The sequence below is a fragment of the Bombyx mori genome, chromosome 16, assembly GCF_030269925.1.
Source record: "Bombyx mori chromosome 16, ASM3026992v2".
In the NCBI taxonomy this organism is placed as follows: Eukaryota; Metazoa; Arthropoda; class Insecta; order Lepidoptera; family Bombycidae; genus Bombyx; species Bombyx mori.
In genome coordinates this window covers 7,824,245-7,896,333 of record NC_085122.1, presented here as the reverse complement: position 1 = coordinate 7,896,333, position 72,089 = coordinate 7,824,245, and the positions used below count along the sequence as shown (strand labels likewise).

The window sequence follows — 72,089 nt, the reverse complement described above, 5'->3', positions numbered from 1 at the left end:
TAGAAAAATTGTTACCCGTCTGCGGGATTCGAACACCGTTGCATCGCTAGATACGAATGCATCGGATGTCTTATCCTTTAGGCCACGACGACTTATAAAACTTGTAGACGTCTGTATGTGTTTGGTTACCACCAATAAGCCAAACACTTCTAATTTACTGTTAGGAACTAATAACCTGCTGCAGCTTGCAACATACCTAGGCAATACTAGTTAAGATAAGATTAGGATAGCTGCAGATAACAAGTAACTTAATTACGTCGCATCTTGTGCGCATGCTATTCCAATTTGAATAATAAGATGACTAGGATAAGCCATAAGTATTTGAATTGGAGTCTGATTTCAAAACCGGTAAAATTTTGTGGTGTCATTATTAAAAAAAGTTAATGTCTTGGATCTAAGTTACTACTACTACGTTACTACTTTACTACTACTATCTACGTTACTACTACTATTACTACTACGTTGGCAATATTTTTAGAGTACTTGTAACCGCAACCTTGTGTTAGTTTAGTCTAGCGTAGTTAAATCAACATATCTGTTACAAATTAATTTAAATTAAGAGGATTATTCGAAAATAGGTAACGCCGCCAGGTTTTGCATTGTCCTTGAAACTTAATAAGCTATTTAAACGGGAAAATTTGCAGCGTGTGCGTAGGGTTGCGATTATTTTTCTTTTGGTGTTTCATTTATTCCATATTTGTTTACAAATGATTTAACTTATTATATTTCAAAACTTCAAACCAACGTTTCAGGTTGATTCAAGTGATTTAGGAACATCGATTCCCATTGTTTTACCCATCACTTCTTTACATTAAAAACCATCTTATATCCCGTGGACATTCTTAACAGTACTTAAAAAATAGGGTTGTCAAGGTCGATGTATATGGGCCAAATTACGATATTAACTTAAAAGCCTAATGTACTAATCGTTATCTGAATTTATTTTTCCTAATTGATATTTATAACAAACTAGCTTTTGCCCGCGACTTCGTCCGCGTGGAATAGTTCACAAATAATGCTTTATTTAAGTACAAATTTGGTTAGCATAAAAAACGTTATAGTGAGCCAACGTTATAGTGTTAACATATATGCTGTTTTTTTTAGATCTTTTAAAGGTAAACAATTCTGTCATACATTATTTTAGCGAAACTTTAACCGTTTCTGCAGCGCACGCAGCGGAAGCCCTCAAAAGGTAAAAATAACCTCGATTTTGGAACATTTTTTATCGGTGCTCCGCTTTTATTGGTCTTAGCGTGATGCTGTCTAGCCTATAGCCTTCCTGTATAAATGGGCTATCTAGTACTGAAATAACTTTTCAAATCGAACCAGTAGTTCCAGAGATTAGCGCATTCAAACAAACAAACTCTTCAGCTTTATAATATTAGTAACAAATAGACATAGGGATATCAAGAATGAAATTTTTTGCTTTTTCACGACACGATTTTTAATATGCTCCACGTACCGTGGTTCGGACAGCCCTGTTTTAAGACACCAACGCTGATAAATTGCCACGAAGCCGTGTAGTTTATACGAGGGGGAGGAGGAGGAGAGTATCTTGTTTTAGTATTACAGCCATGCGCCCCGACTAACATAATGTTCTAAAACAAAAGACTGCTGCTACATAGTTCCACGCTAAATTACGTTACGCTGAAGTCGTCGTGGCCTAACGGATAAGCCGTCCGATGCATTCGTGTTGAGCGATGCACCGGTGTTCGAATCTCAGGCGGGTACCAATTTTTCTAATGGAATACGTACTTAACAGTTGTTCACGATTGACTTCCACGGTGAAGGAATAGCATCGTGTAATAAAAATGAAACTCGCAAAATTATAATTTGTGTAATTACTGGTGGTAGGACCTCTTGTGAGTCCGCGCGGGTGGGTACTACCACCCTGCCTATTTCTGCCGTGAAGCAGTACCATTAATCAGTACCACGAGTAACCATTGAACTGAACTGACATACGACCCGTACCGGACAAAGGATACCTATCGAAACTATCTGTACATTAAAGAGAACTAGTGGTCGCCCAGTAGTCGAAATTCGACCATAATTATTAGTTTGAATTATAAGTTTCAACATTATTATAGTTTTATTCGACTTTACTTCTATAACCACAGATTTTGCAAAGGCTACACTGTAGACTATATTAAAGACAAACAATATTAATCTATTCTTAATTTGACCACAGACTATAAACAATAAGCAAAAGAGTATATATGCGTTTGTGTGTCAAACACATGGTGTGTGTAATGTTTTTTTTATTTTTTTTATTGCCTAGTTGTGTGGACGAGCTCACAGCCCACCTGGTGCTAAGTGGTTACTGGAACCCATAGACATCTACAACGTAAATGCGCCACACACCTTGAAAATTTATTTAATGTATTTTCAAAGCATAATTTAAAAAAAAAAACATACTACGCTTCTTCTCTATGTTATCTATAAGTGCGGGAAATCTCATACTCCTCCGTCTACACAATCTTCGTAAAAAGGGGTACAAAGTTTTTGCTTCACGTATTTAATATATAGATAAACATGATTTTACAGTTAGATGAGACATTAGACGAATGAGATACATCAGAACACGCAAATTCTAAAGTTGTACACGATCGGTCCTCTTAAATACAAATAAGGGGACTACGGGTTACGAACACGACAGTTTAGAAAACGAAACTCAAATAAACAAACCCTCATTTACACCTTCGACACACAGCTCACAAGTTCGTATAACATTAAACATGATTAATAATAGGTTTTCAGGTTTTTCCATATCTTTACCGGACTCACCGCCGGACTGGCGTTCGAAATCGTAAAAAAAAACGACGCTCTTAAATTAGCTTATGCTGTTATTGTTCTTCTGAAGAGATACACAAGTGTGAATATAGGGCAACCGGTCACCGTCCTGGCCGAAGTCATCGCTTGCGACGAAGGGCTCAACGAGTAAATTATCCCATAGACACAGCCCACTGAGTTTCTCACCGGATCTTCTCAGTGGATCGCGTTTCCGACCCGGAGGTAGATTCTGCGAAGCACTGCTCTTGCTGGGGCCAGTGTTAGCAACACTTTCGGTTTGAGTCCCGTGAGCTCACCTACACGTTAGGGCGAAGCTGAAATAGCCTTTCAAGGCTATCAGCATAGGTAGGAAATGAAAAAAAATCAGGTTTTAGGTTTTTCCAAATCGTTACCACATTTACTGTCGGACGGGCGTTCGAACTCGTACAAAAACGAAGGTCTTAAATTAGCTTATGCTGCTATTGCTTTTTGTTGTTCTGAAGAGATACGTAGGTGTGAGTATAGAGCAACCGGGTGCACTGGTGGTAGGACCTCTTGGGAGTCCGCATGGGTAGGTACCACCACCCCGTCTATTTCCGCCGTGAAGCAGTAATGCGTTTCGGTTCGAAGGGTGGGGGTAGCCGTTGTAACTATACTGAGACCTTAGAACTTATATCTCGAGGTGGGTGGCGCATTTACGTTGTAGATGTCTATGGGCTCCAGTAACCACTTAATACCAGGTGGGCTGTGAGCTCGTCCACCCATCTAATCAATAAAAAAAAACCGGTCCAGATGGCAACCGGTTACAATTCGGTCCAGATGGTAACCGGTTATCATTGAAAGGCTAAGATTGTTGTTGCTAGGGAGCCTTCTAAGCCCGCAGGGGTGGTTAAAGCGTCCCGGTTTCTAGGGTGGTTATGATGTTTATGAGCTATAAACTTATTCACTATTTTTGTGAAGGATCAGTTAAGTTTTAAATGTAATAAATTAAATCTAAAAATTCCAATATTTTTTGCTATCGATCGCAACGCTAAATGTCACATGTGGGTTATCTGATATTAGTGTATGATCAATAGTGAACTCGTCGTTTCGGCCTCAATTTAAGTCACAGACATTAAAATTGTGTTCAGCCTAGCTTAAAAGGTTATCCGGTTCCCCATTAAATGAGCAGTGTGTCACCAACTAGTCGAGTGACTCGCTCCCTTGTTATCCCTGTACGCCAAATTAACAATTGAAACTAGAAATTAATTACAACTAGTGGGCTTATAACTGGTCGACCCTTTTTACGAGGCTGCAGCGGGAACCTTTGACTTGTTGTGGGTAATCCTTGAACCTCCTCTAAAATATAATTTTGTAAAAGGTCCCTTTGATGGGAATCCTTTATATCTTCATTAGGCGAAATTTGTGTTCGTTAGCACTTAACTGAGCTTACTGACCCGGCTTAAGAAATATTAGCATTATATTAATCTTTTGGTTCTATTTGAAGAAGGTGATGGCCGCTAGTACTGTTAGGCATTGTTGAACAGGTTACCCTTTCCAAGCCTCGTTATTTTTCTTTTTATTTTAGTTAAAAAAAAATCTTGTTAATTTATATTTGGAAAAATATTTATTACTATTATTATTCCAATTCTCACCAAGTCATCAATGGGCTCAATTAAGCGTTTATCATCAAGTCATCAAAGAGGCCATAAGATCTGGCATGTTCATGTTTGCTAACAAAATTTAAAATCATGTACCAGTTGTCTTACGGGAAACAAAGCTTGGTAGATAATTTGTATAATATAGAACTCGTCCACGAAATATTTGAACAAGTAGAACGTCAGATATCAAAATTAAATCCACACTCATGAATTTGTGTGATCATTGGTTAGCCGGACACGGATACTCTATATCGCTACTGCAATGGATGGGACAGGCGTTAAACAGTCGTTGTACAATAATGAGACCTCATTACTTTGCGATGTTTATGAGGCCGTGAGGCTCGTCTAAATATCCAGAGCAGCGATTCCCAACCTGTGATACGGGTAAGCTCTAGCGACCGCGGGGCTCTATTGGGGGGACAAGTAAAAATTTAGGGGAATAGTGGAAATACTGAGAAATTAAAAATAGTTTATCTTAAAATTATAATAATGTTATAAGTATAATATATATCGGCGCAACCCTGCTAATTATCTAAGATTGGTTAGAGTTAACTGTTTCCTCAATTGTTGGTTAACCGTTATAAGTCCAACGCATGTCAACGATTGTTTAAGACGGTATTCAGGAAAATTAATGAAAAAACTACCCCTATTGTTTTACTATAATACGAGTTACTTTTGTCGCACAGCATCCCGACTCGAGCAGCCGAACTGATCGGAACTCTCTTATGGCACCAGGAGAGGGCTATTCTCGGTATTTCTCCACGAAACTTAATCAAAAATGAGGAGATCCATAGAAGAACCAGACTTGCTGATATAGCCCTTAGTATTAGCAAGCTGAAGTGGCAGCGGAAAGGCCACATAGCGCGAAGATCGGACGGCTGATGGGGCAGAAAGATTTTTGAGTGAAGACCACGTACTGGCAAGCGCAATGTGGGAAGGCCACTTACCAGATAGACGACGACTTAGTGAAAACCGGTGGATCACTTTGAATACAGGTAGCAACGGACCGGCTGCACTGGAGGTCGATTGGAGAGGCCTATGTCCAGCACTGGATAGCTATAGGCTGAGATGATGATAATACAATACGTGGTTTAAAATGAAATTTTAATTAATAACCCATTTAATAGAGACCGACCTACCGAGAAATCTCAAGAGAAACAAGACACATTTTAGGAGTCCGTATAAAATTATCAGGTGAAATTATAAATGAAAAGTTTAAGGGGCATCAGATGGAAAAAAAGATTGGGAAGCACCGAACTAAATAAAAAACGCCTTGTGCTTTATCCCTGGCAATGTTGGTGTCCGTCAACGATATTAGCCGCCTACGATCGGCCGAGACGTGTATCCTGGGAAATAAAAAAAAAGTACAGCAACTGTAGTTTGTAATAGATATAGATTTCATTGTTTTTTTCTGTGTTTATTTAAAATTTTAAGATATTGTTTATGAAATCAGTTTACATAAACTCGAACAGGACATAACAAAGCTCAATAATCGAAGTAATTTAGTATTTCGAATTCAATAATGTTGAGTTTATATAGCAGCTCATATTTTCTATACATACCTTCAAAAGGGTAAGAACCCTTAGAAGAAGGGTGAGTAAAGGGTAAGTTTAAATCAAGCAATGTGACTGTGCCCGGTATTCAAATCCCACAGGCGGAAACAAATTTTTCTAATGAAATGCTTACTTAACAAATGTTCACGATTGACTTCCACGCTGAAGGAATAACATCGTCCAATTAAAATAAAACCAGACTTATGAACCCGGTCCGGAAGGTTCACTACCCTGCCTATTATTGCTGTGAAGCAGTAATGTGTTTTGGTTTTGCTATAAAACTGAGACTTAGAAATCTCTCAAGGTACGTGGCGGCATTTACGCAGACCGTCAGATCCTCCACCCATCTATGCAATAAATAAAATCTAAAAATAAATAACATCTAATTATCTGGCTTCCGGGAACTTACAGAAGCTAAAAATTGTAGTAAGAATTATTAAGAATTATAATAATTAAAATCATATACACTGAAACTATGTTGAAGACGCGACTTGGTATACCTACACGTAACAACAGAGAGAGTGTAAGTTGATAAGATCTAAAAATAAATAAATAAAATAAGACTTTATTGCTGTTTTACTTAATAATCACTAACTTAATAAATTACTTAATAATTACTTAAATTTAAATCCAACTTATAATTACGTATTCCGTTCAGCGTGCGGTGTGGTTATCAAACAGCTTGTCTTTCGACAAAAGTCTCCTTTTTTTTTTTTTTTTTTTTTATGATTGAAGGATTACTGGTGGCCCGGAGGCCTTTCCAGTTTCACCAGGACAGGTGGGCGAGCAAAGGCTCAGCCAGGAGGGGTGGGAATTGCTAACAGCTACCCGAGCGCCTCCGAAGGAGACCTAACAGCTCAAGAGCAGCTGCTTCGCGAATGAATCTACTACCGGATCGGAATCGCGACCCGCTGAGAAGATCCGGCGAGAAACTCAGCGAGCTGATTCATGGGTTAGGTTGCACGGCGAACTCTTTGTCGAGTTCGACGAGTACGGTTACCGAGGTCCCTAAGCCTGCTCCTAGAGCTGAAGGCGTCTAGTGCGAAGGTTATTGGATCTGATGGATCCGTAAGGACGTGTCTAGGGCGTCGACGGTGACTGGCTCCTGCATGATCAGGATTCGGGGAGTAGTCAGCGGCGGCTACGATAAGGCGATTATCATGACGCATAGCCTTATCGAAGTACCGTTCCGACGCTGACTTCATGTATTTCTGTATAGATTCGAGGCCCAGGTCGTCGTGTAGGTCAACGTTCCTCACGAACCACGGAGCTCCGACGGCTAACCTGCAAAAGCGGGATTGTAGAGATTGAAGGGTGTCTATGTGCGTGCGGGCCGCGTGAGCGAACACCACACTCGCGTAAGTCATGACGGGCCTTATGCAAGTTTTGTAAAGTGTCACCTTGTTCCGAAGGGACATTTTACTCCGCTTACAAATCATGGGGTAGAGTCTACCGAGAATAAACGCGGCACGGTCACGGACTGATTTTATATGCGGGCGGAATGTCATCGATGCATCCAGGGTAACGCCCAGGTACTTGACCTTCCTGGCCCAGGGTATGGATTGACTAAAGAGAGTAATCGGGGGTGTGAGATTCCTCCTCCTAATACGGGAGGAAATCCGTGTGGAGCTTCCCCTCTGAAAGAGCACCGCAGTACTTTTCGCTGGGTTGATGTCTATGCGCCATTTTCGGAACCACTGTCCTAGGGCTAGGGCTGCGCTCTGAAGCTTCTTCGCGATTAGGGACTTGTTTCTACTGGAATAGTAAACAGTCGTGTCGTCGGCGAATAAAGCTAAATGGGTCGGCGGCGACCGGGGAATAACGTTAACGAATAAGCTAAATAGGAGGGGTGAGAGGACAGAGCCTTGCGGGACTCCAGCTGTGAGAGGTCGTGGGGAGGAGCGGGTTCCCTCGACTCGATATCGAAAAGAGCGGTTCGACAAGAAGTCCCGTATGATGAGCACGAGACTATCCGGCACACCCATGTTGAATAGTTTGAAAATCAAACCGTTGTGCCAGACTTTGTCGAACGCTTTTGCGACGTCGAAGAAGAGAGCTCCCGTGTATAACGGTTTTGGTCGATTAAGCCCCACAAGAATGTGCTCCGTGAGGCGGTGCACCTGTTGAACGCATGAGTGATTTGTACGGAATCCGAATTGTTCATCGATGAGAATGCCCTTGGATGAGACGAAGTCTCTGAGGCGTTTATAGAGCAGACGCTCATACAGTTTGCCTAGAGACATGAGGAGGCTAATCGGGCGGTAGCTCGTCGGATGATTTTTTGGTTTACCGGGTTTATGTATGCCGATAACGTCCGCTTCTTTCCACACCGCGGGAAAGATACAGTTCGCCATAGCGGCATTGAAAATAGATGCCAACATCACGATGAGTTGGACGGGTAGAAGTTTAATAACGCGGTTGGATATACCGTCGGAACCGGGAGCCTTGCGAGGACGTAGGTCTTTGATCAAGTCTTTAACTTCCATCGGGGTGACGGGTGGTAACACATCAGAGGGTGGCAAGGAGGCTCTGCGTTCTACCTCACTGTCTACTAATTCTACATGCACAGGGTCCACGGATTGAGTGCTGGGCGTGCACTGGGTTTGCAATGTATCGGCCAGCAGCTCTGCTTTTTCGTCATCATCGAACGCCGTGAGTCGGCCTGAGGGGCCTACGAGGGGGGGCATAGTTACTACCGTATCCGATTTGAGAGTACGAGCTAAGCGGTAGTAAGACCTTTGGGAGGGCGCGAGTCCTTCTAAGAAATCAGACCATCTGGCATCTCGGACTTCGGCGATGCGAGACTTTACGTCGCGTTGTAGGGCACGCATTCGAATACGATTTTCCGCGGTAGGATACCTGTCGTAGGCGCGTATCGAGGCGTTCTTAGCTCTAAGGAGTTCCCTAATATCGTCGGACAATTTGAAGCGGTGAAGGAAGTCCTCCGCTACAACTTGTTTCGATGACCTATCTAATGTCGAGGTGATGTGTGACGTTAAGATGTCTATGGCTTCAGCGGTATCCTGAGAAGACGGGGTAGAGTCCGGGCTAAACGGTAGCGATGGTGGATCAGATTCAGCCAGGCTGATGCCCAGCGTGTGCCAATCCACCACAGTCCTCGTGACGGGAACGGAATCGGGAGCGCGACCGAGCTTCATAACGACGGGACGGTGGTCTGAATCTAACTCTGAAACTACTTCGATCGAGTGTAAGCGCAGAGTTACGTTTTTTAATAACGCTATGTCGAGTATATCCGGGCGATGCGCGATATTTAGCGGGTAGTGAGTCGGGATTAGCGGAGCGACGATATCGAAGGCGAGATTATCGACTAACGCGTCAAGCCGCCTGCCATTCGGGGTTGTGTTGTGTGAGTTCCACCTAATGTGTTTACAATTTAGGTCGCCCGCCAGAATGACAGAGCTCCCCATGCCGAGCAGCGCCTCGATATCACTGCTTAGAACGATCTTATCCGGTGGAAGATAAACGGACGCGATAACGATCGGCGCGTGTCCCGTCAGTGAGATTCGGCACACTGATGCTTCGATATTAGCGAGCGCGGGAGGATCGAGTGGGACGCAATGCAGGGCTCTTCTATAGTAAATGACGGTACCACCACCACGAGCAGAGAGCCTGTCGTTCCTGACCATGTTATAGTTCGCGATTTTAGGGTCACGGCGCGCGGGCTTAAGTAGGGTCTCCTGCACTAAAAAGATATCAATTTGATGGTCACGCAAAAAGTCAGAAACCTGATCACGCTGATTTGCGAGACCGTAAGCGTTAAAAAGTCTCCTCTGAAGATTGCCAATGTTCTCTATTTTTGGCCATTCGACTCCAATGCGGGCCGGATATAATTATTTTAGTCCATTTTTCGTATTGTGATCTAAGCAATAATAAATATAAGAAAATTACACAAAACCAATCAAGCAATCCTTGAAACGTCTAAAAATTATAAAAACAACTTCAACGATTCTCTTAAAGAATTTACTTTGTCCGCTGGAGCTCGCCCTAATGCACTGAGCGAAGAATTGAGATGCAAAGTAAGGATTCGTCCATTGTGCCACCGAATACACTTTCATTCGCTTCTAAATTTATTTGTTCTGTTCAATTTAATGGAATCGAAGTGTACTTATTTGCTAGTTGTTTCATTGTGTGTTATGCTGTATTAAGATACACATACAAAGTTTATTAAAAAGTAATTATTGTTAAACTAGAAACTATACCGTGTTTTAAGCGATTCTAAACAAAAGGAGATTCTAACCTTCAACAAAAGGAGATTCTACATTCTGACATTATTGGATTACTTTGAATTTTTTTTTCGGAATTCGGACCACTTTGAATTCGGAGAGTATAATCTAGAACACTTTTACCACATTTCGTTCCGACCAAATTGGTGTTTTACGATGCGAGACTGCAGTTATCTTCATATCACGCTCCCGGTGCGTCATCAAAGTGAACATGTTGCCACTACGTTCATCCACAGTGCGTTTCCAGAGATCTTTTTTACCACGTTTTATCCGGCTTTGGAATGAGCTCCCCTCCACGGTGTTTCCCGAGCGCTATGACATGTCCTTCTTCAAACGAGGCTTGTGGAGAGTATTAAATGGCAGGCAGCGGTTTGGCTCTGCCCCTGGCATTACTGAAGTCCACGGGCGACGGTAACCACTCACCTTCAGGTGGACCGTATGCTCGTCTGCCTGTGTGGCAATAAAAAAAAGCCAGCTTTAACAGGTCCACCGTATCTGGCTCTCCCCGTTTTTTGGTTCTGTGGCTCGCACTCTCACTGTCTTACCTCACTGCTACAGCCTGCTGAAGATCAGATCGACAGCACTTGGAATCACATATGTCCGACGTAGTAGCTCTGCTCTAAGTGAACTGCTTACTGTATACTTCAAGTAACACCGACACTCATTAGCTAATTTTATTACGGAAACTACTATATCTACTGATACAAACTCCACTTACAGAACAGAGTTACAATAGCTGGCAAATAATGGAGGAAATTCTGACATAAAAAAAGGTGTCACGCTAACGATATTTTCAGGGTAAGATTTTGCAAATATATGCAAGTTCTGAAAATTATTAGAACGAAAAACCAGTTGTGTTGAAAAGTAATCCTTTGTCGTTTTCACTGAGCTCATGGCCCCATGTATTGCTATGTGATTTATGATTCTAACGTAAATAACTCTGGATCATATCGTTTTTGAAAAGGGTACTTAGCATAAGACAATCATTCTCTATGAGTATATTAGCCATTTTCCTCTAGATAGATGCGATAAATGTCAATTCTTAGTCTTAAAAATGTTGACAAGATATTTTTTATTCCTTTTTAAAATCTATACTAATATATAGGTTTTATTTTAATTTTTTTTAAATAAATAAATATTTAAAAACAATCACGCCACGTTAACTGGTCCCGTGCTAAGTTCGTAAAGAACTTGTGTTACAGGTACCAGATAACGGAAATAAATGTAAGATTTTTTTAAATATACACATACATATATTTAATATACATCCACAACCCTGGAAAAGACATTTTTATATTTATCATACAAATATCCTCCCTTGGCGGGATTCGAACCCGCGACCCCCTTGTGTAGTGACCATGTCACTTACCACTACACCAGACGGCCATTTAATATGAATGCTTGGTCTCTCTAATAATAATGACAATAAATAATAATGTTAATTTGAAATGCCCAGCGAAGCGGGCGAGTACGGGTAGTTAAGGTATATTTATAAACTTTAACTCTGCGAAATTTTGAGCAACTTAAGCGATTTGTTATAACAGACGAAACTACATATATGTTTTTATTTAGAACATCTACAACGATTTACTTTAGTTTTACAAACAAAACTTTATCTTGTCATTTTAAAGAGTCATCACTGTGAAATCGAAATATTTATTTCGTATTCAAAACTTTGATATGAACATTGCGTGTTCCAATATTTACTAATATTGCAATAAACCGCGCACGATGAAGATAAACTCGCTTCGAAACTACAAAACTTTTGTATGAAGCTTTTGAATATCTCAATCTCTCTGAGTTTCGATATTGGTTTCAATTGAAATCGAAAATGATAAGCTTAAAGAATTTCATTATTTTTCAATATTTTATACTACTAGCTATCGCTTTAAAAATTATTTCTGAATAAGAACAGCTAAAATATGTAAAAATTATTTTAATTCTAGCAATACTTTAATAATTTCTTCTTAAATAATAACCCATCTATATAAAAATGAATTGCTGTTCGTTAGTCTCGTTAAAACTCGAGAAAGGCTTGACCGATTTGGCTAATTTTGAATTATTTGTTGAAGTCCAGAGAAGGTTTAAAAGGTAGATAAATATGAAAATGCTCGGAATTATAATAAATACAAATACCAATTTTGTTTTCCGTTTGATGTGTCCCCCGTCGGACGGGTTGCTTTTGTTTGTTTTAAGTTTATTTTATTTCTCGATTGAGGCTCTACGAAGTCTGCCGGGTTAGCTAATATATAATAAATATAACCGGCAATATGTTTGACTACACATGGTCATCTGCCCCCAAACTGGATTCCCGGAGCCACGAAACCACGGCCCAGTAGTCAGGGGCGCTAGCAATTACGCCAATGAGTCACTTTTTTTTCCTACCTATGCTGATAGCCTTGAGAGGCTATTTCAGCTTCTTCTTTACGTGTAGGTGAGCTCACGGGGCACAAACCGGGAGTGTTGCAAACAGTAGCCCTAGCAAGAGCAGTGCCTCGCAGAATCTACCACCGGATCGGAAACGCGACCCACTGAGAAGATCCGGCGAGAAACTCAGTGGGCTGTGCCTATGGGTAAGAGTCACCCAAAAGCTTATGATATTTATATGTATGTACATACGTGATTTTTACATATTGTTGTGATATTTAACTTATAATCTTACATACCACTTATTATTTAAACAACGGTGAGCTCGTTGTCTTGTCTATGGAATAAAAATAAATAACTAAAAATACGTTTGTATATATTCGGGATTTTTTTGAGCATTTAAAAAAAAGGATAAATACATGTCTAGTGCATTTTGCATCAATTGTATTTCCTGTGAGTTTATTTCAGCTGCACTGCTGCATAAATATATCGATCAAATATACTGTGCATGTAATCTTAATTGATATACATATAGAGCTTTACCATCGAGAATGAGTACAAAATTGTAGGGCTTGCGAGTTAATATCACGTGCTTGTTATGTGTGATACCTCTCCAGCAAACACCATCAATCTCCGTTAAGGAGTTCTTTAATTAAATTTTCCAGGCCGAGACCCACTACTTGCCGGATGCTCAGGATATTTCGAAGGCACTTTTGATAATTTACGTTTAATTACGTAATTTATACGGACGTAATTAAGCTTTGTGAGATCGAGTTACTGATACACGTTAATGTAAAAGTGAAGCTATTATAGAAACTAGTGATCCCGCAGTAGTCGAAATTCGACTATAATTAATTGGAATTGTAAGTTTGTACAATATTATGATTGTATTTTATACTTCTATAATCACAGATTGCGCCAAGACTATACTATAAAAAATATTAACAAAGACAAACAATATTTAATCTATTCTCAATTTGACAACAGACGTCAAGAACAAAAGCTTGACAATAAATAGTATGCATGCGTGTGTGCGTCAAATATATGGTATGTAGTGTGTGTAATGTTTTCTTTATTGATTTAATGTATCTTTTATGCATTATTTAAAAAAAATATTAGCATTTTTCATACACCTCCGTCCGCGCAATTTTCGTAAAAAGGGATACAAAATTTTTGCTTCACGTATTAATATATAGATAGGCGCTCAATTTAGTTACTCAATTTAGTTACAGTTATCAAACGATTAACAAATATGTCAATTTGAGAGCGTTAGTCCTGAATTTGACTCGTTAATTGTATAGTGATTTTCAGTAATAGTAGGCACAGATGACTTGTGGTTTTTATAAATGATACAAAATGAAGTGCTCACTTAGATTAGGGTTGAAATAAACATTATTTCTGAGAAATTGTGCTATAAGCTTATCTTTTTATTGGTGGTCATACGCGTCCGCAATTGTCCTGCGTATTTCTGCCGTGAAGCCGTAATGCGTTTCGGTTTGAAGGGTGGGGCAGCTGTTATACTTAACTGAGACCTTAGAACTCATAACTCAAAGTGGGTAGCCGTATTTACGTTGTATGTGTCTATGGGCTTCGGAGCTCACGACCCACCTGGTGTTAAGTGATCCACCAATCTAAGCAATAAACTATTTTGTGGTAAAATAATGTAGAATAATGGCACACACCCATTTATGAATATTTCTAGCGGACTACAATTTAATTAAGATTTCAAAGTGAGTGGCGACATTCATTGCGTTGTAGTCTATCTTAGATAATTTCCGATTATATGATAAATATAGTATATAACTTCACCGCGTATATTATGTGTGGGACCACGGATGCATCAAAATTCATGACTTAGCCTCTCAGGTATTACTTGTTGATTAATGTAGCTTGATCATCAAAAATAGCCCATTCTCGCCCCTGCCTGGATATAGGCCATAGGCCTCTCCGGATACTACTGATCTTGGCTCAGACCTTCTTATTCAATTATAGTTGGTCACCATTATCTTCCCAGTGGGTCGCGTTTCCGAACCGGTGGTAGATTCTGCGAAGCACTGCTCTTGCTAGGGTCAGTGCTAGCATCACTCCGGTTTGAGCCCCGTGAGCTCACCTACTAGTTAAGGCTACGTTGAAATAGCCTCTCAAGGCAATCAGCTTAGTAGGAAAAAAAAGTCACCATTCACAAGTCCTCGCACCATATAGCCAGAGATGCACCCTAATACGCTTACAATTAATTTTTTGATACATCCAAGTACAGTATTTTCAGTCTCTAAGAAGTCCTTAAAGCTTGCACATGAAAAATTGTCCACTTATAATTGAACCAGCGGCCCGCTCCGGCTCCGCTCGGGTCTTTAACAAAAATTTCAACGACGTTGTTTTATTTTTTTTAATAAAAGAACACTTATTGAGGCATAACTAATATATAATAGTTAGAGATATGCTGTTGCGACACTTTTTGTAAATAATAATGTGTTCTACAAAGTTGTAGTGCATTATTATAATCTATCAACAATAGTTTTCGCAGGGCACGCGATGTAAATAATATTTTAGGTAATTTTTTTACACCTTTGGTTACATTATTGGATTTTTAGTAAGGATCCCCAATTTTTTCAAAAAAGATTATAGCCTATGTCACTCGGTAATAGTGTAGCTTCCAAACAGTAAAAGAATTTTTCAAATCGGTTCAGTAGTTTCGGAGCCTATTCAATACAAACAAACAAACAAATATTTCCTCTTTATAATATTATTATTATATTATTACTAGCGGCCCGCTCCGGCTTAAAATTTTCAACGATATTTGACGTTGTTTTATTTTTTTAAATAAAAGAACACTTATTGCGGAATAACTATTTGGGAATAGTGTAACTTCCAAACAGTGAAAGAATTTTTCAAATCGGTTTTGTAGTTTCGGAGCCTAACAAACAAATCTTTCCTCTTTATAATATTAGTACAGAAAAAGAAAATTGTATGCTCTATTTTATTTCATATCTTTGCTGATAATAATACTGACACGTGTCGTCTGGGTACAGATGGCAAAACAACATTTTAATACTAACATAATATTTATACAAGTGTATATTCAATTTTGGATCTCGAGTATGTCCTTGAAATACAAACGATAGGTACTTAACACGCGTGCATGCTACTAAAGTATCTTTTTTAAAATGATATATTTTGACTGTTTTAAATGCGTTATTATTAGCTTGAGCTGCATCTCTCTATCTTTGTAGCGGAATACTTTAAGGCACCATTCATCGACCTTTTCTTCTTCTCACTTCGGTTTCCTGAGTGTTGTGACCACCTCCTCGCAACAAGAGTTTATTCCAGATCATTCCACGCCATTTGCTTTTATCTGCCGCCGAATGTAGAGCATCGTGAATTGTGGTCTCGAGGGTGCGGATCTGGTCAGTCCAACGTGTCTGGCCTCTAGATCGTGGTCTTCACCCGTCCACTTTACCAGTCACCATTAGCCTCTCCAAGCTGTCGATAGCCTTTCTTGCAATGTAGTCAAAGTATTCCAGAACTCCATGTAAGCAGATGGTAGAAAGCCTCGTCTTTATCTGGAGTTCTTGGAGGATCAACACGTTTGTGCGACGTGCTGTCCAGGGAATTCCTAGCATCTTTCGACAGCATCATATCTCAAACGTATCAATTCGATCGTGATCGGCTGTTTTCAGAGTCCAGGTCTCTGCGCCATATAAGAATATGGATATTTTATTTATTTATTTATAACTTCTTATACTAGAAAGTATAAAGGCGGACTTAATGCCATAGGCATTCTCTAACAGTCTACCTTAGGGGAGTGCAGAGATGAAGCTTGGTAGGTGTAGTGTGAAGGGGATATTACTTAAACATATATTATGTGTATATATAACATACATAATCATCATCATCATCATCAGCCTGTGTCTCTCCACTGCTGGATGTAGGCCTCTCCCATAGTCCGCCACAATGAACGATCCTCCGCCTTCCGCATCCAATCTCTCCCAGCATATCGCCGCAAGTCATCGGTCCAACGGGCAGGGGGACGCCCAACGCTGCGTTTACCGGTACGCGGTCTCCAGTCCAGAACACGTCTGCTCCATCGGCCATCGGTTCTGCGACACGTATGTCCGGCCCATTGCCACTTCAGCTTGCTAACCTTTAGGACTATGTCGGTTACTTTGGTTCTTTGACGAATTTCATCATTTCTGACTCGATCCATCAAAGAAACTCCGAGCATACACCTTTCCATAGCACGCTGAGCGACTTTGAGCTTACGGACCAAACCTACGGTTAATGTCCACGTTTCAGCGCCATATGTCATGACCGGCAGCACACAAGCGTTGAAAACTTTTGTCTTTAAGCATTGCGGGATTGCTGAGTTCAAGATACATAATACATAGTACTTAAATAAATACATATACATAAATATATAGATATATATAAATATATACATATAAAAACATATATAAACAAATATTATCAATTAGATGACTCTGCTAACTCTCTGAGAAACAGTTCTCGAACCTTCGTCTTAAACGCTTCACGTGTAGTGGCCGACCTTATTTTGAGTGGGAGCGCATTCCATAGAAGAATAGACTGAATTGTGAATGAAGAATGTAAAAAGTCAGAACTATGTGGAGGACAGCGAAGAAGAAGATTGTGAGATGAACGAAGATTTCGGCTGTGGTCAGACCCTAAGTATTGAAAGGAATTAGTTAAATAAGCAGGTGGATTTGGGGAGTGCAACAAAGAGTAAAGAGTATTGAGAGCACGCAAGCTACGGCGTTGACGAATGGGGAGCCATTTGAGTTGGGAGCGATAAGAAGATACGTGATCGTATTTTCGAAGATTATAAATAAATCGAATGCAGTTATTGAGAAGCCGGTTAAGTTTATTGAGTAGATCTGCATTCAGGTCAAAGTAGCACACATCACCATAGTCGATCATGGGGAAGACCAAAGTTTGAACAAGCATTGTCTTGGTCTCGGGCGGAAGGGAATTCTTCAGGCGGTAAAGCATACGGAGTGTAAGTGTAACTCGTTGACACACGGAAATGACCTGGGCTCGCCAACTCAGGCTGGAGTCAATAAGTAGGCCTAGGTCCTTTACAACTGAACACCAGTTGATGGTTGAGCCATCATATATAACCGATGGGACATATGCCATATCCAACCGATACAACAAGCGTTGACTTCCAACAATAATAGCCTGACATTTGGCGGGATTCACGCTTATGCCGAAACTGTCAGACCAGGATTTAATGTAGGACAGGTCGTTATTTATTTTACCAACTGCCGAAGACACACTATCGACTCCAGCCTGAGCATAAAGCTGCAAATCATCGGCATATAGATGGTACGCACATTGAAGATTATCGGTAATGAGATTAATAAAAATTGAAAATAGTAGAGGAGAAAGAATGCCGCCTTGAGGAACGCCAGAGTGCAGATCACACCAACTAGACGAAGACTCGTCCATGTGTATCGACTGCTGACGACCTCGAAGATAGGACGAGAACCAGTCCAATGCTCCAGATGACATCCTAAGATGGGAGAGAATGGATAAGAGGATGTCGTGATTGACGTTATTAAAAGCGTTTGAGAAGTCTATCAGAACCAATACCGTGACCTTTGTGTCCTCCATACCTGCTCTAATATCGCCAATCACTTTAAGGAGTGCGGTAGTAGTGCTGTGGCAAGGTCTGAAACCGGACTGCAATGTACTCAACAAATGTTGTGAATGAATAAAGTTGGACAGTTGTTTGTTGTTTGAGAGGAATGACATAAGCCTTACGCCATTAGGAGGGAAACATGTTGGTACTAAAGGAGAAATTAATGATGTGGGTTATGGTGAGAATAAGATGGTCTAAAGCTGTGGTAATCATGCGACGGGTGATTTTGTCATAACCAACAGCATTAGATCTAATGGATAGGATAATTTTACTAATATCATCTAAAGTCATTGGAGAAAATTGGAAGGGGTCAATGTCTGGTTTAGGTAACCCAGCTATAAATTCAATAGTGAGACTTTTGACTTGATGATCAATGCCGGCAGATGCGCTGAAATGCCTGTTAAGGTCATCTAAGGCAATGGTCCCCTGGAAGTCTTTATTCTTCTCCCTACCAATACCCAGAGTCTTAAGGAACTTCCAGATATTCGCTGAAGAAGCGGAGGTTATATTTTCGAGAATATGGCGGCGCTTAGCGTTCCGTACCATCTGATTACACCGATTCCTCGCAACCTTAAATGATGTCCAGTTTTCCTCCGTGCGGCGTAGTATAGTATAGATATATATAGTATAGTATAGATAAAAGAGTATCAAGGACTGATGAGACAATCCAATAATTTCATTACTATGACCTAATATAAAGAACAGTATCAGCAGGGTAACAAAAAAATATTTTAAGGTTAAATTCGGCACGCCATCATGAAGTGCTTGGTGGCTCTTTTGTGTTTCAACAAAAGATTGAAATTCCTTTCGAACACAAAAGCAACGGTTTCTCTAGTTTAGATTCACAATTTTGATTCTACCGATCGCGATGGTAGCAACAATGGGTGGCTGATTCTAATGGAGCGGTATTGTCGCGACAGTGCCGTTTCACTTCCAATATGTTATGTCGATTGGATTGACCTATAATTAACATACATTAATATGTTAAACCTGCACGGCCTGGATTCTACATCTAAATGAGTATCGATTCCAGAAAGCACAACGCTAGTTGCAAAACAGGGTTTTTTATTGCTTCGACGACTGAGCGAGCTGGTGTTAAGTGGTTACCGGAGCCCATAGATATCAAGTCTCAGTTTTTTTTTACAGTACAACGGCTGCCCTACCGTTCAAACCGAAACGCACTACTGCATCACGGCAGAAATAGGCAGGGTGTATATAAATAAAAATACTTGAGACTTTAGAACTTATATCTCAAGGTGGGTGGCGCATTTACGTTGTAGATGTCTATGGGCTCCAGTAACCACTTAACACCAGGTGGGCTGTGAGCTCGTCCACACATCTAAGCAATAAAAAGAAAGCGGGCTACAAGGCACCCTACCACCAGTAATTACGCAATTTAGAAGTTTTGCGGGTTTGATTTTTATTACACGATATTATTACCCATAGACACATCCCACTGATTTTCTCGCCGGATCTTCTCAGTACGTCGCGATTCCGATCCGGTGCTAGATTCTGCAAAGCACTGCTCTTGCTAGAGCTAGTGTCAGCAAATTCTTTCAGGTTAAGCCCGTGAGGTCACCCACCCGTCCGGGCTTATCTGAAATAGCCTCTCCGGTTACCAGCAAATAGGTAGTGGAACAAAAGATGTTATTTTCAGTTGTTTCGATGCTATTTGTAATTCTTTCACCTTCGAAGTAAATCGTTTCAATCAATTAATGTTTCGTTTATATATTTTTCTAACCCAGTTCATATAGGCTTTCTGGTGGTAGGACCTCTTGTGAGTCCGCACGGGTAGGTACCACCACCCCGTCTATTTTTGCCGTGAAGCAGTAATGCGTTTCGGTTTGAAGAATGGGGTAGCCGTCGTAACTATACTGAGTTAGTTATAAGTTCTAAGGACTTATATCTCAAGATGGGTGGCGCATTTACGTTGTAGATGTCTATGGGCTCCAGTAACCATTCGCCACCAGGTGGGCTGTAAGGTCGTCCACCCATGTAAGCAATAAAAAAAAATATCCAGAAAAAACTAAAATTAGATCACGAAATGTAATTAACAAAATCTAATACTAACTGTTCCATTTCGATATCTTGAACCGTTACATTTTTGAATCAACCAATTTTTATTTGTCAGTAGCAGCTTGATCGGTCTATAGAATCCATAGGATTCGCTGATATGGTATACAGTATGAGATGCCTACCTTGGGCAAAAAATAATGAAAGTTTGTTTTCCATTGCATATTATTGAAATTGACCAATGATTTTGTTGTCTCAAAAATGATGAACGAAAACAGTTTATAATTGATAACTAATTGATAGCTAATTAATGATAAGAACTGATATTTATAACTGATTACTGGAGCTCATAAAAATCACATCTGATTCGCTGCTTAAGACGCTTTTTGGGTGGATCTATGACCAACGTAAACATGATAGTGGTAACTACCCGTGCCACCCATTATTTTGTACCATGGCGCCAACGTCCGACATGGGACAAATTCTGAACTAAAAGTCACGCCGTGAATTAATGGGTCGGTCATCCCTTTTAAGCTTCAACCATGAGTACTAGAAATCCTTGTACATATGTATGAGAATTTCAATTGTCTAAATCAATTATTCCTTCGACACACCTATGACATTTTATTTCTTTAGTGATATTATTCCGAAAACTAGCAGAGCCAGGTTTAGTTATCGTAGGTAAGCCAATTTAGGTAAATTGACTTTTGTATATTGTATTGCCTACTGAGAGAGACTTTTATCCGATTTGCGTAACACACTGAGTTCAGGTTGGGAGTTAAAAAAATACGTTGCGAGCGTAAAGAAAATATATTTGCTCTAATTTTATCAAACTGTTATACTGCCGAATAGTGATAACAGATTTCGAATAAAACAATCCTATGTTTTATTTTCTAATTTAAGGAAAACAAGTTTTGGAAATTTGTTTGCTATTTCTTGCATATCACTATCCTCCTTGTGAAACACCATTGGAGTAAAAGCTCCTTGTACGAGCTTCCTTCATTCGCGTTTTTAGTATTCGGGGATTAAAAAAATTCGACCCAATCACTATATTTGCGGATAAAGATTTTTTTTCGCGGTTCTAATCGTTACTTCGGTATGTACATTGATAAAAAGCATTCGAATAATTATGTAGGTATACAACCGAATACCGTTTGTAAACATGCTTTTCCATATTCACGGTTTCTGCATTCGCGGCATATTTACGGAACATTGATACACCCCGCGAATAAAGAGATTTTACTGAATTAACTTTTATTGAGCGTTAATAGATATACGTAGATATTAATAGTTGCGGCAATAGATCGTGCACAAAGTCATGCTTGAACCACTCCTACCTTGCCGGGTTCCTATCTCGAGCGGAGGTCAACCAAAGGTGCAGGGAAAGGGTTCGGAGGCTGGCTACAACAGGCCCGTAAATCACGCGCACTCTTTCAACATGGTGATCTCGTGTGGAAATTCGTTCCCCCAGGCCAAAAACCACAAATCCACTGAAGCCAACTATGCTTACTATTTCTACGCCGGTAAGAGTAACGCCATCTATCGTCGAATAGCAGAAAATCGAGAACGTTCGAGAAGCACAACGTAATCTAATATCAAATAGCGGAAATAGTCATATTGAACTACTCGACCTGTCAGGAATGTTCTCGATTCTTCTAGAGATGTTGTATCCATTAAAAAAGCGTTGCAGAGATGACACGAAGGCAGTTAGTAATCGGATATACTCGAAGCGAAGCGGAAGAAGCGAATTACGAATTGTAAAGTGTTCTGTAAGTGTTCGAAGTGCTAAACAGAGTTTTAATTCTTCAGTAGAATTTTTATTTATCTCGAACCCCAGCGCGTAACACTATTTATTTAAACTTTAAAAGTAGAGCGAGAGTAACTTCAAGTAATGAGTGGTTATTCAGTATTATATTTTCCTACTGTAAAAGTGAAAGTGTTTCACTAGTTCATTGTATGATTTTCATACTAGGTACTTAAGAAAAAAGTCGTACATTTCATGAAAAATATAAATTAACGTTTTACGTATATTATATTATTATTTTCGCTTAAAGATTAATACGCCAAATGAGCCTCGCGATTTCGACAACGTTAAATTTATCATTCAGAAATAATAAAACTTAATTGAAAGGAGCTTATCTCACTCCTTAGTTCGTAAATTATCTCTTAGCGAAATGATTCGTTCCTTTGCTTAGTTGCGCGCGTAAAAAACGGATAAACAAGAAAAACGAATTTTTAAATATATTTTTTTTAATAAAACAAAACATATTTGAAGCCATAGCTTTAATAACTGTTATTAATCAATGTTATTACGCTAAAGAAATCTAGTATTCGGTTTTTGAAGTCGAATGGACGTATTTCGCTCCTCACAGCAATTTAGCACCGTGTCCTAATGAATGCACTCTACATACTGATGTCATAATCACAGAACTGCGCTTCGTAGCGCGCACCGCATACTGACCACAAACTCCACATTGCTTCGAATTACCGTGATCTACAACGACCACTTTGAATTGCCTCCGACGCTTCTGAATAATCCTCTGCAATGAGAATTAATGCTGAAATTTCATTTAATCAAAATCTGTTGGTGAGCACAAAGGTCAGCTAATTTTTAAGTGGCCACTTTGCAAATTGAACAATAGCTGGAGGGATCGACTGAAAGTAAATAGTATTTAATTTTTTGTAGTCGTTTCCAATTGTTTTTTTTTTCTATGAATTTGTTTTGATAAACGCATTGCTCGCAGAGTAGCTCTATTTAAATTAATATTAGGTAATTTTTAAGACAGGCATGGGGCTTAAGATCGCTGCTATCGGCATAGACAGTGAACTCACGAAATATTATCCTGTTAAAATGGCACAATACAAACGATCTTGAGATAAATAGATTAAATGAAAGGCTTCTTTCGTTTATGGTAAGGTATTAGACTCTTCATCGTGTGTAGGATATCTATACTAATATTATAAAGCTGAAGAGTTTGTTTGTTTGAACGCGCTAATCTCAGAAACTACTGGGCCGGTTTGAAAAATTCTTTCAGTGCTATAACATCACGCTACGACCAATACAAGTGGAGCACTAATAATGATTGTTTCAAAATCGGGTGATTTTCCCTTTTGAGAGCTTCCACTGCATGCGCTGCAGAACGGTTAAAGTTTCGCTAAAATAACGTATGACAGAATTGTTCCCCTTTAAAAGATTTAAAAGAAAGTCCGCAACAGCATAATAATATGTCTATATGTTAAGGTTGGCTCACTATAACGTTCTTTATGCTAACCAAATTTGTTCTAAAATAAAGCATTATTTGTGAACCTTCCACGCAGACGAAGTCGAGGGCAAAAGCTAGTATATAATATGGATCCTGAGATCTTTCAGCAATGTATACAAAAATTTAAACAAAATAAGAATGGAATTTCACCTTGGGGAATTCATTCAACAATCTATCAACTCTTTTTTGTTGTTAGTGTGAATTCCTTTAAAAACCTGATTCTATGCGAAATATATTTTATTTCACTCTTAATTCACTTTCAATAAACGACATAAATTAAAAAAAATACATTTCAGTAACATTAAATTACTTAGTTTCAGTATGCAAGTTCGTCAAACTGAAAAATTTATTGAAGTGAAAACTTCTTTAGAATCGTTGTGATTTCAAACCGGATGCAACGGAAAAAACGACAGGTAAGAGACACAAATACAAAAATGTGTAGGATGAAGCCAGCAAAGAATGAGACAGAAATACACATATTATTTAATACAGCGCCATCTGTGAGATTTTTTAATACTAACGTGTGTATGAAAGCTCTTGTAGTGAATTTTAATTTAGGATTATACGTGAAATTAAAATATCAATTCACAGAGGGCGCTACCTTACAATTATTTACTAATGACAAAATTTTACATATACTTAAGACATTTAGGATAATTGTATTTTAATTATGGAAGGTTTCACTTGTACCACGTGTGAATTGCACACATGTTTTATTTTTTCGTATATTTTATTATTTTGAGTCATTCATTTTCGACACGAAAGCTTTTATGTTTACTTTAAATGGTGAAAAATTTTTCATTTTCAATGTAACAATGAAATACGGAAATGTAAATCGTGGTTAATGAAACGAATGCATCTGGGTTGGAAATAATGCATGCCTCATTTACGCGCCCGACCGTCCTTACACATGTGCGACGCAATTACATAGTAGCGCTGTCGCATTGGCCGCTAACAGATATGTATTCCAGTTGAGTACAAAACGATAATTACCTTTTTTTTTATTGCCCTTGTAGGCAGACGAGCATACGGCCCACCTGATGGTGAGTGGTTACCGTCGCCCATGGACTTCAGCGTTGCCAGGGGCAGAGCCAAGCCGCTGCCTACCGTTTAATACTCTCCACAAGCCTCGCTTGAAGAAGGACATGTCATAGCGCTCGGGAAACACCGTGACCATTGCTCCCATGAGCTCATTCCATAGCCGGAGGGTACGTGGCAAAAAAGACCTCTGGAAACGCACTGTGGATGACCGCAGTGGCTCCAGGTAGTATGGATGAACTCTACTCCGGTGGCGGGCGGTGCGATGGTAAAAACGAGATGCCGGTATCATCTCGAACAATTCCTCAGAGCACTCCCCATGGTACATACGGTACAAAATACAGAGGGTGAAGTAACTAAAGTGAATGTTCCATATTAATCAGTATCAAGCTAGGGTTTTTCTCCTGCGTTATGGGGGCCGAAAATATATATCCTCCGCGATTCAGTCACTTAATGGGCACCACAATATTTATTAAATTTTATTTAGCTCACGTTTTTTATTTATTTATTGCTTGGATGGGTGGATGAGCTCACAGTCCACCTGGTGTTAAGTGATTACTGGAGCCCATAGACATCTACGACCTAAATGCGCCACCCACCTTGAGATATAAGTTCTAAGGTCTTAAGTATAGTTACAACGGCCGCCCCACCCTTCAAACCGAAACGCATTACTGCTACACGGCAGAAATAGGCACGGTAGCATAGGTACTCGTGCGGACTCACAAGGTCTGCCCGATGAAGTATTTAGGTCTGCCGACACGTGAAAGGGAATTTGCGCTACCGCCGGGTGTCATTCCACTGTCATCACTCAAGCCCCATTCCATATTATGTATATGTATCTATATACCTATATATGTCAACGAGGCTTTGGCCGCGAACAGTACGCGCACATCCCCTCCCTAAATTAACCCCTACTTCACTTCACTCTTTCTCCTTGTAGCAGGGAGCCCATGACTGGGCACAGGAGATGTGTGCTGCGGGTGATGAGAGAAGAATCAATAAACGACCTTCAGAAAAGAAAAAGCCGATTCAGAAGAAGTTTTATTTAGATCGGGTTTTTATTGTAACTGTTAATTCGTTGATTTATTTTCCACTATATTCAATCATTCAATTTTGTAGTCATCATCATTATTATCATCTGCCCACTATCGTACACCGTTGGACATAAGTCTCTTCCAATACACAACACTGAACCCGGTCTTCGGCTCTATCCAGCCACGTCTTGCTGGCCACCCTGGAGAGGTCATTGCACTCCCAGTCGGAAGCATCGTACCTTACCCTTTGTAATATTAATTACACTAGTATTCCCGCAGTAGTCGAAACTCGACTATAATTAATTAAAATTATAAGTTTGGACATTATTATGGTTCTATTGTCAATGACTTGTATTTCTATAGTCACAAATGTCGCTAAGACTACACTGTAGACAAATACTCTTAATATTCAAGATAAATAATATTAACCTATTCTCAATTTGACTACAGACTTTAAGCAATATCAAAAGTTTGACAATAAACAAAGAGTATAATATGTGTGTGTGTCAAATACCTACATGGTAGTGTGTGTAATGTTTTCTTTATTGACTTCATGTATTTTTAATGCATAATTTTAAAAAAATATTTAGCAATCTGCACTTCTTCTCTATATTATCTATAAGTGTGGAAAATTTCATACTCCTCCGACCGCGAAATTTTCGTAAAAAGGGGTACAAAGTTTTTGCTTCCGTATTAATATATAGGTAATCACTTTTACCGATTTTTTTTTATTTTTTTTTATTGCCCTTGTAGGCAGACGAGCATACGGCCCACCTGATGGTGAGTGGTTACCGTCGCCCATGGACTTCAGCAATGCCAGGGGCAGAGCCAAGCCGCTGCCTACCGCTTAATACTCTCCACAGGCCTCGTTTGAAGAAGGACATGTCATAGCGCTCGGGAAACACCGTGGAGGGGAGCTAATTCCATAGCCGGATGGTACGTGGCAAAAAAGACCTCTGGAAACGCACTGTGGATGACCGCAGTGGCTCCAGGTAGTATGGATGAACTCTACTCCGGTGGCGGGAGGTGCGATGGTAAAAACGAGATGCCGGTATCATCTCGAACAATTCCTCAGAGCACTCCCCATGGAACATACGGTACAAAATACAGAGGGAACCGAAGTCCCTCCGCAGACCCAGAGGTTCCAAACGATCCGATTTGGTAATATTAAAACCAAGCGTAGACATATCTTGAGTATAGCTGCTATTGAGGCTTCACCTTATCCTCGTCCCGATTGCAAGTCTTCGCTCTGTGGCATCTATTTTCCATTCTTGCCCTGTTTTATTGTGTCTCCTTTATCAACGTTCCATTTGCCTAATCATGATGTCTTTGCGAAAAAAAGTAACTTGAACTAAACAGAAGAATAGTTGAAAGTAAAATAAAGTTCCACAATGTCGAAAGTTTTGGCCAAATTATACATATTAATTGTGGATTGTGCATTGCGAAAATAATATTACATATTATGTACTAGCTAATCCGGCAGACTTCGTAGTGCCTCAATCGATAGATAAAAGACACATCAAAGGAAAAACAAAATTGTTTGTTTTTATATGATTCCGAGCTTTTTTATATTTTCTCACCTTTTAAACCTTCACTGGACTTCCACGAACAATTCAAGACCAAAATTTACCCAAATCGGTCCAGCCGTTCTCAAGTTTTAGCGAGACTAACGAGCAGAAATTCATTTTTATATATAGAGATTAGTCGTTTATTGGTATCGGCAATAGCTATTCTGTTTTTTGATCATAATATTCTAAAACGATGTGATCCATAGATATCTGATATTTCAGAAGAACGATTGCACGCTCAACTGTTCTTTGTGGACGGGCTGGGTAGTAATTGATACTCTCGGTAGACCCCACGCAAGGAAAAAGGAAAATTAAGCTTGTGAAATGAGCAAATCGAATTTCCAAAAGTCCTTAACGTCCTAAAAGTCCTTTTTAAGTGAAATCCGCTCACAAAACGAAATCCTGCACAAACTTTATTGAAACAAAAATAAAACAGATAGTTTCGTTAATATTTTCTGCTTAAAACCTTGTACAAAGGACAGGACCGATGCTTTGCTCATTCCAATTAATATTAAATCTAACAGAGGTGTGACGTGTGCGGAAATTCGTTCTGAAAACTTAAATTTTTAGTGCGAAATGTTTCGTTTCATAATTTTAAACCTATGAAATTTTGAATAAATTGAACTGGTTTAACAAAATCATGTACAGCATTATTTCCGTGAAACAGTCTGGTTTTTTATTTTTGATAGAGGGGTATTATTGTCAGGTTGAGTAATTAGTAGAAGCACTTCTCTGTGAAGCTATTCATTACGCAGTTATTGTGATGTTACAACTTACACAAATACTAAACAAGTAAGATCTAAAAAATAAATCGAAGAGGTGAGAAAATAAAACATTTAAAATTATATATGAATTTATTTCATTTCCAAAAAAACGAACAGCAGGCTAATGGCCTTGTGGCAGCAACCTTTAGATTCCAAAATTATTTAACGAATAGAAATATCATTGCGGACTGCGCGCTGGCGGTAGACTCTGAACATATTTACACATCCATCTCATTACAATCAGCCATATAATAAAACTGAAACCGATAAAAATTATTTGTTCTAAATCAATAATTTCAGTCTCCCCCCTCCTTTTTTTGTTTACCCTCCCCATCCCTTCTCGCGGAGTACAATGTGAAGAACGATTATAAACAAAGCAACCAAAATCACCACTGATCCAAAAACTGTCAGGAGCTGCCCGACATTGAAAGAGAGACCGCACTGTGCCATTTCTTGAGCACCAATTAGAAATGCCCTCTAGTTTTCGTAGTGTTGGCACAATGACTTCTAAGTTCCCTGGAAGTACTTGCACATCCAGCTCATCACAATCAGAAGAGTCACGAAGGCAAATGCTATCAGCAAAACTTGTATAACATCTACGTTGTAGCAAATAGTGTCTTTCTTCCCCATAGTTTTACCGTCCGCTCGTGATATGGCAAACGACAAGAAATAAAAGAACCAATATCACAATGGACCCGATAACCATAAGCAGCTGATTCAAATTGAAACTAAGCCCACAGGATGATGCATCTGTACTTTTTCTACCCATTTCACTAATTTTCGCAATGCTTCATTGTACCGAAGTACATTGTCTGTTTATTTAATTTCATCAGGTCGTTTTATTTTTATTTTTAACTACATTATATTTATTTGAACACAAGGATTTCTGACAGGTTTGATGTTTAAAATACGATATTTGACGTTAAATCTTGATGATTTCAGTCTATAGACATTTATAGTGATTTTGTTTAGCCTCTTTTTGTTACATTATTGTATGAGAGATTCCTTTAATGTGAATAATTGGAAAAATAATAAATATGTAAGTCAAAATAAATTTATTTAACATGTATAAAAATAAAGATATTATGTATAAAATAAATAAATATCCTTATATTAATTAAAATTTAATAGTATAATGATGATCGTTTGCAGTCAGTCGGTGATTCGGTATTTTCATTATCTTTAATGCTAGCTACTAAGCGTCTAATTTTCCAGTCCTGAAAATAATATATGAGTTAGTTGTTTATGTATTACTGGCTTACATACCAGTACTTAATTGTATACATGTTAATTTTAAGCTTGAATGTTTTGTGTGTATTGCTGTTGGTGTGTCTAAATAAATAAATAAATAAAAAGTTTATTCTGTACGTAATTACATTTATATAGGATTAAAAATATATGCTTGCGTGAAGAAGCATTGAATCGATTGTGATAAAATTTAATACAATTGCTGTTGGCAGTAGAGATTTCTGTCATGTTGGGTAATAAAGGTTAATTACATATTAAGGCGTCTCCTAGCCTACCTATTTTTTGCGCCAAGCTAGTTGCTTCGTGTCGGCTTAGAAAAATATGACACCATCACGCAAGAACTTTAAGTTTAGCTATCACGGTGAGCGGTATCTGCTAAGGCCACGGGTGTAATTACGCTTTGATATTCACGGGCTCTAGGTATAGCGTCAAATAGTACCATAAAATCCAAAATAATATTGCCCTTGTAGGCAGACGAGCGTACGGCCCATTTGATGGTGAGTGGTTACTGTCGCACATGAACTTCAGCAATGTCAGAGGGGCAAAGCCAAGCCGCTGCCTACCGTTAAGTACTCTGCACAAGCCTCGGTTGAAGATGGACATGTCATTGTCATAATTGACATGTCTTTGAAGAAGGACATAATTGTGTGTTTCATTAAAACGTTTCTATTGAATTCTGCTTTTGGTATTCTGCTGGTGGTTCCTATTCGTGCCGTGTCTCAAGACGCCTCACCACCAACCAACAATATCCATGTAATCACTTGTTATTTATACGTTATTAATTTAACTGTAACTATACTTGAGACCTTATAATAAATAAATTAATATTTACTAACAGTCACACCACGTTAACTGGTCCCGTGATAAGTTCGTAAAGAACTTGTGTTACAGGTACCAGATAACGGAAATAAATGTAAGATTTTTTTATTATACACATACATATATTTAATATACATACATAACCCTAGAAAATACATTTATATTTACCATACAAATATCTTCCCTTGGCGGGACTCGAACCCGCGACCCCCTTGTGTAGTGACCATGTCACTTACCACTACACCAGACGGCCGTTAAATATATTATATCTCAATCGTTATATCTCAAGGTTGGTGGCGCATTTACGTTGTAGATGTCTATGGGCTCCAGTAACCACTTAACACCAGGTGGGCTGTGAGCTTGTCCACCCATCTAATTTATATCAAGCTTTTATGAGTTCTGTATGCAAGTTTCCATGTAACGGAGTCTTCGAAGGTCACCTTGATAGAAATTTTTAACACAAATCAAGAATCGATGACAATAGAGTAATCTTATAACTTCGCTCTGATATCCTGATCAGTTTTAACAGGGTAAAAATAATAAATTGACTGTTATTGTGTTTTACTGCTGTATAAGTGTTTTTATTTGTTATTAAACTATTTAAATTATATTATATTAAAGATTAAAAGGACGACCGTTCCAAAGGTGGGTAGACGATATAAAAGCCGTTGCAGGCTCTACGTGGAAAAGGAAATGCCACGACCGGAACTTATGGCAGGATTTGGGGAGGCCTATGCGAAAGCAAAACAATCTTAGCCGATGTCAAATGAAAAGAAAAATGTACCTAAATATGAATTAAGGTTGTTAATAAAGGCTTCTTTATCTTTTAAACTATTTATACATACTACCAAATCAGGATTTTCATACAGCCGATGTTAATAACATATAATTGTAAAATACACGTAGAAATCTTTAAATTTACTTGTATTGGATTTCCTTCTGCTCAAAAAATAAAATTAATTTGAGCAAAATTGTGAGGTCACAAATCGTTGTACTAATACTTGTATACTGCACCTTTTTTACTCTATGTAGCTTTTGTTACGTAGAAATGTGAAAGAATTCACGGACTATATGTCGTTATTGTTTACCGGAGCTCATACGTAAACTCTAACGTGAATTCCATCGCCCACTTTGAGACATGAGACCGAATTTCCAATGCTTAAGGGCTGTCACTTCGGACTGGAACGCTGAGCTATTTCGCGTAGACATGCAGTTGTTTTTTTATTGCTTAGATGGGTGGACGAGCTCACAGCCCACCTGGTGTTAAGTGGTTAGTGGAGCCCATAGACATCTAAAACGTAAATGCGCCACCCACCTTGAGATATAAGTTCTAAGGTCTCAGTAGTTACAACGGCTGCCCCACCCTTCAAACCGAAACGCATTACTGCTTCACGGCAGAAATGGGCAAGAGGTAGTACCTATCCGTACGCTGGTGCAATATTCAGGCAACGTTGCTGCCTACCTATTGTATGAATCCTTTAGTTGCCTTACGCGACACCCACGGGAATAGACGGTGTGATGCTATAGTGGACCACGCATTCGGGTTAAGGATTATGTTCTCTATTTTTATCAGCCCACATCTTAGTACACCAGTCTGTGAGTGATTCTGGAGCCCAATTACAACGTGCATACCGCCATCACTTTGGAATTCTTTGGATTCACTTCACTGGATTATGAAACTGAGGTGATAAAATGTGTGTTTCGTATGAACCATGGGATGTGGTCTCAAGCAATTTTTTGAAATTATCCCGTCATCACGATTTTACTAATGCACTGTCCACCACCGTAGCCAAGTTTATGCATACTCCTTAGAATAGTATCGTTCGCAGTGCACCTTTCTGCCACCTAAGACTTTGAAAAGGACTCCCCTTCCTCAGTGTTTCCCGAGTGCTATCACTTGTATTTCTTAAAACGGTAAGTAGTGGTTTAGCTGTGCTCCTGGCATTGCTGATGTCCATGGGCGACTGTAACGATTCATCATCAGGTGGGCCATACGCTAGTTCGCCTACAAGGGGCAATATAAAAATAAAACATTTTTTCCGATCGCAATACTTACTGCGCGTCGAGTGTAGTACTAGTCTTTGTGGAGAGTTGTGTTACTGCCTTAATTATATACAGTGACAAAACCGACACCAAGGTTAATTAAACTCAACGCTGTTCTAAACCAAATTTATTAAACCAACTTAATAGTAAATTACATTCCCAGTGACTAATTACTACACACGTGCTTCACGTAAATGCAAGAATTATGTTAGCTGTCTACATTTTGTTATTGTTGATTTTATTTTTGTATATACAATATTTTTTTTTATTAAATTATACCACCTACCATACCGCTCACTTTTATTTTCATATGATATATTTTTATACGAAACTAAGGGAACGGTAAAGATAAATATTCAATTGTAAATTGCTAGGATTATGAATTCAAAAACTAAATTGTTTTACTATAGAAATTTTAATAAAAATTTACTTGGTGTTTTTTTTATCACTATTATAGCTCATTAAGTATGTGCTAGGTTTCTTTTGAACATTTTTTTTTCAATAGGACGTAATGGCACAAAATTCCTCTCTTGCATATTGTTAATACGTTACAAATAACTTATCTTTGGTTCCACAGAAATTTGTTTAGTCAGTTAGGAAAGAAGAAAGGTGCGATCGAAAATTGTTAATAAAGGGTGTTTTTTTTTTCTAAATTGAAAACGCGAAAGTTTCCTTCTTTGGTTTTACATGGAAGCAGCTGTTATTGTATTAAATTGTGTGATTAGGAAGGGTTTTATAGATAAATTTTACTGCCTCTTGTACTTTTTGAGTAGTTTCCTGCGGCTGTTCTCCATGGATCTGACGACGAGCCAGGTGCCGAAGCTGTTTGCTGTTTCGTAGATGCTGTTCACGATGTTCACGAAGGCCGCGTGGGGCAGGTATCCAGTGTTCCTGGTCGTCGTGCCGACGAGCTTGATCGCCGATTGGACGAAGACCTTGGCCGTGGGCGCGAATAGCGAGCTACGACGAATACCGGACATGTTCGAGCACACGAAACCGGGTAGGATACATTGTACAACGATACCCTTCTTCGAGTACTCCATATCGAGACCCTCCGAGAACTTATCGACGTATGCCTGGAAAAGAGCAAGCCTTTAATTTCTCGACAACACTTCTCGGCGATGGAAACCAAATCGAAGGTTATAATGTTTTCTTTTTAATGCTTAGATGGGTGGACGATCTCACAGCCCACCTGGTGTTAAGTGGTTACTGGAGCCCATAGACATCTACAAAGTAAATGCACCACCCACCTTGAGATATAAGTTCTAAGGTCTCAAGTATAGTTACAACGGCTGCTCCACCCTTCAAACCGAAACGCATTACTGCTTCACGGCAGAAATAAGCAGGGCGGTGGTACCTACCCGCGCCTACGTGACATCTACCTTCCTTGGGTAGATGTCACAGGTGATGGTACAAGATCGGTGAGCCATCATAGGAATGATATGAAAAAGTAGAGATTTCTCCTTTTCATTAGAATCTCAGCTGGTTAATAACTGAGTATCATCTAAAATTATTTATTTTTTCACTTTAATATTTAAATTTCGTTGAAGGCTTACAGTGAACAAATGTTAAGCAAAATAAAAAAAACTTAAACAAAAAGAACGCTTGAGATGAGGCGGTTATTGCGAGTAGTGAGTTAGAGTGTATCATTCCACTTTCATGTTTCATTAATGCTCACGATCATAAGACCAAAGATACACCTACACGCCAATAAGGATAGGACTATGTTTCTAAAATCTATATTACGTCCATACGATGTGATTTGAAGTATGTTAATGCCGAGACCAGTGACCAGATACGTCGACATCACCATGACAACGTCACCACCATTTCGAGGAAGAAGGTTCTAATTTAGTTGTAAGCGGCCGTTTCGCGCTTCAAACTGGAAGGCTACTGGTTATAACCCAAAATTTTAATCAGGTATTTTTCTTTGACGTCAACTCCTTTATCACGAAAGAATTTCGTGGACACATGTTAAGAAAAATAGTACCCATCTGCATGTTTCAAATGCCAATACTGTCGCATTGCTGGATACGAATACATCATGAGTTAAATCCCTTAGGTCATCACGACTAACTACAATTTAATAACCATGAATGATACGCTCGAGTTCCGATCGCCTGCTTGACTTGCAGCTTATTTTAAAAGCCAAACAGAATTATTATTTTCTTTTCCCTACGTCTGTATCAATTAGTGGTCTTACCTTAGTAGCAGCGTAGACAGTCAACAACGGACTCGGTATGATCGAAGATGCAGACCCGATATTGATAACAACGCCCTTTTCTCTCTTCACCATTTCGGGTAAAACGATGCGTGTCATCTTTGTTACAGCGACCACATTAGCTTTGATCAGAGTTGGGATGAGCTTATCCCTAAATAAAAGTAATATCGTATATCGATTATTGAATGGCTATATCTTCCTCCTATTCGTACACTCTTGTCAGAGTGGTCGTGGTCATGCATCAGTCGGATCCTGCGATACCGATGCTCTCGCGATGCGACGCCATGTGGCACGATGTTTCGCAGAGTGAGAGCAAACATTTATGTTGGAGTGAGTAACAGATTTTATGAAGTCGGTCCATCGTGTTGGAGATCGTCCGCGAGATCTTTTGCCCTCGACTTTCCCTTGCACCACCAAACTTATATCAAGGCTATATCTACAGTTGGTCTTTACCAATTGCATTGAAGTAATTGAAATTTCGTTAACCATTTGTGTGTACTTTTAAGATACACTCATTTATAGGTTTTAATTACGTGCTCCCCAAATTTCCCACCTACGTGTATCTGACTTCATGTCCAAGGTGGGAGGTGAAATTAAGGTCGTTATGTCCATAGGCTTTGATAACCATTCTACACCACTGTAATTGTTGTGATTTGTGTAATAAAATAAAATTAAAGATACATATTCACGGTTCCCTACGGTGGGTCTGTGCGACCAGCGTGTTTCCGGAATTCAGATAACCACCGCCTCTATTATGGCTAATGGGTCAGGGCTAATTATACCATAGAGTGTTAAAGTATTGTCACCACAAATTTACCCCTAAATACTGTGGTTATTCGAAATTCCAAGTAAATAGGGTTTAATTGCCATTTGCGATTTTAGTGATTTGCATAAAATGAATGCTAAAAGTTTACATATTCAATTCAAGCAGTGATATATTATTATACTAAAAAATTATATTTTTTAATAAATATTTTTCCTACCTTCATAATAAAGTCGCATAGTAACTATTACTGGTAATTAATTACTCTACTAAAACTTTACTGAAATCAATAGAAATAATATCAAATTCCCTATTTCAATTGAATTCTGCATATATTCTATGCAGTTAACGTCATACGGATTAAATCATTAGTCCCGTGATATTAACTTCTATGCGGCGGAATGTGTTTGTTCTTGTGGTAGGACCTCTTGTGAGCCCGCGCGGGTGGGTACTACCACCCTGCCTATTTCTGCCGTGAAGTAGTAATGCGTTTCGGTTTGAAGGGTGGGGCAGCCCTTGTAACTATACTTGAGACCTTAGAACTTGTATCTCAAGGTGGGTGGCGCATTTACGTTGTGGATGTCTATGGGCTCCAGTAACCACTTAACGCCAGGTGGGCTGTGAGCTCGTCCACCCATCTAAGCAATAAAAAAAAACATATGTATTTCCGGCACTCGTAACACAAGAGAAAATTTAGGGTGACCGTATGTGGACTATTTACGTAGTAATTCCGTACATTTTTTTTTATATTTAGATTAAGATGAAAAGGGTAAACAAGAATCCATCGATTCATATTATTATAACCGATCTAAAATCTAACAATTAAAGTTTCAGTCGAAACTTTACACAGAATTCCTTAAGAGTCTATGAACAGGTTATCTCATTCTAAAATTCGATCTACAATCGAACAATAACCCGTATTTATGACTTTCGAATAACCTATAAATAAACCGGGTGCTTCACAAATAATACCGGTCCGATAGAGCGTCGATAGTTCAAATAACATTTCACTTCGATGGCACTTATTTCATACGACGTGGATATTGGTACACCTGGCGCCCATTGAAAATGGCGCCCAACGTGGTGCGGTTAGGATGCGTTCAATATTCGAAATGCTTCACGCCTCGATATTAACTCGTACGGAAACGACGTCGCCGCATCTATCGAAGCGATTGCTTTTTAGTTGACGTGAAAATTTTTCCAAAACATTTTTCCATCTGACGCTCGGTCCGAATATGGAAAGCTTCGATTAAGCAGTGGCAGCGAATTCATCTCGATTCGAAATTATTTATTCTACAGAATCTATTTCACTCTCGTCTTAAATTAAAACGTACACAAAATAATAAATCGACTGTGTATATTACGAACCACGTCGTGTACTTTAAGCGAATTTATTTTCTCTGTTCAGTGAAAATAACGAAGCAGCACCAACGCCACTCACATTCCGAATTAGTCTTAATGCTTCCCGTGAAAACGATAACGTATTCCAGATACGTCGCCTACAATCCTTATGAATTAAGTATTACGATTTCAGTTTACGTTTGCTATTTGGATTATACTTATGCATATAATAATGTGCTTGTAAGAAAACTTGTTAAAATATCTTCCATAATAACAAGGTTTATTGAGTGATGAACGGTGAATTGTGCTTATGTCTACTACATGAATGACCAGTAATTTCCCCACAATTCGCTGTGCCCTTGATTGTGCTGTGATTAATTACACAATTTAACGAAGTCTACGATTTGTATCTTTCCAAAAATTATTATATTTTTTCCCAATTTAACACATAAATCCTTGTCTAAATCATTTCCCCATAGTACCGTATTTTTGTCGCAAAGTTTAGTTGTTCCCAGCATCGAAAGTTTTGAATAAAGTAAACGATGAAACAACAACTCGAAGCTGTATTGTAGTAACACATTAAAACAGTAAAATTCCTGCACAAGAACCTACTTTGAAATTGAATTGTGAAAATTCGGTAACTTTCAAGCATTTCAATTAATAATAATAAAAAACGAGTGCTTTATTACGAATCAAAAATCACTTATTATTGGTACTGGTAAATTACTATTTAGTAATGCATATCGGCGTTTTTTATAGTCACAGGTATGGAACTAAAGGACATCCTTATTAAGATGTGAATTTCATCGCTCACTTTGATTGAGGCTACACTCAAACTATAAAATGTAGAATATATTTTAATACTCACCACTCTGGCAGGTCCAAGAAATATTCAGGATACGTATAGGAAACTCCGACATTATTGACCAAAGTACCGATTTCCAGGCCAGCAATTTCCTTCTCAATGTTCTCGTAAATCTTATCGTCCTCGCTAAAGTCCGCTTGGATTATCTTCGTGGCTACCTTGTATTCTTTCTCTGGATAAAGTTCACGAGTTTACTACATTATTGTGAATGTTATATATTATAAATAATAGCATTATTAAGGCTTCGTCAAACAGAACGCGTAATTAGCGCGCGTCAGAGCGCTACGCTATGACGCCGAGATGTGTTGTACTACAACGGTATCATACCGTCAAACAGAGCGCCAGCGCTATAGCGCCTATAGCGTATGTTACCATCGTCGACGTCAGTTTAGCGCTCTGACGCGCGCTAATTACGCGTTCTGTTTGACGAAGCCTTAACAACGATTTAATGTACTGAATATTAACGTCGAATGCCAACTCAAAAACCGAACAACACAGCAAGAAAATTGTAGTATAGTATAGTACATAATTAGTGATTTTTTCATATCTTGTATCCGGCTCGATATCACCATCCTTATTTTTTATTTCACTTTGAATGCTGAACAGTAAATATGCCATACAATTGATAAATCGATCTCATATTTTCAGATAACATGGGCTCTTGGTAATATTTAACACTAAGTCATGAAGACCTGTCTAAACAAATTAAAACCTAGAACTGAACAATAGTTTCGATTACAATGAAAACTATTATAGCACTCACCAATTTCTTCAGCTGTTGCTTTTAGTTTATCAAGAGATCGACTGACTAGAACAATGTCACATCCACGGGCGGCTAACTGCAAACAATATAGAAAAAATCAATTTATTTTTCATTCTTTGCCATTCATTGGAAAGAAAAATTCATCAAGAGATCAGTTTTATAGTTTATTCGAAGCGCCAAGCATTTTTAAATCAGACCAGTTAACGATCTTATTGGCAGTCATTCCATTTTATGAATCTGATAGTCGTATTGCCTGACTGATATTCAAAGTTATTGAAATAGTCTGAGTAATGACATACGTAAAAACTTTTTAATTTAATAACTAGCTTTCCGCTCGCAGTTTCGCTAGATTGGTCTAATTTTTATATCGCGTGGTAAAGAAAATATAAAAATATATTATCGAATATCATATTAGGAAATATCAAAATATTTATCTGTCTCTATAGACTCTATACTAAATCTAACTCATCTATATTGAATTTCATAATAATCGGTTCTGAGTTCTGTGGTTTGGGCATAAGAACGCAATAGATATATGTACACAAGTGTTACTCACATATTAATAATATTATTGACTATGTAACTTCTAACAGTTTTACAGTAATTTTCAAAATTAAATATATTGATAATAATTAGTTTGATAAATTTTTTTAACTAAAAAAACCTTTCATTCAGCACCAATATTGATATTTTTGTGTACCTACCTATAAAAAAACTACATTAAAATCCTTTTAGTGGTTCCAAAGATGTGAACGAACAAAAAGAAAACAGATAGACAGACAGAAGTTTTTTTTTTTATTGTCTAGGTGTGTGAACGAGCACACAGCCCACCCGGTGTTAAGTGGTTACTGGAACCCATACATATCTACAACGTAAATGCGCCACACACCTTGAGATAGAAGTTCTAAGGTCTCAGTATAGTTACAACGGCTGCCCCACCCTTCAAACCGAAACGCATTACTGCTTCACGGCAGAAATAGGCGGGGAGGTGGTACCTACCCGTGCGGACTCACAAGAGGTCCTACCACCAGTAATTACGCAAATTATAATTTTGCGGGTTTTGATTTTTATTACACGATGTTATTCCTTCACCGTGGAAGTCAATCGTGAACAATTGTTAAGTACGTATTTCATTAGAAAAATTGGTACCCGCCTGCGGGATTCGAACACCGTTGCATCGCTACGAATGCACCGGACGTTTTATCCTATAGGCCACGACGACTTCAAAAGTATCAAAATCGTTGGTTTATGTTACTCTACAATAGTTACCAGCTTTTCTGTTTTATTACCTTTCTTCAACATATTATTATAGACGCACCAGATTCTATTATTTTGTTAACTTACAAGATTCTACAATTTTTTTATAAATTATGTACTGATTGAGTTTCCACTATTAACATTATGAAGTATAGAATGTATTACAAGATGCTTCACCATATTGTTTATCAAATGTAATTTAGCTTGGTTTGTCAATTGAAGGATCGTAAAACGACGTTTTGCACAAGTATTTTAGGTTAAACTTTACATATTTTACTTAATTACATTTACATAACATTTCGTAAACAGATCAACTTATCTTACAGATGAGAATTACGACTTATAATCAGTGTTAAAGTATTTTTATAAGCTGAACTGAATCGTCTCCCTGCGTGAAAAATAAGGTTGATATCTCAATTCCATTGAAATAACGGGTACTCTATGCTTGAGATTGATATCCTTAATTCACAATCCGTACCTATGGACTCACATTAAGCCCATCTATCAATACTATTAAATGTAGAAATCAATTACAACTAGAAACCGAAAGTAGTTAGGCAGGAAATAATGGAAGCTTACTGTTTGCTTTTCGAAGCAACATAGCCAATTACGCACTCTACTACTGAAGAATTTATAATATTTAAAACCTAGTTTGCAAAAGGTTTTCGCTGAAAAAATACTCTGTAACCATAACGAACTTCATTCAAATATGTATGTAGGTATGTGGCAAAAATGATTACTGTGGATGAGCGCACAGATGCCAGGATGATCTCAAACAATTCCTTACAAGATTGGTTTGGGCATCAAATCAAAACAAATCAAAAAATTTTTATTCAACATAAATGAAAGTACATACTTGTTGAACGTCAAAGAACTACCGCCAATTCACAAAAACTAGCCTCCGTCCTGAGAAGAATTAGCAAGAAACTCAACGGGCATGACTTTTTTTTTTTTAAATATGAATTTTTACAATGAGTATTATAACGTAACAATTACTACAATATTGAAATGCCCGGAGCGAGCAACTCATTCCCACTTTGTGTAATCTTCTAGATAATCATTGACTTTATAGTAAGCTTTATTGCACAGATGTTCTTTAATAGTTTTCTTAAACCTATGTATATGTAGGTTCTGAACATCTTGTGGGATTTTGTTGTATAGGCGCACAGACATCATCATTCAAACACAATTTCATCGTACTAAATCATTTACGCATCATTAAACGAAAGTTCATTACTGAAGAGTGCTTCGAAATAATAAAAATTCGACTGTATTACGATACATTACAGTATCGTATTCAGGCGAGATAGCGCTTGTATATAAAAACATATATGAACACTTCTTATCACGTATTTAATCAAAAAACAGTATCGCAGCTTCAATATTAATATTGTAATGGATCGGATGTTTGTATTAAATGTATGGAAATTAATGACGTATCCGACGAGGCTGAGGGAAGTGTCGCGTTTCATGTTGACGGTTAATACGATTCGTGAATAATGTTTAGAAATTATACACGTCTTTAGAATACTTGAAATTTTGTCGTATCATTATAATTTATGGATTTGTTTGATACATTTTGCGTGTCGAGTAATTGAGAGAGAGAGAGAGAGAGAGAAAGAGAGAGAGAGAGATAGAGAGAGAGAGAGAGAGAGAGAGAGAGAGAGAGAGAGAGAGAGAGAGAGAGAGAGAGAGAGAGAGAGTATTCTTTATTGTACACCAAAAAACAAATCAACAGTGCGATACATTAAACACGAAAAAAAATACAATTGGCGGTCTTATCGCTAAGAGCGATCTCTTCCAGACACACATCAGGTGGACAAGAATCATTTGGAAACTAACTACGCGCGGTGTACCATTCCAGTGAAATACATAATATGTACACATACATACACACATACATATCTCTGTAAATATACATACAATTAATACACAAAGTATTATAATATAATAATAATTATTAAAAATAAAAAAAATAATTAAATGATTAATGAAATAATGGATTCAATTTTTATTGTAATTTACTCAATATTTCTGATTTATGAAGTGGTAATTTGCTTTATTTAGTTTAACTAGCCCCCTTTTGAAATAAAACTGCAAGCGAGTTTGGGGTCCCATCGATAGAGTGAATTATAAATTAGTTTCTTTTTTCGTCATCAAATATTTACTTCATTTATATGTATCTGGTGTAGTGTATATGTCTGATTATTGTGGCTTAGCTAAGAATATCTCGCAAGACAAGGTACATTTTTTTGTTTTTTTTTTGCCTATGCTGATAGCCTTTTTTATTGCTTAGGTTCGTAGACGAGCTCACGGCCCACCTGGTGTTAAGCGGTTACCGGAGCCCATAGACATCTACAACGTAAATGTCGCCACCTACCTTGAGATATAAGTTCTAAAGGTCTCAGTATAGTTACAACGGCTACCCCACCCTTCAAACCGAAACGCATTACTGCTTCACGGCAGAAAAAGGAAGGGGTGGTGGTACCTACTCGTGCGGATTCAATATAAGTTATGATAACATGTTAACTTATAGCAGTAAAAGATTAAAATACACACGTCCTCACAAAATAGAACAGACGACAAAGAGAAGTTGAAATGCAAATTAATGGGGAGAATCTTGATAATATAATAGAATTCCTAAAACAATATTATTAGGGTCGTTATTCCTCTTCAGGACCAGAGGGCACGATTGAATTAAGAAAATTATTATCCAATTAGGAAAGATATAACTTTCTGTACCTAATAACGTTCAACGAATGAGTTAATAAATTTAATTTTGATACCTTCACGTTCAAGGTAATGAAGGAATTTGTTATTTTAATTTATATATTTAAATTAAATTTATTTTATAAAATTAAGAGGTGGGAATTTTCGGTTATCTTTTCAATATAACAATTAATGACACTTTACCGTTGAGAGAGGAAGTCGTGTATTTAAAGGGTTTGCTTCTTCTTCTTCTTCTCAGTCGTATGCACTCTTGGCAGAGTGGTCGTGGTCATCACTTGGGTTTGCTATTGGCTATTAAATGTTTACCAGGGTCCATAGATATTACAACGTGACAGTCGGCACATATCTTGAGCCATGAGGTCGAAGTCTCATTTGTTTTGTATAGCGGCTGTTTCATTTTTCAAACCGAAATGCATTACTATGATCCTTTGCGGCTGAAATAGGTAGAACATGGGTAGAACCGACAGCGGACTGACAATGGGCTTTATATCAGTAAATGTCAATTGGCGATCACAACGCCTTGGCATAATATTCAGGAAATGTTGCTGCCCATTTCCCGGTCAATCGTTTGGTCGCCTTGTATGATACGTGCGAAAAGATATGGTGTGCTACTATTCCAGACTAAGCACCGTACAACCAAATTATGGGATGGCGGTTATTTTGGCAACGCTCGCTGAAATCAAGGTAAGAATCACTGGCCTTAGATAGTCACATTATTACAGGCGGGTAGTGAGCTAGTTTTATCTTCTAGGGCTAAAAGCAAAACTGCGACTTCACTTGTTATTGCATTTTAGTTTGAAAGTTTTTCTCAAAACTACAATACCTCAACGCTTTTAAAATATATGCATGTACATATTTACCTCTTTAGCATATTCTTTTCCGATTCCATCAGTGCATCCAGTCACAACTGTAACAAAACAAGCAAATTTTTATATTTAAAAAAATAATAGATCCTCTCTAGATTTCATCAGTTTCCCAAAAATTTCATTGCTTACGTAGATATTATACGTAGATCCTGAATAAGTTAGCATCTATTGCAATATACAGGCAAGAAATATCTGTGATTAAAATCTATTTATGGTAACTCACTGGGCTGTGCCCTCCACAAGAAAACTGAAGAAGTCTTAAATTTATATATCTTATAGGCAATTAATCTGACATAATTTTAGAGGTTTCGAGACTAAAACGATACAGAAAAAGAAAAAATTATAATGATTTTAGTTATAATTAAAAATTGGAAAGTTGCACGTTGGCGGCGGTTTTATATACATGGGTGCCTTTATAACTGGACAAATTCACAAAAATCTGACTTGAGTAGGCACGTTCGAATAACTAAAAATACCACGAGAAATCCTGGCCATACTTGGGTGGTTAGAAACAGCTCTTTCAGAATTAAGATGCGCAATGCTAGTTTTGTTCTCAAACTTTACAATTTACGCAGTAAAACATATATTATATTATAATGTATTTGGACTCTGATATGTAATATCTTCCGATAGCTCTCAACTAATATTCTCTTTGAATATTTACTTTCTGGCTAGCGATATCAAAACAAGGATATAGATATCACAGGGCTTCAAATATTGATTGGAACATAATTAAAAATACTTTTACAGTTCGATCTCGGGTTTTTTATGGTCATTATTTTATTACCGACGTTTCAAATACTTTACAGTTTTCGTGGTCACTGACGATTCCACGACAGCGGGGTAATAGTACATTGTGCACCAAGGGAGAAGAGTTGGACATACTTCCCTGTACAGCGGAACGAAAACCGAACTTTCGGCGTAGGTAGGAGAAAAAAGTAGTTTTAATTATATCTACGACTCGCTAAAACCGAAGAATTGGAAATGCTTCCGCAGTTTCCGGAGCTATTGACGTTGCTGAAGATCGCATTAGACTGGAAATATTTCTGCAGAAACTGATACTTGGAGGTTGCGACCTTCTATGCTCCTCGGCATACACAGCATTGTATGTATAATTGATTCCAAGTTTGTTTAGAAACGTTGGTTTATCAAAAAGCGTAAAATGTATGTATGTAGACCACTTTTACCGCAAAGTTTGCTGTTTTAAATTTTTTATGAGTCACATACATCACGTTTTCATTATACAGCAGGAGATAAATTACATTCACGCATGATAAATATTATACTTTTGTCACAGAGTACACTGTTAAAATAAAAAATAAAAATGCTAATTAAGTAATCAATATACGAGAGTAACGCAGAACACTTTTTTTTATTATCTGTCAAAATATTTGCGTTATCTTTCAATGATTAGCAGCATTTATTTATTATATTTGTCTAATCTATCGTAATTATCTCAAGGGTCACCCGTAGAAGATCTCTTAAAAAAATTAACACTACCTTTGTAGTTAATTTGTCTATTGCTATCTATAGTATTATATTTTCTTCGTACAAAAATAAATGAGTAATATTGAAACAGTGAAATTAAAATTTGTTTGTTCTGATTAAGTTGACAGTTTTGTGTAAAATTTTTTAGCACTCCAAGGATATTTCCAGGTATCCTATCAACAACATACGTTCGTAGAAATTTTACGAGACCAGCTTTTTTAATAATCATACAGTGAATGGTGAAAGGGACTCACTAGTATGACATAAGAACCGTCAAATAAAAACCAGGTATTACAATGTCTCCTGGATTCATACAGAATTTAATTACTATATTTTTAAATAACTCTACCGCTGTTACTTCTGAACTTGATTCGTTTGAGTGGGTGAAAATAGCATGTATAGAGATTTATGACCGTTTATTGTTTGAAATACCAAGGGTTATATTATTATATATAATTATATTATATTATTTTACAAAGATTCTTCTAGTTCGAATACACTCTTTTGGTGCATTACCCACTATCGTTGAAATCCTTATTTCCAATTATTATATTATAATATTTCAACTTATAATGCTTTGTTATAACAAATTATATTAAAACACACAACAGTATTAACAAAACATGTACAATAATTCGACGAATTAAGTTACATAATCGAGTTTGATGCTGAATCAACAATTTACGTTGATGTGCTCGAATTTGCATAATTTGCATTTGATACTGTTGAACTTACCGTATTCAGTAGGTAAGTACACACACACAACACGGAATTAATATTTATAATAATAATAATAATAAGATGTACTTCGACAGAGCCATACTAACTGACAAAACTATACACAATAATAGGCCAGATATAACTCTAATTGATAAAATAAATAAAGTAGTGCATTTAATAGACATAGCAGTTCCTAACACCAATAATATACAGAAATCAATAGCTGAAAAAGTAAATAAATATACAGAATTAAAGGAAGAAATTTTAAGAATCTGGAAAATGAACAAAGTCTACATTGTACCACTGGTGCTATCCAGTACAGGCGTTATACATAAACACCTACTCCAATCTTTAAAAATATTAGACATAGCAGAGAACACGTACATGACCATGCAAAAAGCCGCAATATTAAACACATGCCGTATAGTCCGTCAATTCTTGCAGGAAGACCTAAATATTCTGCAAGTAGAAAATGAAGCTCACTTGGCTTAGGCCCGTGATCTTCATTATACCGAAATATCTTAAGTATTTCGAGAAACACAATACAAAAATAATATAATAATAATAATGTTTTTATTGCAAGTAACCATGACTCATATAAATTGTTAATAAGACTTAGACCTATGTTAGTAGTTATATTAACATCACAATGAATTACTGTCGTAACATCCCATGGGAGATGGCACCACAGCGACCCATGTATACACAGTCCAGCTTGCTTGCGATCATGCTCAGGATACTGTTGGAGCTGGCCCTCACTCTGCTTACCAGAGATGCACACCTCTTACGCATGGTAGCGTAAAAACAATCTATGTGCGCGTCTGCAAACATATATACCTATTGTATCCAATTTAATATTATTATGTCATCAAACCTCATTTTTCCCCTACGGATGGATGGTTCTGATAGTTCCTTTGGACATTATAACCATAAAAACCAAATGGACCCTTAGTTTGCCTCGCCTAACAACATCGATAAATAAAAGACATGTCGAGAGTAAACGTACGCTTAATGATAAAAATGTGCTTAATGTCAAAAATATTAGAAAAATTATTTTCGAATTAATTAACTACACAATAAATTGATATTTGAAAAAAAGATATAACTAATTTGATTTAACAATATGTGTGTTTGTTTCTAGTAACTTCTAATCATAAATCAGCTATATACTTTTATTGTTTAGATAACTAAAGAAATTTTACTGTACGCATATAAACTTTTACCGTGCAGGCCTTTCTCGCCAAACCAGTCTCGTTACAAAATAGGCTCACAGCAAAAACGACATTGAATGTATTGCGTTAAACGTTATATTTCCTTGAACTTGGCCTTAGCTTAGGTGAAAGTCATTGCCGGGCGACTCGAAACGAATTGACGTAGAGATTGTGACGCACATTGCGGCTCGTAAAAATCGCAAGATCGACAGTAGTTAAGTAAGCACTATTTAAAGTCTCACTTGAACTGAACTGTGATAAAAAAGTCGTCGTGGCCTAGAGGATAAGACGTCCGGTGCATTCGTGTTGAGCAATGCACCGATGTTCGAATCCCGCAGACGGGTACCAATTTTTCTAATGAAATACGTACTTAACAAATGTTCATGATTGACTTCCACGGTGAAGGAATAACATCGTGCAATGAAAATCAAACCCGCAAAATTATAATTTGCGTAATTACTGGTGGTAGGACCTCTTGTGAGTCCGCACGGTTAGGTACCACCGCCCCGCCTATTTCTGCCGTGAAGCAGTAATGCGTTTCGGTTTGAAGGGTGGGGCAGCCGTTGTGACTATACTGTGAGACCTTAGAACTGTATCTCAAGGTGGGTGGCGCATTTACGTTGTAGATGTCTATGGGCTCCAGTAACCACTTAACATCAGGTGGGCTGTGAGCTTGTCCACACATCTAAGCAATAAAAAAATATAATAAAAATCTGTTATAGTACGAGTATTTAGTACCTAAGCACCGTGGAGGGAAGTTCATTTCAGAGTGAGACGATACGGTGCAAAAGGTATTAAAACTGTGTAGAAAACGAAAATTTAAAAAATACCGTTACCATAAAAGTAAATCTATTATGAAGGTAGCATGTGAATTGTGTTCTCAAATGCTAACATGTAATTAATTAGTTTTGTAAATTATTTTTCAGTCAATTTATTTAGATAAATAATCACTTCATAATCTCTTCAAACAAATCAGTAGATAATACACTCTGTATTATCATTCAAGCACATACGAATTTCGAAAATGCAAATTAACTTTCAGCCTAAATACAAGCTCATTACACAGAAAAATATCAGGGACTCGTTTGGACTTGAACTTGACTATGAATTTGTTGACATAAAATCGCGTTTAGGCAAGCGTCAAGCATAGAGAAAATCAATACATGCCTGAAAACTTCTATGGTCGAATACATTATCTTGCTCTAACTTGTCCGAGATCACTATTGATTTGAGTTTTTTAAAGTACAACTATGATACTTTAACTGTATCACAATTTATACAGCATTTAGAAAAAAATAAATTGGGAACATCCAAGCGGTCGAAATCAACCACTTTGGGAATCCCTGCTCTAGACCAAAGAACTTTACAGATAATTTGATTCCAAGTGCTTACTGGAACATAATACCGCCTAGCTACCACCTACTTCAACTTTCAAAACAAAGCGTATGATAGCTCAGATCAGAAATAGGCAGAATAGCGGTACCTACGGAAGCGAGTTAAAACTTAATCAGTAAAAAAAACAGTTCCAGTCTACAGTAGAAATAATAAAATAAAAATAATTTGTTAGGCAGTGGCTTTGCTCTGCTCCTGGCATTGCTGAAGTCCACGGCAACCGATTACCATCAGGTGGGCCGTGTACTCATCTGCCTACAAGGCAAATATATATATACAGTCAAAACCGTTTACTGCGACATCGTTTAATACAACATGCCGGTTATAATAACCAAGAACAAAGGTCCCGGCTGAATGCCATATGACCGCCTTATTAAAAATATTGCTTTCTACGACATTGGTAATAACGACATACCTCATAAAACGACCACATTTAACTAATATTTCGGAGAATTAGATCTGTTAGAACGACCAGCTAAGCTGTATTGTAAACAATTTGAATAGGTATCCACATTTGTCTTCAGTGGCTTTTAAAATCAGGAAAGAAAACAATAGGATTTAGTTTAGTGTAGGGTCTTTTCTAATTCTTAGAAACAAAACACGTGCATGCGGTAGTCAAAGCCCGCTTCTTCATATCTCTTCAGTTAGTTTGTTACTTAACTATACACAAGACGCACCAAAACTTTGTGGAGTTATTCGTGAAACTTTCAAAATGTCGCAAAGAAAAATAAAACAAATTAATATTGAAGAAAAATCGCGTATTATATAAATATATTTTTCCAATAATTCCCTATCGATTTGTTTGTACTTGCACGATACACATTAAACATCACCGGTTGTTACGGCTATCGGTTTTTACGACTGAATATGCGCAGTCCCTTCGATGTCGTTATAACAGATTTTGACTGTATATACTATAGAGCGTCCGTATCTTTGTACCAAAACGTGACCTCACGCCGTAAAAGCACTAATGACCATACCAACATACCTCACAACGATGATAAAGACGAAAAAGACCAAACTTTCTAATGTAGCGGTATGTTACTACGGATACTTAGCTTACTTCCCGTAGGACCTCTCTCGTAAACACACGTTTGTGGTCGAGACTTTGTAGGTACATAAACCGAAAGTTAAAGTACACTGTACAATGTTACGTTTCTTAGTTAAGACCAGAGACAAAGTTATATCACACTGACGCTACTTAAAATAATTGACAATTTTGAGTGTACGTCAGTGAGTCTCAACCTTTTTTTTTGTTGCGGTACATATTAAGCGATTCCAAAATTTGGCGGCACACAAAAAAAAAAGATAAAAATTATTTACTTAAGTACTACAACACACTGCATAAATATTTTATCAAAAAATTTTAATATACGAAATAAACTAAAATATACTATAATTTTTTTTTGTGGATTTAAATATATATTCATGTTTAAAATATTTTTCTTTTAAAATGATATAATTTTATAATATTAACATTATTAAGTAAAAAGTCAAATCAAAATAATTTAACATAACTCAACCCACACAGTAGAACAGATCTTCCAACGCGCTTGAAGGAGGCACAGTCCCCAAGATACTGGCTACGTTGCCTCGTTGGACAGCCAGACTCACTCTCTGTGCAAAGTACCAGCCAGCCTTAGCATCATGTGTAACCTCCTTCAAGCGTTTGGAGATTTCTGTTAAAAAATTCTTTGCTTCAGGGCCCCAACGGCCCATCGTCTCAACCGCGAAAGGCAAAAAAGAATAAGAAGACCCCAAACCCGAATACTTCCGCTTTTTTGTAATTTCTGCTGAAGCTGCAGCTGAACCGGGGCGGGACGAAGTACCATCTAAATGACAGGGAGCCACAGTATCCACACAAGTAGCATCCCATACCAGGCACCTACCAACTGACCATGGAATCAGCGTGACTCCATCGGGCCTTTTCCCATCTGACCTCAAAATTCCGATGGGTTCCAAGACAGCCGGAACATTGACTGTAGTGAGCGCCCTTCTTATCATATCATTTAAAGACGCGTGTCTTGGAATGCGCCCAGCGCTTTTCTGGCACGAGAGTCCGTGATGTCCAAGCTCATTGACGTACTCGCCACAGACACAAAAATGTGGTACGTTAATATGGGCCCCCAACCGTAAGCCAATAGCTAGCGAGAGAGCGTTGTTGTCCAACAACGTGCCTGTATTGGACGATGGATAGGCTTGAAGCCAGTAACTTGATTCCTTTTCGGTAACGGCGCGAAAACGAGCAATGTCCACGCTGTTATCATATGACTGTAGTAACCGTTGCTGTATTCGTTGACAAAGCGGAGTGTCCCAAAGACGCTGCAAATGCGGTAAAGTAGGAAAATCCGCCTGACACAAAGACTGCCAGGCCGATCCAGCCTCCGACACACCCACAATCTCTACGGAACCCATACAAGGGTTGAGAACATTACCGACTATGAGACAGGAGGCGTGTGCAGAAGCAAGAAAGGCCGGCAACGCAACAGCTGATGCTTTACGTACGCCGATACCACCAAAACGTACTGGCAGGACACATTGTTCCCAAGAGAGGTCATCCAAATTACAATTAATTATTTTGCACAGAACACCTTTTATCATTTCATCCAAAGAATTAAGTTTATTATTATGTTTCCATAAGAAAGAACATCTTAACACATATGTAAATTTAGGTACGAATAGACAGTGTCTTATAATGAACAAAGCCATATGAGAGTTAATTTCAAATAAATTGTTGGAACACTGAGAAAATTTATCAATCTGCTCATCAATATACGCGTCGATCGATCCATCCAAAATGGGAGCACCCAGCAACATCAGAGAATTCTCATCAACAACTTTTATGTTGGGCGCTGCGGTATTAAACTTTGCAAAAACTTCAGAAACTGGTACGGAACAACAAGAGGCATTGATAAAAAGCTCACACTTAGCAAAATTGAGCTCTAAACCCAAACCCAAAGCAGATTTTAGATATTCTAAATCCCTTAAGACCGTGGAAATGTCCCCTCCCAATGTTCCGTCATCCAGATACCATAAATTTAGGCTGGACTTCAGCTCCCTCAAAACTGGATGTATTCCCAAACTAAAAATCGCCGGACCGAGTGGATCGCCTTGTTGACAACCCGTCGCTGATTCCACAAGGTTCTCCTTATAAACCAGCTTAGATGGATTACCATAGCATTGATAAAGGTAAGGGTAGATAGATGGTATGTGTTCCTTCACTTCTTTAAGAAAAGCATTCCTATCGATACAATTAAATGCATTTTTTAAATCCACCTTCACCAATACTTCGGCACCACCCCCCTTAAGAAAGGTGCGAGCCGCATGTACCGCAGCTTCACAGCCGCCCTTTGTACCGACGCCCAACTGTATCGGCCGGAACATCCCACTCAATATCGGCAGAACCTCTTTGCAGCAAAGCTTGGATACAATGCGGCGCAGTGTACCGCCAACAGCGATAGGCCTAATACCGCCATCTCTCTTCATCAAAGTACACAAATTCGCTCCATACAAAATATCAGCGATACTGTCAGGTACACTTCCCGCCAGCATTAAATTAACAAGCGAGACTATACTTTTAAGTAAAGACCGCCCGACATCACCAGCAGAAACATTGATTAAATCCTTGAAATGCTGCGGGGATAGACCATCCAGTCCGCCTGCTGAACCGTTTTTAAAAGATGTAATTGTGGTGAGAACGTCATCAAGAGACACACGAGGCAAAGTTGTGGAAGACTGTGGTGGCGGCACATTAACAGGTGTTAAAGGTGCAGGATGTTTCGACTTCAACGCCAGAAGAGTGTCGGCATTATTCGGAGCTAGAGAATCTGATGAAAATAATAGTTGTGAGGCACCCTTTAAATCTCCATCACTCACTTTCCCCTCAATTTTTGCAACTTTATTAAATGGACGCTGTTGCTTGTCATTATTTACCCCATCATCCAACAAAGTCTTAATGGAATTATTCTTACAATTATCCTTAATTTTTTTAGTAAGTGAATGGGAGTTATTGCTCTGTTTATCTACATGCAAAATTCTATATGCAAATGATAAAAGATCCTCCCAACTTGTGACATTATTGTCATGCAAAACTTGATCAATGTTTTTTTTAAGTTCCTCGGCCACCATAACCCTGGCTCCACGAGGAACTCGTTTATATATATATTCGAAATATCACTAAAGCCACTAAAATCAGACTTGTAAGAGCGCTGGTCTTCCCCATTTTTCTTTATGCTGCTGAGACCTGGACATTGAGAGAAAGTGAGAAAAAGAGGATAGATGCTCTCGAAATGTGGTGCTGGAGAAGAATGCTGCAAATATCGTGGACAGAGTTCAGAACGAATCAGTCAATTCTACAGGAACTCGGCATCAAGCAGCGACTATCCTCCATCGTTCAGGGTCGCATTCTCACTTTCTTCGGGCATGTGTCGCGGCGAGGTGACGACTCAGTTGAGCGCCTTGTGGTGCAGGGCATGATAGAGGGTACAAGACCGCGCGGCAGATCACCGTTACAATGGACCGACCAAATAAAGGCAGCTCTAAACGGTCCCGTTAACGAGTGCACAAGAAGGGCCGCGGTACGCGAGGAATGGCGACGTCTGGTGAAGCGCACCACCAACCCAAGTGTTGACCACGACCACTCTGCCAAGAGTGCATACGACTGAGAAGAAGAAGTATATATTTGCAAAATTTGACGGCACACAAAAGTGCCGCAGAACAGTGGTTGAGAATCACTGAGTGTACGTCATAAAAAAATATTAACGAAAAGGTCCTTACTTTGCAGTGCAATTTACGTGCATGATACGTGAGGCGACATTCTTAATATTTTTTAATGTTTAAATATATAAAATATAAAGTTTGCAAGTTGTTCAATATACTTTTGAGAAATAAACCCGTGAACATCACACCTTTCGGTACTATTGACAATTGAGTCGACTATTATCAAAGCCGGCAATCTGACTTTTGGACAATGATTGGTAAATCAGAAAAACGAATTATTGACTTTGTATTCCATTGGCAGTCATAAAACTCTTCGGAACGACATCTTAGATAAATAACAGGTGAAGTATTAACCTTTATTTAATGCAGGTTTTGAACCGTATTCTTTGAAGGAGACGATTATATTCAAATCAATCTGTATTGACATATCAATAAATTTTTTTTGTCCAACTGCACAGATTGCCACCTTTGATAATAGACGACTCAATTATCAGTACGTATCACTAATGCTAATCTAAAAATTGAAATTCAAAGTATACAAAACCGACGAATGAACTTTGGTCGTAATTAATGAAAACGAAGCGTATTCGTGTCAAAGTCCGAACCGAACGTAAATGTATATTATGTTAATATAATTATCGGTATTGTTTTCACAGTTAACAAAGTGGTATTTAATAAAAATCCATTTTAAATTTAATGAATTTAATGAGTAATTTATGCATATTTCATACTCATTTTAATACGCGAGCAAACAATATGGTTGATTCAATGTGTGAGGTGGTAACCTGTCTTATTAGTGCAAAATGGCTACGATATTCATAAGTGCATATGAGAGATGTATATTAAGAAGCAGCATAGATGTAAAAAAGTTTAAGGTTATATGAAAGTTTGTTTGTCAGTCAAACATGTCCAAAGGGAGAACAAAAATATCAGCTGTAGCTCGTACTGAAAGTCAATATAGCATTTTTTTTTATTTATTGCTTAGATGGATGGACGAGCTCATAGCCCACTTGATGTTAAGTGGTTACTGGAGCCCATAGACATCTACGACGTAAATGCGCCACCCACCTCGAGATATAAGTTCTAAGGTCTCAGTATAGTTACAACGGCTACTCCACCCTTCGAACCGAAACGCATTACTGCTTCACGGCGGAAATAGGCAGGGTGGTGGTACCTACCCGTGCGGACCCCCAATAGGTCCTACCACTAGTCCTACCACCTAGCATTTCCCTAGATTCTTCCTTGAATTTGAAATTAGTCTATCCGTTCGTCAATTTTAACGTAAAGTTTAAAATCGCATTTATCGTGGCTCGCCGGAGGTGGTAACAGTTTTGTACAACAAGTGTCATTAAACTAATCGTAATCAACTAGTCATCATAAATATTGTCACTGAAAATTTGGGTTATATTTTTGGCAACATTTTTTTTAAAAGTGTATGTTTTTAATTACGAATAGTATATTTTTAAAATTCGTAATATGATCACTTAATTCTTAAAAAAAAAAACATGTCTCCACAATTGAGCCCCTCAAGTAAGTTCTTTCTTCTGTGATAGACATACAACACATACAAGACAAAGATAAGTAGGCACCTAGGTCCAAGATGGCTAATATATTTGACATTATAGTATGTATTTTATTTCATCTGTAAATTTACGTGAAAAATTGTGGGGAGGTCATGATCCACTTTTTTTATTTTTTTATTTTAGGATTGAAGGATTACTGGTAGCCCGGAGGCCTTTCCAGTTTCACCAGGACAAGTTGATCCACTATCGGGGTAAGGATCAACAAAGATATTTCTTTTAAGAAGAAGTAAGTTACTGGTGGTAGGACCTCTTGAGAGTCCGCGCGGGTAGGTACCACCGCCCCGCCTATTTCTGCCGTGAAGCAGTAATGCGTTTCGGTTTGAAGGGTGGGGCAGCCGTTGTAACTATACCTGAGACCTTAGAACTTATGTCTCAAGGTGGGTGGCGCATTTACGCTGTAGATGTCTATGGGCTCCAGTAACCCCTTAACACCAGGTGGGTTATGATCTCGTCCACCCATCTAAGCCATAAGAAAAAAAAAGTAAGAAGAATCCCCCTGCCCGTTGGACCGATGACTTGCGGCGATATGCTGGGAGAGATTGAATGCGGAAGGCGGAGGATCGTTCATTGTGGCGGACTATGGGAGAGGCCTATATCCAGCAGTGGAGAGATACAGGCTGATGATGATGATAAGAATTTTCTTATACATCGAACGGATATATTAAAATTTAGTTCATTTGCACTATAGTAGGATTATAGGTTTTGCACTCAAATATCGAAGTAGAGTAATTTCTATAACTAAGAAAATAAATAAAGTATTAAGTTTATTACTGAAAACATGACCTTCCACATCCCCACATCTTTAAGTAAGATTAATAAAATTGTATTGTAATTAAACAATGTATTATTGTCACAAACCTGTTTTGTACAAAATTAAATTTAATTAAGCAATTAGGAATAGCCGGTTTATTTAAAAACAGTCTGAAATTTAACACAGATAATGTTAAATACCCGTTTATCTAATATATAAAACCTTGTGTCACGGTGTGCGTGATTGAACTCCTCCGAAACGGCTCGACCGATTTTTGTGAATCTTAGCGTGCATATCGGCCAGGGTATAGAATCGGACAACATCTATTTTTCATCCCCCTAAATGTTAAGAGTGGTCCAACCCCTAAATATATTTTTTTATTGTTTTTTTTTCTACACTAGAATTTCCCTAGAAATCTTATTTAAGTAAGGCAACACAACGTTTGCCGGGTCAGCTAGTAGTCATATAAATACGTATCGCATACATATTTACCTAATATCTACGATCAATGTTAATAATAAATTAATTACTGTCTGCATCCCCGCGATACCAATTCGTTTGTAAATTCAGCGAAGCACCACTCTTGCTAGGGCAGATCTTAGAAAAGTTGCCCAGGCTGAGCCCCGTGAGCTCACCTATACGCTTGGTGAAACTAGCATATCCTCTCGAGGCTACTAGTCATTGTAGACCAAAAAAGACTGTATCACCATCATATACCAAATATACTGATTGCCAACGGGACTTTTCCGACGAAATAGTGATCAAGACCAAGAATTAGTTCAACGAGACGATCGAAATTGGTCTCAGAATCATTCAAGTACTTAGTATTATTTTGGTTTTAATGAGTGTTCTGTTTAAGACTACTTTTAATTGTCAATATAATTTTGTCAACGTTTCGAATTTCTTAGTTTTCCTGGTTCACCGACGACTAACGCGTTTTTGGTCAACGTTCGAATATTTTGCTAGCTGCTGTCTATTTTTACTGGCGGTAGGACCTCTTGTGAGTCTGCGCGGGTGGGTACCACCACCCTGCCTATTTCTGCCGTGAAGCAGGGTTTATATCTCAAGGTGGGTGGCGCATTTACGTTGTGGATGTCTATGGGCTCCAGTAACCACTTAACACCAGGTGGGCTGTGAGATCGTCCACCCAACTAAGCAATAACACTAAAAAAATTTTTCGCATGAACAAAAAATGTAGATTTTTCACATAGATCGAACTAATAGTGGTATTAGGTTTGTTTGAACTTAGCTTTTCGCCTTTACGATATAGTCATATTCGGATTTTAATTTCAAAGCTTTTTTTTATTGTTTAATAGTCAATGACGAACTTTAGTGGTGTTAATTTCAAAAATTATATTAAACTAGCGACCCGCCCTCGCTTCGCTTCGGAAACATTAAAACAAATATGAAACAAAAAAAAAATTTAAAAAAAAATTAAAAAAAGTAGCATGTTCATCAGGGACAATGTCGGCTTCTAAAGGAAAAAGAATTTTTCAAATCGGTCCAGTAGTTTCGGAGCCTATTCGAAACAAACAAACAAACAAATCTTTATAATATTAGTATAGAAAAGACAAATCATTTATGTAATTATCTCCTCTGCGTGTCAACCGATTAATATCTTTACTAAACAAATAATCTTATTAGGTGACAAATAAAAGAGAAAAAGTAATACCTATAACGAATTTGAATTCAATCGGCAAACACGTCTTGTCAATGTTAGCGCAATTACACATATCCGAGAGAAAAAAAAGGATGAGGTTGCTACTAAAAATAAACGTATACTATTATTATACATCCCAATAGTGTAGTGCAAGGCATGCCCAATACTGTCACGCCGGTAAGAGTATCTATCGCCGAATAGCCGAACGAATATCGAAGGATCTAGTGACATCTAGAACACTCGAGAAGTTTAACGCCATCTATTATCAGATAGCGGAAACACACATCGAAAATACTCGACTTGTGAGGAATGTTCTCGACAATTCTAGGGATTTAGTATCGGCCATAAAAGCATTGCAGAGATGGCACGCAGTTAGTTAGTAATCGAACTACTCGAAGTGAAACAGCGAACGGATCACCTGAAGCGAAGCAGAAGAAGTGAATTAAGAATTTTAAAGTGTTCTGTGAGTGTTCTAGGTGCTGATACAATGTTAACTTGTAATTCGGTAGAGTTTCATTTATCCCGAACCCCAGCGCGTAACAATACTAATGAAATAAACAACACCAAAAACAAAATAATTATGACTAAAGTATTTTTCGAGGTTAAATAAACGACTATTCTTTGCTTACGAAAAAAAATTCAATTTAATAATTAAAAAATTACGCAGTTCGCTTTCCAAAAAAAATCTTGAACGCTTAAAATTTAAATTAACAATAGATTTAGAATATGTATTATTATAATATATGGTAATATTAAAAAGTTTTTTATTTAGTATTGCCTTAAACAAAATAGTACTAAAGAGAATACAATGTTTATCAAAATTTCAACCTTTTCTTTTTTATTACATTTAATACACATTCGGGAATTAAGGGTTGTTTAGAAAGTAATGTCGTGTTCTTTTTTCATTTTCACACTTGAGTAGAGTCCGCTATGTAAGTCCGCTAAGTATATTTTTTTCGTATTCCTTTTTAATAACTACGTTCTGATGGTCCTTCGAGTCTAATCGAATTGATTTATTATGATCCTAATCGGGCCTTACAATCTATCATTAGTTCAGTATGTATAACTTAAAAAATGAATTGACTGTTAGTGGGATAGTTGCCTTATATTTAATTAAAAATGAAGCCAGATAGTTACGAGTATACTCTTTACTTCTCCTTGGAGGACCCGAAATTTGTTGAGAACATCGTAACATCGTATTCACAGGAAGAATAAATACTCCTTGTAAGCCACACAAGGAGTATTTATTCCTATTCCAATTACAGAAATGTATTCCTATTACAGAAAATACGTCAAAGTTAAGTTAATTTTTAATTTAAAATTAATTTCATACTAATTCGCAACGACGCCATGTTTGACGCCTAATTAAATTAAATTAAGGAAGGAGTCAAAAAACATTGTCGGTATTTGTATATATTAATACGTAAAATTATTTAATATATTAAGTATCGAAATACCTTTTTTTTTAATATAAGGAAGGAAGGCAAAGTGTTTAAAAATGGATGTACTTTACCTTAATTATAGATAGATATATTAAGTATAACAAATTAATAGGTGATTAAAAAAGTAAGTACCTACGTGTATCGCGGCTCTTCTTGTTTTAAACTCGTACAAAATATATACATTTTTATAGGGAAATAGGTACAAGAATTGGAAACTCATTATAATATTCACTATCCATATTTGGTATTGCTCTTATTCGGTTCTAAAGAATTGTTTTAATTTCGATAGGAAAATATTAATCCGTACGTGCTTAGTGCGAGTTTTTTCTAACGTTCTCGATAGCGTAAAAGTTAACCCAAATCTGTATGCAGTTGGAACAGCGCCCCTAGTCGCAAACGTAGGTAAAAGTTCCAACTCCATACAAATTTGAGTTACTTAATTTTTACGCAGTCGCAAAAAACTCGCACTAAGCACACTGTATGCTTAAATCAGATATCTGAGTGAGAGATAGTAAGTGAGAAAAAAATATTAATTATAATTAGAAGGTTCGAAATGAAAAGTTACGGTTAAGCTTTAGCGTGATGCGTCAACGAACAAAATTAAAAATAGAAGTGATCTGAATTCAAACACACTCCAATGTGTTTAATGAGGTAAAGTAGTGTTTTGTGTGTATATATATATGTGTGTGTTTGGTACTATGTACTGTTACATTTACTCAATAGTAAAAGTAAAAAGGTTCAATAACCTGACTACTGTTACCCCTTTTTTTTAACGCTGGGGATTCCATTTACGGATACCCGGTCGAGGGGGACCGGGTTATGTCGGACTCCGGCGCCTCCTGAGAGGAAGAAGGGGAGAAGAGAAGGACCGAGGTCCTCCACCTTCCCCAATTTCTCACAGGAGACTATAAGGTACGCCTTGAAAAAGGCGCATGAGGCACTTGCCCTGCAGAACTGACTACCGACTAAACCCCATCGAGCTCCATCACACCGACTACACGAAACTTACAGTACCGCAGTGCGCGCCGAAAAACTACTGTTAGCCTTAAAACATCATAAAAATAAGTTTCTATTCCATTTTAAGATTACAGTAATCTTTACCTTTTGATATCGTATTGGCACAAAATAAACGAGCTCAATATTCATTACTGTCCGTAGATTTATGTTTATTTATTTATTTTCTATTCGACCCGTGATTACTTTGCGGCAGATTCTACCAAGCAGAAAGTCCCAATGTGGACTGACGAATCAAAACGCCAACAATCAGTGCGTCTATTCATTATAATTTAAATGAATTAAATCGTATACTGATCAAAGCAATTCCATGAAGTACCAGTCATCGTGTTTTTAAAATTAGAATATAATAAAAGAATATACTATAGTAAAAATACAGAATAGTACAGAACACAAAAGTTCACAAAACACAGGAAATAGTTTTACATAATTTGATAGAACCCGCCATTAAAATATGTAACTGCATCAATGAAATGTCATTGACCTTTAGCATTGAGAATCTCACACAACAAGATTTCACTTTCCTTAATACGCTTTTATCAGTATAGTAGAAAGTGACTGGCGTTTAACGACTGTTTACAGCTTAAAAGTGCTGCAAGAATATTAATAAGTACTTACGTGCCCATTTCCCTTTGGACTTGAAATCAACACAATGCACTGCAGGTCCAATGGCGTACGTATACAAGAAATGCCACAAGAATTTAAGGCAATAAAAAATAAAAAATGCAACAAATAATATTCCGAGTTTTTCTAGATTCGATAGGGCCATTTTTGTTAAATTAAATGCTTAGTTTTATGTTAAATTAGTTAGAAGAGTGCACTACACGTCACAAGCGCTTGACATTAACCGCGCATGCGCACTAACCGTCGAAGAAAGTAAGCATGCGCACGGAGTGAACGATAGCGAGTGGAGTCGCGAAAAAGCACGAATAGATTAAACTGAACAGCCGAATAAATTGACGAGAAAGAGACGGAAACTGTTGGTGTCTTTGTCATTCGATAAGGGTACCGTTGAAGGTCATGCAATAGTATTATTTAGGTTATCGGGACTGCATAAGTTATGTTATCGTTTATCGTAAAAAAAATATGGAATGATTAATTTTTTGGACGAAGAATTAACAAGTCATGTTGAATTGATAGGAATAATAAATAACTAATTTATGTAGTCAACCGATGGCATTAATTTAATAATACAATTGTCCATATGTCTTCTGTCAACAATTTTTGTGACAATGATTTACAGTAAGAATACTAATTCATTTATTTTCGATATAGCTACTTCATTTTAGGTTCACGATCAATTTTCAGAACATATAAGTACTCAGAAGTATTTTTTCTGTTGTCTGCAGTTTTGTGACAAAAGTGACAAGTTGCAAATATTTAATTGTATCAAATCGCGATTGGAATAATAATATTGTATTGTATGTGTATCTCCGCACCTTCGTCCGCAACAAAATGTAATTTTATATTAAAAAGTAAAAGCCGTAAGACGATTCAGAAAACTAACTAAGTAAAATAAATTTAATTTAGGCGAACACACATACACATATACATTATGTTTTCTATATATAGATTTCTTATCAATTCGACCTATGGTTCAAAAGATAAGAATCACTGCCACCAGCGCCACCTATCCGGTACTAGCATAACTACGATCGTCGGAGTGGTCATGTTGCCCTATAAATAAACGTGTGCACAGTTTCATAACAATTGGGCATACACAAGTTTATAAATCATTTATAACAAAATCTCTTTTATTTAGTATGATATATATTGTTCTTTTGAAGATTTGTAATTTTATTGTAATAAATACCTAGTTCTAGCTGAATTGTTAATTAATCTACTAATTAAATAATTAACGTAGTGTAATAATAACGAAATTAAATGTTGTTTGTGACCGCACGACTATGTACAACGGTACCTGTTTTTGTCATGAAACATACATGTTTTCCATTTAGAGGGGGGGGGGAGTCGTTAAATAGCACGCGTAGTCTGAAGATAACTGGTGGCTCTTCGCCGATGACACGGCTATCTACTACTCGTGTAGGAAGAAGTCGTTGCTACATTGGCGTCTTCAGACAGCAGCTACCATGGGACAGTGGTTCCGGAAGTGGCGCACCGACATCAACCCCATGAAAAGTACAGCGGTGCTCTTCAAAAGGGGTCGCCCTCCGAACACCACGTTGAGCATCCCTCTCCCGACTAGGCGCGTCGACACCTCCGCCTCCGCCATTCGCCCAATCACGATGTATGACCAACCCATACCGTGGGCCCCGAAAGTCAAGTACTTAGGCGTCACCCTCGACAGAAGGATGACATTCCGCCCCCACATAAAGACGGTACGCGACCGTGCCGCCTTCATACAAGGACGTCTCTACCTGATGGTATGCAGGCGAAGTAAAATGTCCATTAGAAATAAGGTGATACTCTACAAAACTTGCATACGCCCCGTCATGACCTATGCAAGTGTAGTGTTCGCTCACGCGGCCTGCACTCACCTAAAATCATTTCAAATTATTCAATCCCGTTTTTGCAGGATAGCCGTCGGAGCCCCGTGGTTCGTCAGGAACGTCGACCTCCATGACGACCTGGACTTAGAGTCCACCAGTAAGTATATGCAGTCGGCGTCGATGCGCCACTTCGATAAAGCGGCACGACACGAGAACCCTCTCATCGTGGCCGCAGGTAACTACATTCCCGATCCTGTGGAAAGAATGGAAAGCAGTCGACGTCGCCCCAAACACGTCATTTCGGATCCTCCCGATCCACTAACGGTGCTTTTAGGTGCCTCAAGCACCGGTCACCGTTCTCGTCGAACCCGTGGCTTGCGACGAAGGGCTCGACAAGTAAATTAACCCTCAGACAAAGCCCACTGAGTTTCTCGCCAGTCTTCTGAGTGGGTAGCGTTTCCGATCCGTTGGTAGATTCTGTGAAGCACGGCTCTTGCTAGGGTTCGCGTCGTCAGGTTTGAGCCCCGTGAGCTCAATTACTAGTTAAGGTTATGCTAATATAGCCTCTCAAGGCTATCTGATTAGGTAGGAAAAAAAAAGATGACTGGCGGCATTCGATTTGAAGTTTATGAGTGCTGACGATCACATAACATAGATCATGTCCTCATCTGCCTTATCCTAGCCACAAAATCGTTCACACATCGCTAAGGCAGCTTAGCAACGAAATGTAAATGTACCAAACAGAAGAATTACAATTACGCAAATATACGCATAAGTATTCAAAGAACGCACCCAGACGGAGACGAAAGCAACTTATTACAAGCAATTATCGTGAAAGTTTAGCGCCATTTCGGTAATCACTTTCTGATGGGTTTGACAATTTGTGTAACGACCTAGAATTTATTGATGCATCGAATAATTATTAATTACGAGCCGCACTCATTAAATGTGTCGGTCAAACTTGATAATCACATTGTTGGTGCTCACTGTTCTTAGAGGTCTGTTTTTATTGGCAAACTTACCATTGTCTTGAACTGTACGTATAAGTTCAGGATCGAGAAGTATATTCGATCCAACCGACGAGGCAACGCAAAGGCACTGCCGCGACGCCCGAACCAAGTCTGGTCGGATCTCCCACATCGATTCCAGGTGATTTTAGGCTCTTCAAGCATCGGTCACTGTCCTCGACGAACTCTTCGTCATTACCGGCGAGTTAGTTACGATGGAGAGATCGACGAGCGAGCTAATACATAGACACAGCCCACTGAGTTTCTCGCCAGACCTTCTCAGTGGTCACGCGATGCCGATCCGGTGGTTGATTCTGCGAAGCACTGCTCTTGCTAGGGCTAGTGCTAGCGAATTCTCTCAGGTTGAGCTCGTAAGCTTACCTACCCGCCCGAGCGTATCTGCAATAGCCCTTAGGATTCCAGCGGATAAGCGGAGGATTCCAGCAATACCGAAATCCGCAGAAGAGCTGGTTTGACTGACATAGCCAAAGCGATTGCTCGGAAAAATGGAAGTGGGCCGGCCACATATGCCTTCGCACTGACAATCGGCGGAGCACAAAAGTACTAGAGTGGAGACCTCGTACTGGAAGTCGTAACGTGGGCAGACAGCCAACAAGGTTTACCGATGATCTGGTCAAAGTGGTTGGTAGAGCTTGGATGAGAATGGCAAGAGACCGTAGAAAATGGGGTCCATTCGAAAAGATCTACACCCAGTATTGGGCGGACACGGGTTGAAGAAGAGATTCCAGAGGATAGCTAGGAAGAAAAATAAAATATTTTACAGAGAAACGCGTGACGCTGTGATTTATTTTCTCTCCAAAAAATCACAACACTAAGTGGATCGTGCGTTATTACATTCATTTTTATTTCTTTTAAACAGGTTCTTTAGTTTTCGCGAGCCACACAATAAAAATCGTGTTTATCATTATAATAATACATATTATTTCCGACGTTTCTAATATTTATTTTAAGTTTTCGAGGCCACAAAAGACTTTCTATAATTTAATTAGACATAATTAATTTAAAAAAAACTTTTAGAGATAATTATGTATATGTAAAGATGCGCAAATAATAAGTATGCTTGGTACTTCGGAACACAATCTTATCAAATTCCCGGCACTAAATATTGGTCGTCTTTGCGGTTGAATTCCGGATAAAGGTTACGTCGTAACATCATATCAAGGGATAACAATACAAAGGCCTAGTCCTCAGATCCGTTACAAGGTAATAAAGGCATTATTATGGTTAGTTTAAATACATAGCTTAGTGTTTGTAGTTAAATTTTAGGTAAGACGGACTTGCTTAAGACATTTGCACCTCATAACGGCTTCCCTTGTATTATTATATTGTGAGGACTGTTTATAGGTTTGTGTGAAACATATATGAGATAATAAGATATTGCTAGTTATGTTTGTTTGAACATTTGAACAAAACAATTTACGTATAACTTTGCCTGATCCATTTTAAAAATAACAATAATTTAATTAAATATATTTTTTATATTTTGAGCTTTTTTCAATATTCTATTATAATCTAAGCACACTCTTTATAGTATAGACTTAAGTAGAGTATATTAGTGATGGTTAAAAAGTAAATAACATAATGTATTTTTTAAATAAAACAATTATCGCAGCAGTATACGTTGTTCTTTTTTTTATTATATTATGACAGTATTCAAATATCAATCTTCATTGGACACACTATAATATCTTCAACGCTGTTGCCAACTATCGATCGGCGTGCACTTTCTCCAAGAGATGTTTAAAGTGCTCCAAATTAACATGCCATAAACTTTAAAAGACACAAAAAGCATGATCATATGGATTAAGTTTGGAATCAGTCTTTAACCCTGATGAAGTCAGTAACGCTGCTTTTCAGCTAGTGTGGATATAGCTTTATGACCCATTGAGCTTTGCTGTAAGGACCATTCTTTGTTATAGACGGTGTTCTTGTGAGACTTAATTTTCTAAAGAGTGATGTCAAAAAATATTTAGCTTATTTAGCTTATTTGTTGACAGCTAACACCCCAATAAAACACCGAAACTAGATAACACCCACAGACTAACTTTACCCTAACCATGTAATTGAGAATTTCTTCCCCTACAATTTGTTTGTTATATTGTTTTCTCGTTAATTACGCTCCTATCCGAACAATCCCTAGGCCCCGTCCCTAATTTTCTTTAAAATATACTTGGTGGAAGCGAGCATCGATGTATTGACATTGGTGCATGCCATCGTATTCAATTCTATCGTGAAATATTTATGTGTCCGGTTTTAAGCATCCTTGTTAGAATACATCTATCCACTAATAACTTGAGAACCGCGACCAGTGCCCATCTAATTAGTGCCCTAAAAACGTTTAACTCATCAAAATTCAGCCAAACCACAACATGGAATTGAATACGAATTCCTATTGTTAATACAATATGAGAATACAAAAGGATTTCCCTGGAACTGACTATAATTAATATTATGAACTAATGAGAAAAACCGCATGCCAACCCTACCGACTTTAGGGGCTCACTCTGACATTTCGGGGTCGTAAGATATTCTAATTAGCTGAATTCAAACGTTAAATTATTTGTGGAGACTCGTCGTTTACAATATTACGTTTAATTTGTTTGTTTTATGTTCGTATTTGATGTTGTATATTTCGGGTATGATAAACGAATATGTAACAAATAGAATGGAGTATTTATTGTTAACTTTGGGTTTAGAAGTGGGCTGCTATTTGGTTATGCCTTGAATATTGCTGAAGTCCACGAGTTTCGGTGATTACTCACCATTAGGTGTGCTGTCGCTTAAGATAAGTGATTTTTGAGTAGGTTCAAGAAATTTGTGTATTTCATATATAAAGGTCACAGCAAATCATAGCTAAAACAATTCTACTGCAAAATATCTTTATATTACAGCTTTAGACAAATAATGGAAACACGATGTATATATTTTCAATTGGCCACCAGAACCCATAAATAACGCAATGTGAACTCAATCGAAATTTTACGACACCAAATATCACTTCGTATGCACTACTATTATTATTTTAGGTACGGATTACTGGTGGCCTGGAGACCTTTCCGATTTCAGCAGGATAGGTGTGCGAGCATGGGCTCAACCAGGAGGGGTGGAATTTGCTAACAGCTGTCCGAGCACCTCCGAAGGAGATCTACCAACTGAAGGGCAGCTGCTTCACGAATGAAACTACTACCGGATCAGACCGTTGTATTCTTGGTTATATACTTCGTCAAACTTATACTCCACTTTGGATCGATTTATATTTCATAGCAATTCGGTTTTCTCGTTTCGCGCTTTAGATGCCAATTTTTTTTAATGTGGAATGTTTGCTTATGACCTTTCTAGCGTCGCAAAAACTGGTGGATGAGCTCAAGAGTTTAGGTGGAAGAGGAAAAGTGAGGTTTTCTAACGACTGCCCGAGACCTACTGCTTCAAGAGCAACTGTTTCGGAATACATCTACCACCGGATCAGATGCCGCGCTGGTTTCCTCTTTTGTATCCCAGACCTTCCTACGTTCCTCTTATCTTTAAACTTTTCTCTCATTTGTCTCTTCCCTGTTTAATTACGATGGCTATATTTGTTGTTACATATTTCCACTATAAGATCTCCATCACCTGCCACCATCAGATTTTTACCTGCCACTTAAAATTTGCAGTTGCAACCTCTTATATTGTGCTACTTGTTTTTATATTATCAACTAGCTGACCCGGCAGACTTCGTAGTGCCTCAATAGATAAATAAAAGACCTAAGCTTTTCATCGCATGGACACATCAAAGGAAAAACAAAATTGTTATTTTTATTTAATTCCGGGCATTTTCATATTTATTTACCTTTTCAACCTTCTCTGGACTTCCACAAATAATTCAAGACCAAAATTAGCCAAATCGGTCCAGCCGTTCTCGAGTTTTAGCGAAACTAACGAACAGCAATTCATTTTTATACATAGATATAGAGATATTGTACATTTCGCAGTAAATAAAAAAATCTATTGTTAGTTCTGATGACGCAGAAAGTGTGCGCAAATCTAAAAACAAGTTAGAGTTCATTTAAAAAAAAGCAGGACTGACTTTCGTTTAATATTTCTTGCGAGAATCTAATATTTCTTTTCATATTCAGGATTTTTAGGGGCAAATAAAAATGCCTTATCCACGTAAATATTACAAAGAAAGTTACTGTAGTTACTTACTGGTAGTGTCTTACTGGTGGTAGGACCTCTTGTGAGTCCGCACGGGTAGGTATCACCACCCCGCCTATTTCTGCCGTGAAGCACTAATGCGTTTCGGTTTGAAGGGTGGGGCAGCCGTTGTAACTATACTTGAGACCTTAGAACTTATATCTCAAGGTGAGTGGTGCATTTTACGTTGTAGATGTCTATGGGCTCCAGTAACCACTTAGCACCAGGTGGGCTGTGAGCTTGTCCACCCATCTAAGCAATAAAAAAAAACAACACTAGTTAAAATATAGTTTATTTATACACCTAATATTTTTTGGAGGAACATTGAGCACCAAAGCAAATAATGTGTCTACTAGAGCACCTATGTACAAAAAAACACAAATTGATTCAATTCTCGGACAATTTCTTAAAAACAATCCTTAATGCATTCAGGAAAGCGCCTTTACAACGCCAGCGAAGTTTAATCTAGTTCTAAGTAAATTTCCCGGTAGCGGTGGCATTTTTATTGTTACTTTTAGAGCCTTTGTTCTCGGGGGTCTTAGCAAATTAAATAACCTCGAGGGCTTACAAGAGTGAAAATCCATAATGCGTTTAAAAATAAGAACCGGGCTTCTAGTTCTATTCGAAAATAATTACAGTAATATTGGTTGGGCTCCGGGCATGTACATTTTAAATCGATAAAACATCGGAGATGTCAAAAAAGCCTCATCATTTTCTTTTGTACCAATTGAAATATTCTATGGCAAACCAGAGGGCCGCAGAAGTCGTGGCAGACCCAAACTCCGATGGTTAGATGGCGTAGAACACGACCTCAAAGTTATCGGTGTCGGGAACTGGAAGGAGAAAGCCCTGAACAGAGCAGTCTGGAGACACATACTGGACCAGGCTAAGGCCCTCCTTGGGCTGTAAGGCCTAAGATGATGGTGATTTAAAATATGCAGAGCTAAGAGCTTAATCGATAACTCCGCAGTTCATTTGTAAATAATTTATTTTTAAACTAGCTTTTGTCCGCGACTTCGTCCCTACAAATAATGCTTTATTTTAAAACAAATTTGGTTAGCATAAAAAACGTTATAATGAGTCAACCTAAACATATAGACATATGCTGTCGCGGACTTTCTTTTAAATCTTTTAAAGGGGAACAATTCTGTCATAAATTATTTTAGCGACACTTTAACCATTTCTGCAGCGCACGCAGCGGAAGCTCTCAAAAGGGAAAATCACCCGATTTTGAAACATTCATTATTGGTGCTCCGTTTGCGTTAGTCTTAGCGTGATGTTATATAGCCTATAGCCTTCCTCGATAAATGGGCTATCTAACACTGAAAGAATTTTTCAAATCGGACCAGTTCCTGAGATTAGCGCGTTCAAACAAACAAACTCTTCAGCTTTATAATATTAGTATAGATAAAATAATTGTGCTTTTAATATCGCAATTCATTCATCAGATTAGAAACTGCGTGTCTGTAAAAGCACGCTTTGAGTTTATGCAATTTAAAGCCTGCTTAAATTAAGTATCATCATATAAATTAGGTTAAAACAGCTTTACACTACGATTAATAGACGGTAAGCGTGCTTGCTATGCGTAATTATCTCCGGTACTGTAAAGGATAGCTGATACCCCAGTGCAATGAACGCATGTTTTTTTTTTTTTTTTTTTCCTACCTAAGCTGAGAGCCTTGAGAGGCTATTTCAGCGTAACCCTAACTTTTGTAGGTGAGCTCACGGGGCTCAAACCTGATGACGTTGCTAACACGAACCCTAGCAAGAGCCGTGCTTCGCAGAATCTACCACCGGATCGGAAACGCGACCCACTGAGAAGATCCGGCGAGAAACTCAGTGGGCTGTGTCTGGGAGTTAATTTACTCGTCGAGCCCTTCGTTGCAAGCGACGGGTTCGACGAGAACGGTGACCGGTGCTTGAAGTACCTAGAAGCACCGTTAGTGGATCGGGAGGATCCGAGATGACGTGTTTTGGGCGACGTCGACTGCTTTCCATTCTTTCCGCAGGATCGGGAATGTAGTTACCGGCGGCCACGATGAGAGGGTTCTCGTGTCGTGCCGCTTTATTGAAGTGGCGCATCGACGCCGACTGGAGATACTTACTGGTGGACTCTAAGTCCAGGTCGTCATGGAGGTCGACGTTCCTGACGAACCACAGGGCTCCGACGGCTATCCTGCAAAAACGGGATTGAATGATTTGGAAGGATTTCATGGTGGTAGCTGCGGTCTGAAGTCGTCGATGAAGCAACGCCTTCTTCCTACACGAGTAGTAGATGGCGGTGTCATCGGCGAAGAGCGCCAGATGGGTCTCCGGAGACCGGGGTATATCATTGATATACAAACTAAATAGTAACGGAGAGAGGGCGGAACCTTGCGGGACTCCGGCTGTGACGTGACGGGGCCGGGAACGCGTTCCCTCGACTTGATATCGGAACGAACGGTTCGACAAGTAGTCTCATATGATGAGCACGAGTCTCATGAGTCACGGTAACTCGCGGTTTCATTCTTCGGTTTGCCCGGCTTGTGTATGCCGATAACGTCAGCTTCTTTCCACGCCGCGGGAAAGATGCAGTTCGTCATAGCAGCATTTAAAATGGTGGACAACATCGTTATCAGTTGGGCTGGTAACAATTTAAGCGCGCGGTTGCGGATGCCGTCGGAGCCGGGAGCTTTCCGTGGTTGCAGGCTACCTCGGAAGTGGTAATGGGGGGTAACGCGTCCGAGGGCGGCAGGGAAGCTCTGCGCTCGACCTCCCTGTCGACTAACTCGGTCTGTTCGGGGTCCGCGTGTTGAGTGCTGGTGGTGCACTGCTCTTGCAGTGCATCGGCCGGCAACTCTGCCTTGTCATCGTCATATGAATACTTGGAGCTGGGTGACTACATTTAGCCTGTGCTCCCAGAACTCGGAAAATCTTTTGACGTGAACCGTCATATAATTCGATGGAGCCGGCTGCACGCACGAAAAAACATGACTCATGCGGCGCTACTTCGCTCTGAGGCGTTCCATTTAAGGCTTTAAGTGCAAGCGAGAGCACACAACGAGTGACAAAGAGGCACAATCGCCCTCCGCGTTCGGCAGTGTTCGACATCTGTCTCTCTTCTACTTGAGTGAGGGATGCACCCGCGTGGACAGCTGCTATACAATAATACATTTACATGTTTTCGTCAAGTATGAAGTTCAGTGAAAAGTGAATGTGGTGTCAATTGTCCATACAAAATATCTATCAAACAAATAAAATTAAAATTTTCTTTTGAAAAATGAAACCATTCCATCAGTATTTTCTTATGACGTTGTCACGTTCAACTATCGTCAGTAAACCGACTTTACAGACAACCGATTTTTGTTTACAAGAGGTGAGTCCTGACTTTGTTTTCTGGAGCTCACCTGATATTTGCTACGGGTATGGACAGTCATGTCATGTGTGAATCCTTTGACAAATCGGTGAGTTGACGCGAACGTCCTGGGGCTACGCTTCGAATATCTGCTCGAAATTGTGGAATATACATATATATTTTTACAATAGACACATAAGAGCGTATAACCATGATTAGTCCGTAAACCTCACAATGGGGATGTTGCCATCATGTTGAATCATTATTCCTACCTTTTAAATCGGAATGCATTACCACTCCACGACAAAATTAAGCAAATTGACTACTTAGACAGTGAACACGTGCGGGTTTGCACTTTAGGCAATTTTTAAGCAAAAAAGTTAACTATTTTCTAGATGGCTTGGTTGTTTGTGTGTTTAATGCCTAATTAGTGTAGCTCAGTATCTAAATTCGATTCTTGGTAGGAGTCGGTATCTTTGTTGGGCCATGTTATTTATACCCCTTTCCATTTAAAAGGAAAAAATTCTAGACCCTTGATTATTTTGATGACCTAAATCTATGGCCATCATTCTCAGGTAGAGGTCAAGTAGAATTCAGCGGCAAATAAGAAAACAGTTCATAAAAACTTATAGGGTAGATTCCGTTAACAATTATTCATAGCAAAAAGTCTAGAAACAGTACAATTGAACCACCAAAGTTACATTTTTGTTTTTTACCAACTTACGTTTGCAGGTAATAAAACATTGATTGTTACACATAAAATGTCAGTTAAGAATCTTCGACCGAAAAGTTAACCTTGTCTTTTCGGATATGCGAAATGAGAATGATCATATCACATGATCGCAGTAATTTATGTTTTATGTTGAAAACTATTTATTTTTATATTTATTTTATTTCTCTGGTTTTAAAAATATTTTACAAAAATTAAAAACATTTTTATATTTTAGTATTTCTTGTTATATTCCCCTGTAAATTATTAATTCATCTGTTCATCTTATCGGCAAATGGTACATAGTCCATAGTCTTTTTGCATTATATGTTTATACATAATAATATGTAGGTATGCAGAGTATTCTTGAAGATTTCCTAGTATTAGCCTTACTCGGATTTGCCTGGTTTTATTTTATTGAAGTGAAACTTCTTTATCGACGTAGGGAGGAAAAAACGTATGTAACGTTTTTCGGTTACGCGTCATCTTAATTTCTTCCGTTACGCGCCATGTTTATTTTATTTCTATTTAGTTTGTTATCAACAGATATCACTGCACGTAAATTCAACAATTCCTGAATCGCGGTGACGAGATGTTACACAGTTGATAGACGTTCTCGTATTTCTCTTGCTAAATCATACCTACCTGGCGTCGGGATACCGTGATCATGCAAAATGCAAGCGGTTCCCCCGGGGTGCGGCTGCTCCATTGCACTGCGGAGTGGTTGACCCTTGCGATTATTTTTATATTTTATAAGTTTCATTTCTACCGTGTGTGACTTGCGCACACACACATTTTTTTTGTTGTACATATAATAAACATGATCTGTAATCAAACCTACATCAATTCGTTTAGAATCTAATTATTTCACTTTTACCAAAATGTTTGCAAGGAATTTTTTTAATTAATTTCTTTTCGTTATTTCAACGTCTAGAGAATCTTAATTTGAAATGGCTTTAAACAACAGAAAAAAAACAGTTCTTTTGATTATTTTTTCGAACAAAACGCAGTTCATAGCTAAAACTAAATTCCTTTTCTAACATTATGCAGTAGTGCTCATTAAATAAATTTAATTTCTCTTATTTATACTAAAGCTAATATTTCGAAGATGCCGTTGCAGTCTATCCTATCTATTGCTATTACGTCTACCTAATATTATTATGTTCATACTAGTAATATGCTCGTCAATTATACCGAAACTCTTAACTTCAGCTTCCTAGATTATATCTTAGATATTGGAGGTAGGGAATTTTTTAGGCTCTTACTGGTGCTAGAAAGCAACAGTGCCGGTTTCAAGGGCTAGATTTGTTTACGTATTCCAACCATATATTATTATACGATAGGCGGTGACATTTACTTTCAAAGATCTGTGATAACAAAGGAACGCCGATCTCGGATCTCTTTATTCAATATCATCTTCCATCCTTGAAGAAAGCCAAAGAGATTATCTTCAAGAGTCTTCCTCGTCAACACCGTCAAATTTATTTACGAAGTTCTGGCTTAAATGTTTTGTAAAAGCAGTTACAAAATAAATATACAGTCATTGTTTTTTTTTATGTAAAACTCAGAAAAAATTACAATCACATACGAAAA

General features: G+C 38.1%; 1 protein-coding gene across 1 annotated transcript; it reads right to left on the bottom strand.

The window, feature by feature from the left end:
- Positions 1 to 32,131: 32,131 nt before the first annotated feature.
- On the bottom strand, positions 32,132 to 59,770 carry LOC101744618 (very-long-chain 3-oxoacyl-CoA reductase). Its single transcript, XM_004928803.4, has 6 exons — positions 59,424 to 59,770; positions 42,820 to 42,866; positions 37,973 to 38,048; positions 37,213 to 37,381; positions 34,223 to 34,391; positions 32,132 to 33,095 (listed from the first exon to the last, which is right to left on the bottom strand). The coding sequence occupies exons 1-6, from the start codon at positions 59,572 to 59,574 to the stop codon at positions 32,766 to 32,768; spliced, it is 942 nt and encodes a 313-aa protein (XP_004928860.2). The 5' UTR covers positions 59,575 to 59,770; the 3' UTR covers positions 32,132 to 32,765.
- Positions 59,771 to 72,089: the final 12,319 nt, after the last annotated feature.

What these genes read in the sequence shown, in the direction of transcription:
- LOC101744618 (XM_004928803.4), bottom strand. Translation starts at nt 59,574, where the DNA reads ATGGCCCTATCGAATCTAGAAAAACTCGGAATATTATTTGTTGCATTT. An exon ending in GAAAAGAATATGCTAAAGAG is followed by an intron (nt 38,049 to 42,819) that starts GTAAATATGTAC and finishes TATTGTTTGCAG; the next exon opens with TTAGCCGCCCGTGGATGTGA. An exon ending in AGCAACAGCTGAAGAAATTG is followed by an intron (nt 37,382 to 37,972) that starts GTGAGTGCTATA and finishes AACTTTATCCAG; the next exon opens with AGAAAGAATACAAGGTAGCC.